This window comes from Marmota monax, unplaced genomic scaffold (assembly GCF_021218885.2).
Source record: "Marmota monax isolate L192 unplaced genomic scaffold, Marmota_monax_Labrador192_F-V1.1 WCK01_AAM20220418_F8-fsc00081, whole genome shotgun sequence".
Classification (NCBI taxonomy): Eukaryota; Metazoa; Chordata; class Mammalia; order Rodentia; family Sciuridae; genus Marmota; species Marmota monax.
Genome location: NW_026695234.1, coordinates 7,210,246 through 7,282,334, shown reverse-complemented (window position 1 = coordinate 7,282,334; position 72,089 = coordinate 7,210,246). Strand labels below are relative to the sequence as shown.

General features: G+C 44.3%; 1 long non-coding RNA gene across 1 annotated transcript; it reads right to left on the bottom strand.

Annotated features, from left to right (window-relative positions):
• Window positions 1-16,733: 16,733 nt before the first annotated feature.
• On the bottom strand, window positions 16,734-61,943 carry LOC131423949 (uncharacterized). Its single transcript, XR_009226173.1, has 6 exons — window positions 61,622-61,943; window positions 43,765-43,906; window positions 26,636-26,757; window positions 24,536-24,704; window positions 18,446-18,504; window positions 16,734-17,101 (listed from the first exon to the last, which is right to left on the bottom strand). It is a non-coding gene; the product is annotated as an uncharacterized LOC131423949 (long non-coding RNA).
• Between the last annotated feature and the right edge of the window lie 10,146 nt (window positions 61,944-72,089).

Genomic DNA, 72,089 nt, shown 5'->3' with positions numbered 1-72,089 from the left:
CCTAGGACTTTATACACCCTCCAGATGACCTTGACACTAAAGATGGTAGGGAGCAGAACAGACACTGGTCCAAGGCTGTCACAGCCACCAGTAAGAATCAAATGAGGACCAGAAAGTAGTGGAAGGCACTGAGACTCCACAACAGGGGACCTGACCTGCTGTGTGAGGAAAGAGCTGACATCACGCAAGGCACAAAGGGTTCCCACAGGAGTCCTGCTGAATGTGTACTGCTAGCGGAATTAGAGAGACTGAGAAACTTGCCTCCCTCAAGTCCCATCTTAACGTAGGACTTTGCCCCTCACTTGGGCTAAAGGAGTAAAACTGACCTAGAAGCTGGGGGATGGTAGACACGAGCAGTGTTAGCAGCAGGTGAGAAATACTCAGCACAAATTGACTCAAGAGAAATAAATGGGGCACAGAAATTAAAGCAATTCACTGGCTCTTAAGAAGCCCAGGAGTTTATCTTCAGGCATGGCTGGATCCAGGTGCTCAGATGATATTCTCAAGAATCAGTCCCTTCTTTCTCTTTATTATCCTTTTTTAATCAAGTTGTGGAATAATTTAATACAGTGATATGTACAGATCTTAAGTGCATGGTTCAGTGAATCTTGCCACATAAAATCACCATCCAGATCAAAATAGAGAATTTTCACATCCCGTAAGTCTTCCTTTGGTGCCACCATAGCCCTTAAGGGTAGCTCTGTGCTACTGTCATATGGCTGAAAGTCAAGGTCACAGATGTGAAATGTATCCTTCTTCTGTGTAGCAAGACTGTATTCTCTTCATGGCTGTGTATTTTCCATTATATGAATACACCACAACTTGTTGTTGATGAACACAATGACTTTAAGTTTCCAACTGTGGCTATGTTAAATAAAGTACCTATGAGCATATTTGTGCATATATTTGGTAGACAAAAGCAACTGGTTTCTATATGATATGTCTACCCAGGGGTAGAATTGCCAGAAAATAGAGTATATATATATGCTTAGCCTTAGTGGTACTTCCAAAGAGTTTCCCGAGGCAGGTTTCCCAACTTATACCCCTACCTGCATTTTTAATTGAATTGCCTGCCTTTTTTACTTACTAATTTGTAGTTCATTATGTCATATTCTGAATATTAAGGTTCCTTTTGTGATAGACCAGTGGAAACTGCCTTCCTCAGCCTATAGCTGACTGTTTCTCTCTCTTAATGGTGTCTTTATGAGTCAAAGTTCTTAAATAATAGAATAAAATAATTAATAAAATCCAACTGAATATTATTGCATGCTTAGTTTTCTGTGTGTGCATATATATCCTGCTGAAAGAAACACAGACTATGCCCAAGTAGTGAATATATTCTCCTCTGTTATCTAGAAACTCGATTGGTTTAGTTTTCGTGTTTAGGTCAACGTTCCTTCATGTGGTAGTTTTTGTGAATGGTGTGGGTTAGAGGCGAAGGTTCACTCTTCCCCATATGATCCTGTGGTTAACCCAGCACCATCTGTTCAAAAATACATCATCTCCCCTTCTGAACCTTGCTGGAGCATTAGCTGCAAATCAGGTGATTGTATAGGTTTCTCCACTCTTCCTTCCCCTTTACTAACCACTGGTGTCCTTACTCCATGTGGCACCAAGGCAGTCTGTTGTGCCCCCCCCGCCGCCCCCCCCCCCGTGTAGATCTTATCAGCTTAACAGCCCCAGTGAAGAAGAGAAAGCCTCCTTCCCTCCCACTGTCCGGCATTCCGCTGGGCTTTCCTTACCAACCTTTGGATCAACCATCAAGGCCAAATGCTAATTGGCCAACGCTTGGTCTCACGTGCATCCCTGAGGTAGGCTGGAGGGTGGGGAGAGGAAACCCACAGAAACCTCTGGACTGGAGTGGGGAAGGTGTAGATGCACAAGGGAAACTTGGAATGCTGTCACCAAAAGAAAGGGCTATGGATGCCAAAGCAAACCAAAGAGAACTGCTTAGAGAAATGTTGCTAGTTGGATTGACGCTCAGTGGTGGTGCACCTGCCCAGTATGTGCCTAGCGCTGAGTTCCATCCCCAACACTCCATCCCCTAGACAGTAGCATTCCATGAGCACTGGAAGGCCCCTAGACTTTCACCCTGTCATTCCTCTGCACTGACTAACTGCAGCACACCCTTGGGCACCCTGTACTTCGAGAAGAAGTCCTGCAGGTGGTATGGAGCTGCTCTGACCCCCACCCCCGTGACAGGTAAGATTAAGGAAAACCTGAGAAATGACCCAGCATTACTGTCTGTTCTGAGTTATCAAGGGATCCCTGGCCCGTGCCGGGTGGGTCCCTCCAAGTTGCCACTCTCATTCTGCACAGGATGGCAGGTCTGTAGAGTTGCGCACCATGCCTCATTTCACCAGGTGTGATTTCCAATGAGACATCGCTCCACTGGGGACTAATGACACGGGAGAGTCGAGCAGGGAGGCTGTGATTTCCAATATGTACCATCCAGTCATTACTAGCAGGAAATGGATTTTTGCTGGATAATCAAAATCGAATCCCACATTTTCCTCACCCTTAAGAGCCCCCTCCCCAGCCCCCATCACACACAAGGTACCCTCAGGGCACCTTGTTCCCTAAGTCCTCAGCAAACCCCAGTCCAAGCCAGGCTCCCTGCCATTCTCCCTCCCCCCTCCCAGGAGACTGGACACCCTCCTCTCCTGGGACACCTGCATTCCAGTGCAGGAAGTATGGGATGCCAGGAGAAGGACAGGGAGACAGGAGGAGTGAGGTCACAGGAGGGAGGTCTTCACCTGGTGGCGAGTGGAGGAGAAAGAAAGCAACAATGTCAGAGGTTTAATCAACCTTTGAAGACTTCACAGTATTTGGACAGAAGTGTGTGAATAATATTCATTTGGATTGGCACCTGTGCACACCACTGAAAGGAAAATAGCATTTTGTCGCAGTTGTGATGAGGAGCAAGCAGTCCGGGGAGACAGGCTGCACATCTCCTGGAAGCTGTGAAGGTGGGTTTTTTTTTCCTTTTGTTTCCTGCTCAGTGTGACCCTGTGACTCCTTGAAAATCCAGTGGCTCAGAGTGAATGCCTGACATTCCTTTGCTGCTGCTCCAGACAGAGAAGGCACAAGCAGATGTCTAGCAAGGGCATCAGCCAGGAGATATGTGAAGAGCCAGGTTTCTGGTTCCTGCCTGGTGGCCTTGGACAAGTGGGATCAAGCCTCCGGGTGCAATATGTGCTGGACTTGCCTGTCCTGTTCTTAGTTTGTTGTGAGGCTCCCAGGAGGAGTGGTGACCCTGAAAGTCGAGAGGGTTATCTGGAGGTGACACACTTCCTCTTTCCAAAAGAAGCCTGAAGTACCATTGCCATTAACCAATGAGACAGTTGCATGGAATGAGACTCAGCAGGGGCATCAGGGACTCAGTGGCTCCGTGAGCTTCATGCCCGTATTTCTCTGTGGAACGACTTCACCTCTCTCTGATTCTTGTTTCTCTCCTACCCAGGACGGTCAGGTAGCAAGGGTGAAATAGTCTCCATACCCCAGCCCAAGGCACGTGGAGGGTTGGGAATCACCAGCCTTTGCTCTGGGTTCCTGGCCCAGCTCCACAGGCACAGTGGATTCGGACATGGTGGCCGTGCTGTCCCCTCCATCACTAATCCAGTCCCCCAGGGTTGCTTCTCACCACCTTTGCCATGATGCTGCCTTGAAAGGAAGGCCCAGCCAGGGGTTTTAGGAGCTCCAGGCGCCCCCCGCCCCCCGTCCTGCCCGCCTCTCTTGAGTCTTCACATCTCCTTCTCCAGGGTTCTCTCTCCTCCTTCATGGGATCTCCCAGCTCCATCCACCCCAGATCTTCCAGCCCCTCTGTCCTGATGCAAGCCTTCCCCTGCCCCCCCCCCACGTCTTCCCCAACCCTCACCTCCTCCTCCCAATGTTCTTCCTTTATGGTTCCTTCCCTTCTCCCCCACCCTCTCCCCTTCCCACCTCAGCCCTCTACTCCTTTCTTCCCTGTCCTGTACCTCCACTTTTTCTTTTTTCTTTTTTTTGGGGGGTGGAGCGGGTACCAGGGATGGGACTAAGGGCACTCAACCACTGAGCCACATCCCCAGCCCTATTTTGTATTTTATTTACAGAAGGGTCTCACTGAGTTTCTCAGGGCCTCGCTGTTGCTGAGGCTGACTTTGAACTCGCAATCCTCCTGCCTCAGCCTTCTGAGCTTCTGGGATCACAGGCGTGAGCCACCGTGCCCGACCCATACCTCCCCTTTTTCATCCTTCAAGACAACCAAGTGTCTTCAGAGAGCAACTGGAGCTCCTCCTCCCAGTCACTCTTCAGCAGCTCTAGTAATAAGCTTTCTAAACTATGGTCCCTGGAGAGGCCCTAAACACGCATTCCTTTTATTTTTATTTATTTATTTTTGGTACCAAGGATGGAATCCAGAGGTGCTTAACCACTGAGCCACATCCCCAACACTTTTTTTATTTTTTATTTTGAGACAGGGTTTCATTAAGTTGCTTAGGACCTTCTAAGTTGCTGAGGTTGGTTTTGAACTTGCAATCCTCCTGCCTCAGCCTCCTGAGCCACTGGGATAACCACAGACTTTATACCACACACACACAGGATTCCCTACCTGCCAAGTCACACAATGGGGTGTGTCCCATATACAGATCAAAGGAGCCCACCTCACTGGTTACACAAGATGTGACTCCTGCCAGCTCCCACTTTCTCCCTCTGGGCAGCAACATGGAACCATAGAAATCTAGAGTGAATGGGCCTTTAGGAATCACCTGGAACTCAAATCCACTGTGATCTCCAACAATACCAATAATACATCTTGTTTGCTATTTGAAATAATTTATTATTAGATATTGATGTTTCTCTAATAGAAAATATTTGTATGATAGTATTATATACTACAGTACAGTATTATATGTAGCATAGTACAGATAATACTATCTATAGTACTATAGATGATATTTAATATTGTATACTAACGTCTATTTAGATAAAGAATTTAATTGTTAAAGCCACATAAACTATAAACAGAAGAAATAACAAGGGGCCTGGCGTGGTGGCACACACCTGTAATCCCAGCAGCTGAGGCAGGATCTGCATTGCAACTTCAAAGCCAGCCTCAGCAATTTAGCGAGGCCCTAAGCAACTCAGCAAGACCCTGTCTCTAAATAAAATACAAAAAAGGGCTGGGGATGTGGCTCAGTGGTTAAGCACCCTTGGATTCAATCTCCATTACCAAGGAAGGAAGGAAGGAAGGAAGGACGGACGACAGGCAGAACTTCTCTACATGGTATTAAAAATAATTTAAAACTATCATAATTTAAATAGCCATTATCACCGGGGGAAAGACAGTTCAATGGAAAAGAATAGACTAGAAATAGGCCAAATACAAAAAAAAAAAAAAAAACAATTCATCCAATGATAGAGATGGCATTTCAAATCAATAGCAGGAAAGAAAGACTTGATAAATGGCATTAGGGTAATCATTTAACTCTGAGCTCTGCAGGACAGCAGCCACTTGCTACATGTGGCTGGTGTTCACTTGAAATGCAGCCAGTTCCAAATTCACTCTGGACTCTAAAGACCTGGTATAAAAAGAAATGAAGTAACTCATCAATAATTTTTTTACAACAATTACATGATGAAACAATATTTTGGGTAGAGTGGGTTAAAAATATCTTGTTATGATTACTTCCACCTGTTTCTATTTACTTTTAAAATGTGATCAATAGGAAAAGTTAGGTTACATGTGTGGCTTACCTTCTATTTCTATTAGACACTGCTAGTCAAACCATTAATAAAAAGCACAATTGGGGGCTGAAGATATAGCTCAGTTGGTAGAGTGCTTGCCTTGCACGTATAAGGCCATGGGTTCAATCCTCAGCACCACCCACCAAAAAAAAAAAATATATATATATATATATATATATATATTTGGATCCTAATCTCACTCCTTATACTAAAAATAGAATCCAAATAGATCAACCAAGGCTTTTAATGTAAAATATGATATCCCAGAACAAAACATGGATTATTTATTTTATTCAATGATCCCAGGAAAGAACCTATGAAAATGTGACAAAACTCAAAAGCTGTTTTTTTTAAGAAGGATTGATAAATTTTATGAAATACAAACTAAAATTGTCTGTACACACACACACAAAAATAAAAAACAACAACAAAAAAAAACACCTTACTGTCAAAAGACCATAAGTGTCCTGTCACGGGAAAAATATTTGTCACATTAAAAAATTTAAATTTCTTAAAGTAAGAAAAGCTCTTACATAGCAGTATTTATTTATTTTTAAAGATGAACAAAAGATGGCAAAGGATATAAACTAACTATTTGAAAAAAGAAATTAATAATCATCAATGCACATAGAAAAAATGTCCACCTTCACAAAGAAAGCCAGTAAAACTTAAAAACAGTATATCAGTTTCTTCCAGCAGATTGACAAATGTTGAAAGATCAGGAGAGAGGCAGAAACTAGCCCTTTCGTGGTGGGCTCTCATTATGCTATCTCTTTAAAGGGCAACTTCGGCAATAACTGTCAAAAATTTAAATGCATATATCTTTTGACCCAGGAATTTTCCTTCTAGGAGTTTTAGCTACAAATACATTGTACAAGATGACATAAATAAATGTGTAAGAATGGTCAACCCAGTATTACAGTAGCAAAAGCCAACCAACCAACCCACCTGGAAGCATTTTAAATATTCATCCACAGTGACTAGGAAAGTAAAGACGGATACAGAAATGCCCTGGAATACTACACAATCACAGAAAGGGAGAAGGAGGACTTTATGTGAACTGAGATGTGAAAATCTGCATTGGTTAGTATAAAAGGCAAATTACAAAAAAAAAAAAATCAAGCACAATATAATCCTATGTGTAATTTTATAAGGATATAATTATATCTATTGTAATAGCATGAAGCCTTTGTAGAAGGACCAATAATTTGTTGAAAGTATTATCTCCCAAAGAGGGGAAGAGTTCAAGTGTAAGAAATAAAACTGCTTCACTTCTGGTTTCATCCTTTTGTGCTGTTTGAACCCCTTTTTTAAAACCATGTTTTGAAAAGAGGTTCAATGTCACTAGTCATTAGGGAAATGAAAATCAAAACTACAAGGAGGTAGCATTCCACATCCATAATGATGGCTACTTTCAGAAATGGAAAATAACACAAGTTGACGAGGATGTGAGGAAATTAGAACTCTTGCACACTGCTAGTAGAAATACAAAATGGCTCAGCGACTGGAAAACAGAATGGAACTTCCTCAAAACTTTAAAAATAAAATCACCATACAAACCAGAGTTTCCACTTCTGAAAGAATTCAAAGTGAAGTACTGAAGAGACATTTGTACACCTACATTCATAGCAGTCTTTTCCCACAGTAGCTCAATGGAAGCAACCCCAACTGTCCATCAACAGATAAAAAAAATGGGAAAGCAAATGTGGTATGTCCATGCAATGGACAATTATTCAGCCTTTAAAAAGAAGAAAATTTTGACATATGGTACAACATGAATGAACTTTGAAGATATTATGCTAAGTGAAATAAGCCAGAAAGAAAAAGACAGATACTATATGATTCCAGTTACATAAGGTAGTCAAACCCTAGAGACGGACAATGGAATAGTGGTGGTGAGGAGCAGGGGGAATAGGGACTTAACGGTTTAATGGGTATGAGTTTCAATATTACAAAATGAAACAGTCATGGAGATGAATTGTGGGATGATTGCACATCATAAATGTATTCAATATCACTGAATTGTACACTTAACAATGGGTAAGTGATAGATTCATGTTATATGTCTTTTACCACAATAAAAAAATGAAAAGGTTCATTTATATAATCTTCAAAATGTGGTTTTAAAAGTTCCCTAGTTTCCTGGTTTATTTTAGAGAAGTGATCCAACAGGGGATGTGTTTTGGCTACTATTAACCCATGACTCTATACCTGAGCAATTTAAAGCAACAGATGCATAGAACTCAAATTCTTCAGGTCAGTAACTCAAGAAGGATGTGGTGGGGCAGCTCTCACTTGGCTGTTGCGGTCCAGGGTGGGCTGGAGGGACCATCGCCTGAAGGCCCCCCTAGATGTCAACAGGGTGCACTGCCACAGCTGACAGCAAGGGGCTCAGCTGGGTTGTGGCCTGGAACATCTCTCCAACATGGTTGTCTCAGGATAACTGGCAATTCCTACATAGTGTCTGGCTTTCCCCAAGAACTTACTCCAAGGAAAGGCACTATTGAAGTGTGCCTTTTCCTGATAGCATCCATGCCATTGTTCTGTGTTAATGGAAATGGTCACAAACCCACCTAGGCTCAAGAAGAGGGGACATAGACACACTACCACCACTACTTCTCACTGTGTGTTGAAGAACGTCACAGCCATGTGTTAAACCCATTGCAGCAAGAAACCAACCTAATGGAAAGAGTCCAAGGTCAATGGGCGCAAGCCATCACCCATGTGAATGTGACTTCCCTACTTTGGATACCTACTTCCCAACCAATGGGCCCCCACGTGCAGTGAAGCCCATCTAGGCCTCAGCAGCTGAGTCCCAGGCTGCCGTAGGCCCGCCTCAGCTGCTGCCCCAGAGGGTCTGACATGAGACTTCCGCTCCATCCATTTTGTGCATATTTCCAATTGCACTCCTGAGGTGTCCCCTGGAGCAGCTGAGCTTGCGGGGACTTCCTACTGTCAACTATTTAGACTAGCTGAGTGTGGCCGGGAGCACCTGGGCCTTCTCCTCTGCTGGCTCTCCGTGATAGCTTAATTACTCAGCCAATTCCTGCCTCCCTCTCCCCCTCTCACTCGCTCTCCCTCCTCCACCAGATCTCTTTCACCCCTCTTCTCCTCCTTCAAGAGCCTTGGCAGAAATTGTCAGGGAGTTGATCAGATTTATTCAATTTAGACTTAACAGACCTGGGACTCCTATTTCTCCTTCAGGTTCATAAGGTTTTTGATTCCATTTACAGGTTTATTCATTTATCAGATATTCGTTTCAATTCACTTTAAACACCGGCACAGGGAGATGAGTTCAGGAGAGATGCTCATCATTTATTTCTCAGGCTGGCCCATTTCTATGTGGGCTGTGGCATCTGGCTGGAAGTGCTTTAAAGGGACAGGACACTGAGTCTGCGCATTCTGGGCCTCTTTCCTAGATGGCTTGGAGTACGCCAGGGTACCCATGGGAGCCCCCAGATTAGGGTGCAGAAAGTAGTACTTCTATAGAATGCCACCTCTCCATCTTCCTCCCAGTCTCACTACCTCGGGGTACAACTGAAGGCCACAATAGTCTTCTCATATCCCAGACAAAGACCCTCCCTCCGTCCTTCAGTCTCTGCTGGCCACTCTCCATCATTATGCCCCTCCATACAACTATAGGAAAGGACCCTTCTAACATTTCAGAGCCCCTGAGCCTCTCAAAAGAAGCAATAGGAAAAGGAGTGGCTTGCAAGGTCCCCTTCACTCCTCCCAGGGAGAGCCTCGTACCCCGCAGTCATCTCCCCTGGCCCAGAACCCCTGACCCATTGCCAGGAGCCCCGCGCACAGCCACCCTCACCCTCCCTCCCACAGTGAGTTAAGTCATTTCACTCTCCATCTGTCCATACCAGGAAAGGAAATGGCGCAGGAGGGGGGTCTTTCTGTTATTTAAAAAGTATTATTAAGTGTCTCCCAGTGTGGCTACTCAGATCAATTCTCCCTCAAAAGATGTGCCAGACTCTAGCACCCCTCAGATAGACATGTGTCTTTTTATCCCTTATCCAATCTCCCACAATAAGACGGGAACAGACCCTGGCACACCCACCTTCGCATGTGGCCTGGACCCGACCTATGCCCTACTCCCCCAGACCTCTGGTCCTGGATAGGGGTGAAGAGTGGTGCTCCAGTCCTCTTGTCCTGGAGGTGGAGATGCAGGGAAGAGGTGTCCTGTGGCAGTGGCTGTAAGGTGTAGATGACAGAGGCCATGACAGACAGCCCTGTGTGGCAGCAGGGTGATGTCCTGGCAATGATGGTCCTACTGCCTCTTCCTCTCCAGAGCCACCCTAGCACCGAGCACTCCCTGACCCCTGAAGCCCTTTCCCGATGTCCTCTTTCTGTTTACTTCACTCAGAGCTTATTTACAATCTTCACTTCAGGGTTGGGGCCAAGGCCAGTCTGTCACAAGGACCAGAACAAGCAGGTAAGAGGTGTTGCTCCAATGCCCAGCAGGTCCCAGAGTGGCTCTCCTGAGGGCGGCTCCACCCTGGGCACAGGCAAGCAGGGGGAGCTCCTGAAGCCAGCCACCCACTACGCAGCCTGGGGCCACTCCACTGTCATTCCTGCAGCCAGTGCACAGAATGGTAACCTCACTCCTGAGGCGCCTGGGGCTTCAAGAGTATCCGGTTTTGTTTTTTTGTTTTTGTTTTGACAAGATGACATGTACAAAGAGAACAGCTATCCCGTTTCCCTCCAACTTTGAACTTGCCTCATACATCTACCAGGCACACAACCCCCTTCCGCCCCACCCCCCCACACACACACACTAAACACATCATCATCATCATCATCTTCTTCTTCTTCTTCTTCACTCTGAGGAGACAAGCAAAGCCCTCAGGTAGAGGTGGGAGGTCAATAGTGCCAACTCTGATACGTCCCTTGACCTCTCTGAGCTCTAGGCCAGGGTGGAGGGGACTCCCTCACTTTTTCTGCCTATCAGGAAAGGCTGGGATTGAGGAACTGTAGACACTGAGCGCAACCTTCTGCCTTGCCTACCCCAGGACTCTGCTGGAGGGAGCGAACGTCCTTGGAGAGGCTGCAGATGAAATGCAAACAACTGCTCCGCCTTGGTGCCTTCTTATGGAAATAGAGAAGACAAGCACACTTTTTTTTCTTCTTGTCCCTGGAGCAATATATGTGTGGGCCCAGAAAGAATTGTGATGTGAGTATTCCTCCTTTGAGACAGCTTATTCCAGAGAGGCTCAGAGAAGTGGAAGGAAAGGGGAGATCTGACCACAGGAAGAACTTTCTGGAAAGCAATATTAAAAAAAAAAGGAAGGGAGGGCACACCTGATTTGACTTGGGAGGTGTGCTCCAGATCCATGTCTAATTTCATGACATCAGCAAGTTGCTCAAGCTCTCTGAGAAATCGCCACAGTAGGTTTGCCATCTGACTTACAGAGAGTTAGGACAGGATTGTCTCGGAAGGCCGCCCCTTCTTTCTCTCTGCAAAGCCCTCCTCACTCCGACAGAGCCACTTGCTCTTTGTGGATACTCAATATGCATGCATATATTTATCTAGATCCTGCCTTGTTCTTAAAAGATTTGAAGTGCCTCCTGTGTTCAATAAATGTGCACAATGAATGAATCAATTAATGGGCTAATGGATGTGAAAGTGCTTTGAAAAGTATAAGATGAAAGAGATTTTTATCATCAGAATAGTGACCTAGGAAGGCCGAATGATACTTTCAAGGAGCAGAGATCATCCCAGGAACACTGGCTAGAGGAGGAGCAAATATATCACAAGACAGGTGACAGCCCAATTGACCTGTAACCATGACACCAGCCCTCAGCAGGACTATTTTAAAGGGATTCCAATTTCCAGGGTTTTAAATTGCAGCCCTGGGGCTCCCTGCAGTATCATAGGTTTCTATAGGATGTACAACCTTCAGACTAAAGCCATGGGAAGGTTTCCTCAAGTACCTTCTGATATCCACCTCTGGGGTCCAGCTAGGCTCAGAAGTTCTCAGGGGGTCACCAACAGCCACCTACTCTTCTCAGTTCCTTGTGCAGAATGAGTCCACCCTGGCCTTCCTCCGAACCCCAAACTCACAACTGGAGGCTCAGCTCTAAGGACTTGAATCTGGACTCCAGGAACTTGGGGCCAGGGAACAAGGGCCCTAAGGGTGGGGCGGCTATAGGTAGGGCTGTTTGAGGCAGAACGGTGCCCTGTTCAGCCAGGTCAGTGGGACCCCGTGTCACAGCAGGGCACTGCAAATGACTCTGTAGTTATAGTTCATCAAATTGGACACCCCCGTGGAGCCCACAGAACATGAGATGAAACCGCCTGTGGGAGACTGAGAGGAAGTAGAACCTGGGGGCGGGGTTTCTTCCCCACCGCGGGAATTTCTCCAGATGCTGCCACACCCTCCTTCTCCTGTTCCTTCACTGCCAGCTGTTCTGCAGACGATTTTATCTGCAAGGGTTCCTGGTGTCTCTAGGATTGAAATGGACTGCGTCTCCAGACACCTGCCCCCCATAACTGGTGGGGTGATCGCAGCACTTTGGGGAGGAAGGAAAGGCTAATTAAGGGGGAAGGGAGGGTTGTTTCAGCTTGAAGCTCCGTCAGAGTCTGTATCTGCATGCACATGCACACCAGCGTCAAGGTCTGCGTGTTTCTCCTGTGTGTGTGCACACGTATGTAAATTTGCACTACGTGACATGTGCATGCACATGTGTATTCATGTAATTGTGTGTGGGGTGCAGTGTGTGTGTGTGTGTGTGTGAGAGAGAGAGAGAGAGAGAGAGAGAGAGAGGAAGAGAGGCAGCGAGTCCCCCTCCCAGCACACTTCGGGCTGGGCTGTCTTGCAGCTCTGCGCCTTGTTATTGCAGTGCAGCCAGAGCCCAATCATTACCACCAGCTGGAGACATCATTTGGTGTCATTTGGCTTTGCAGAGCTCCTACCAGTGAGGAAACCCAGGAGGGGAGAGTTGTCTTGGAAAAGAACAAAAGTGAAAGAGAAACAAAAAGCAGAAGAGGCAGAGGGAGGGGAGGAACTGCAGGCTTCTTGAGGAGAGCAGAGATGGAGAAATGCATGCAGGCGACACTGTGGGTAAACCGAGGCAGGCTGGGGTGGGAGGAGGAAAAAGAAAGGCCTTTAATTATTATGTTCCAATTAAATAAAATATAAAAATAGTAAAGATAAAAAGGAGAATTTTTGTTGTCTTTTGAGCCATTTGAAAGCCTACCTTCCCCCTTCCCACTTCACATATCACAAAACAGTGAACCTATTAGACAAATTCTCAGGAACTCAGGAGACAGCTTACTGCAGTTGCTCCTTTGGGGATATGTCCAAATTTTAATCCACTCATCCCTTGTTTGGCTTCCCTTTGGACCTGCCTCTGTACACGGGGCTTGGAGGAGACAAGGGCAGGAATGTGAGGGGCTTCCACCCTGCAGCGGCTTCGGTGCTGTCAGGTGTGTGAGCATCCCTTGGAGCCCTGGGTTTCAGGCTGCTGGATTCCCTCCCACCCTCCAGCCTGCCACTGTAAATCTTCCATGAACTGTGGCTTGGTTTATGGTAATGGAAGAGAAGGGATGATCAGGTGGTTGGATGGTAGGAATTAGGTATCAGTCAAAGAGGGCACCACTGTAGGTGCAGAGGCCCTATGATGTCTCCAAGAGTCAGGGCTGGAAATAGTGTGTTCAGTGCTCTTAATCCAGAAATCTCTCCTGATTTTGTAAATTTTCAATGATGGAGTATTCACAACTACCTCATTAACTTAGCCTTAACCGCCAGGAATTCTTGAGTCTTAGCTAGCACTGATGAAGACTCTTAGAAAAGGTGGCTCTTTACCATGGGACACTTGTAAAAAAAAAAAAAAATGGAGCTACACATGGTCTTTTTTAACATTTATCAACACTTAAGTCTGTGCTCAGTTTTCTTTCTTTTCATTTAGAGTAACATAGAATACAGTCAGGCATTAAAAGAGGGAAACACTGAGAATACAGCAGTGGGGAGTAAGCATAGCCAAATACCAAGAGCTGGTGTGCGGTATAAGTGTTGAACAGATGAATGAATAAGTGTAACTCATGAGAGTAATCAAGAAACTACCCACACAATGCACACCCTATTTCTTGCATATTTTTAATGCATTGGCACTGCAGAAGAGTGAAGGAACTTTATACGTGGTCCCATGGACCAGCTGCATCATGGTAACCAAAGTTCTTGGTAAATACACAGACCCCCAGTGCAAAGTCAGACTAACGACGCCAGGATCTAGGTGGTGATGCAGGACACAGGAGTTTACATTTGCTAACAAGCATCTTGGGAGATTTCTGATGAACTGCTAGGTCTTGGGGTCCTTGGATTAGCGATATGTTAGAGCAGCCTAGGGAGGTGTAGGCCTGCAGATGAAGCTAATATTGCTGTTCAAGCACTGGACCAGTGGGGGAGAAGACCTTGACTTATTCCTGGCAGCCCACTGTGTGTTCTTGGGCAGCAAGTCACGCCCCTTCCTGGTCTGGGTCTGGTCTTCTGTAGATGTTGAATCAAATAAGTTCCCATGGTTTTATAGTAATTAATGGGAAGAGAATGACAGTGAGTTCAAGATCACCTGGAAAATGTCCTTGAGATGCTGACGACCTTCCTCTGCCCTCTCAGCTTCCTTTGCCTACATGGGGAAGAGGTCAAGAGGCAGCAGGTGCCTGGGTTCAGGTCCACATGACTGCTTCACCCACAAAGGCTCCTGGAAGACTCGAGGACCCCGACCCAGACCCAGGCTCCCTGGCCCTCTGACAGTCACCCCAGTCTCCCGGAAATGGCACCAAGGGGAAGCTCTAAATCACGTGCGGATTACAGTCGTTCTGTTTGCCTTTTTCCGCAGTAGATCCGATGATTTAAATTAGGTCTCGATTCTTGTTTAAATTATAGTTTACTGTTCTGCACCCCGCTCAGAAGTGAATTACCTTAAGCAGCGGTATTAATAACATGGTTATAATTAAGCCTCATTACTGCAGGCAGTTTGCTGAAACAAATTGCTTCTTCATTATTATTATAGCACCTTTGGTAAAAAGACATTTCCCCAGAATGCGACCTTGATGCTTTATATAGTAAAAGCCGAGATATGATAGAGATGTAAGGATGAATTAGCATCTTTTGCCTTCTCTATCCGGCTCATTAGAAGGAAAGGAACGCAAGTCAAATCCAAACAGCCTTGATGGCAATTTTAATCTGTATGAAATGGATAATGAATAGTTTTGAACTTTCTGCGACATTTTTGTAATGGTGTTTTATTTATATGATGCTACTACTAAAATGAATAAATAAAAAAATACAAGCCAAGGAGAAGAGACAAGAAAAGCCAGGGAGGTCTCACCAGACAGCCAATGGCATTGAACTTGAGCTTGTTATCATCAATTGGTTTGAGAGTTTCTGGCCCAGAGCCTGTTACACCGGGCTAGAGGAGAGGAGAGGACGGTATGTCTATTTATTCTAATTCTGCTGCCTTACTCTGGCCTCCAGGCCTGGGAAAGGAAGAGGGCTGGAAGGTATGACCTAGAAACTTTGCAAACCAAGTTTGAAAGGCATGCCAACTTCTGAGAATGCGTGGAGCCCTAGGACATTCAGTTTTAATGCCCGCTGGGGCTCTGAAGGCTTAGGCACTGCACACCCTATCTGTCCGCTCCCTCTCACTCCCCACATCCTGTATACTGAGAAGGAAAACACATCTTTGCTGGCTGTAAGACTTGTCTTGGTCACTTCCTATTTTGCTTATTAGTTATCCTTTCTGGTGATAATTAAGACTCTGTAAATTAATTTTGTTTGGTGATTTACTCTCTTTTTGTAATTAGATGTGGTGATTACAATGCACTTCATATCACACAAGAATTTTCTTAGAAAGAGGCAAACAGAGGCTCACATGGGCACTCATTCTCATACAGGAATGTGGGCCCTTCTGCTAGGAGAGTGGTCTCTGCCAAGAGGGACAAACTCCTGACACAGACAGGCCACCCACTGTGGCCCACCTGAGCTTCCATGGAGGAACAGCTGAGTTGGGCCCCTGCTGCCTTCCACCCAAGATCCTGACAGGGTCTCATCCTGCTCTCCTGACTTTTTCTTCAGCTAGAGACCTAGAGACTCTCTAACCCCTTTAATTAGAGGTGCCATAAGGACATTCTGCATTGATATGCATGTTCCTGTCATCCAGACTGCCCCACGGAACGTGTGGCCAATCAGTGGGACAAACCCTCCTCCTCTTCCCATCTCTCTCTATCTCCATCTCCAGACACCCAAGGGAATGGAGTGGCCCTCACAAACCAACTACCCATCCAGAGTCCCTGTGGTGATAAATAGCTTCCCAAGGAACAGGAGGAGCTGCAGATGGCTTGTTCCACCCCAAGAATGTAAAATGCCATGGCTGACAACAGGGACTTCTGGAGTCAAACAGACCTAAACTAGATTCTGGGCCCACCAATGAAAAGCTGTGTGATTCAAGAAAAGTGACTTGTCCATTCTGAACCTCACCTTCTTTCCACTCCTAACTTACTATGGTGCCGGTGCTGTAAAGATCAAATGGGAGATTACATCCAAAATGCTGGGCAGATTGTAAATGCTCAATAAGTGGAAGCTATTACTACCGGCCCTCCTACATGCTTTTTCTTCTTTCCCTGGGGGGTGGGGGGGGTGACTCTTGTATTATGTACCAGGCGATAACTCAGCCTTTAGGAAGCCTGGGGAAAGGTCAGCAGGCCAGTTAGGAGACTGTCTTTATTACACAAAAAGCTCCCAAGAATAGCTGGGCCCATTTGGAAGAGGCCTCCAGGCCTCAAGCTCTATATCCCTTGGTGGCAGGGCTGCTGAGCTCAGCCTGGCAAATGAATGATGAGAGTCAGAGAAAAGAGACGCACGACTCTTCTCTGCTCCTTTACTGCCTTGCCCTTCCTGGACGCAGCTCTGGGGGTCATTACCACTCACACCAGCAAGGGCTTCAGGTTCCTATACTCACAGCCCATTGGGCACTTGCTACAAGCCTGGCACTGAGCTGGTACAGAGAAAGTCCCCCATGTTTTTTATGTAAGTCTTGACCTTAAATCGCTTACAACTTCCTAGGGGTGAGTACGTCTCCAGTTAGGGTTCAAATCAGGAGGTGTAGGAGCCAGAAATTCTCACCTGAGATAAGGGATGGCTTCTCAGAGGCTCTTGAAACATAGATAAAATACCCATGGGCAAAGAGGAGGAGATGATCAGATACAGACAGAGAAGTCCCCATGGGCAAAGATGGATGGGTGAGGCAGTACCTGGCATGCTCCTGAGCAGGACACAGAGATTTCACGAGGGTGGTCACAACTCAAGGTGTGGGGTGGGATGTTCCAGGAGCCAAGACCTGAGCAGTTGGTTGAGGCCAGTCCTCATATGACCTGAAAAGCCACACCAAAGAGTCTGAACTTATTCTGTAGGGTTTTGAGAACTGTTGAAGAATCTGGGGGGAGGTAAACATTTCTGTTTGTATTTTTCAAAGGTTACCCCTGACAGCCGCGAGGGTGGAGTGGCGGCAGGGAGGCCAGTCTGTGAGCACACCCAGTGATCTCAGCAGGAGGTCCCGAGGTCCTAAGAGGAGGTGGGGGGTCCCACATTGGAGCCCAAGTGGATGTAGGCACTGCTCCCCAACATTGGTGCACCCTGCCGTTGCCCGACTTGCTCTTTTCAGACAAATTCTCAGGAAGCAGAATTCCATCTTGTTCCCCACTTGATTTCCTCTTATCTGGACCTGCCCCAGGTTCTTTACCCTCTCTGACCTGTCCAGTCAGGCCTTTGGTGGACACAGCCAAGCACCGGTCACAGCCCAGTCGCTACTGAGTTCTAGTGCCCTTCTCAGCAGCCCCTTCATGGCAGCTGGCATTAGAACCATGTCCTCAGGTCCCCTCTCTCCCATCCTTCCCCCTTCCTTGACTGTGGTCTGACCCCTGGCACTCCTGCTGTTAGGACATTTAGACTCTGGAGTCACTATTGCATACTCTCCTGTAGGGGCCTGGGTGGCATTTGAGGCAAAAAGCCACAGGATCAAGGACTGAACATTTAAAGCCCTGCAGTCTCTTGTCATTTCCCTACTGGATGAAGAATTGTGAGTGCCGTTGAATGATGGCAAGCGTGCAATTAGATCAAAGGTCACTGCAGAAAAATAGCTTTGCCGATGTGAAGAAATGGGCCCCTTGGAACCTTTCACTCTGGTGTTCAAGCCCTCCGAGGCTGAGTTTCAGAGAAGCTTGAAGTATGCTCCTGCCAGGCTGGGGGAAGTCTCCTGCAGGGGAGAACCAAGCGCTGCAACCTGCCTGTCCCCGTGCCCCACGCGCTGCCAGCACCAGGCACAGTTCCAAGCAAGGGAGAAGAAGAGGGAGCTAAGCAGAGAAGGGAGGCTAGCCAACTCAGAACAGTCAGCTTGGTTATTCTGGGGCTGTTTTTCCAATTTGCAGTAATCCCCAGTCCCTCATTTCTTACTGTGGGGCAGAGCACTGGGCTGCGTGGCAGGTGGAAGCGAAAAGAAGGAACATCGAAGGATTGAGCTGTGTAGGCAGCTCTGGTCCACAGTTCGGACAGGAGGAAAGTAGAAAAGTGATAGTAACGTGAAACTAGTTTTCCCAGGAGCCCTAATTGTATGCAAAGACATTATTAAATATATAATTAAATGGCATTTAATATGTATCTCACTGCATATACACATCAGAAAAGAGACACTTTGTGCTATAATGCATTACACCACTCACCACAATTTTTGTACAGCAGGCCTTCCATAGCTGGGGGTTCCTATCAACATTTTCAACACCTATAGATTGAAAATATTTGGAAAAAAAATGTGGCTGTATTGAACATATAGGACTTATTTTTTGCCATTATTCAGTAAACAATACAGTTAAAAAGTTATTTACATAACATTTTCATTGTAGTAGGTATCCTAGTAATGTGGAGATAGTTTGAAGTCTATGGGAGGATGTGCAAATGTTATGTGCCAATACTATCCCAATTTATATGAGGGACTTGACCCTCTATGGATTTTGGTATCAAAGGGGACTTCTGGAACCAATCCTCCACAAACACTGAGAGACAACTCTACTTCTTTATGACTATACTACCTCAGACTCCAAGCTAATAAAGCTCAGAAAACATTTCAAATTCATCTGATTTCTAACATGTAGCATAGTGTTGTTAGACATAGTCAGTTCTCAATATTTATTGAATTGATCAATAAATGAATTGAAAGGGAGAGAGGGCACATACTAACATTTTGTGCATACATTCAGTATGAGGAAGGAGCATGGCCATCTATTATTCATGCCTCCTACACCAAATCCTAACCAGATAGCATCCTTCCATTGCTCTCAAGAGGATTTTAAAGTCCAAGAAATTTGAGAAGTTTGCTCAAATCACACAGGTATTCAAACCCAGTATACATGTAGTTCTAAAGTCTATTTTTTAATTACCTGTCCAAGATAGAAATTGTAATCAATATCTTTCTGGTTCCTGAGTATCAGTTCCTCCTTCTTTAGCAACAACACCCCAAATTTTCTTTCAAGAGACGTGCTTCACTTAGCCCATGTGCTCTGGTGGAATTGACTCAACTTCTGACTTCAGGTGACCTCAGGACTCAGAGGCACCTTTAAAAGCATGTCAGCTCCTCCCAGTAATGTGTTCCAGCCTTAGTCACCCAACCCAGGCAGAGGCACCAGAAACTAAGAATTCTTGCAAGAGAGCTATTGAGAGAAGGACTCTTTGTGGACACTCAGCCTTGTTCCCACCCTTCTCAGCTCTGCCTTGAGAAGATCTTCTCCAAACTCTGCTGCCAGCCAGATCCCTCCTAAGCCCCTTCCTAGGCCCCAGAGCATCTAAAGCTTCTCTAAATTCCAAAGTTTCAAGGACAAGGGTTTTTTAACTAGAAGCCTACAGGCTCAAGTCCTACCTTCCCAGCTGCGGCTCTTCCTGGTTGAGATTCTCCAAGTGGGTTAAGAACAAAGAGATTATGATTTCAAAAGCAGCAAAAATTTTCTTTCTCTTTCATTGCTATTCAAACAAACAAACAAACAAAACAAAACCTCCCCCTTCCCTAACTCACTACCTGACACTGCCCACTTTCCCCAGCCATTAGGTGAGATTTTTAAGGTTCCACAATTAGATTTTCATAGTTTTGTGCATTAACATAGGACCTCTGGCCACCATTAACATGCAACTCCCCTGGGAGAGGGAACATGGTAAGGCTTAGCAGTCAGCACATGTACTGGGAAGAACAGGACTTCTAGGCTCAGATGATAAAAGTGGGACGCTGCTGATGGCCTCAGGTTAATTTCTCTTGGCCTCAGTTTCTCCCTTTCTTCATGGGCAAATGGGGACAATAGGCCTTCCCTCACTGTGAGGAGCTGCTATTGTGACAGTCTTAGGAGGCCACTGGGTTGATTGAGGGCTCACGGGAGTCTAGGTGCCACATGACTCTCCACACACTCACACCTTTTCATCTTTATAGATCCCTATCAGAGCAGTGCTGTGATTGTCTATGTTGGCGTTCAGGACACCCCAAAATATGACTCTTTGGTATTTGAAAAAAGAAAAAACCAGAAGCAGGAAGTTCCCTCTGACCTTCCCCCAACCTTTCTCCCACCATAACACCTGGGAAGAATTTTCTAATCTTCCCCCAAAGTAGCTCAGAAGACTCTCACGTGAAAGATGCCCACCCTGACCCAGAGGAAAGGAACACTCTTATTTCTGAAGACACTGGGATGCAGAGAAAAATATGAACAAAGATCCTCTCTGTCAAGTTTTTCCTCATTAGCTCACAACCCCTTGGTCCAGTCACGCTTCTGCCCGGCTATCCACTTCCTCATCAAACAGCAGAAAAATACAGAGATGGCCTCATTTCTTTGGGTCTTCATTTCTCAAGGACCATGTCATTAAAATTTATATTAAACAACGTGGTGTGCTTTTCTCTTGTTAATCTGTCTTCAGTTCTAGGAACCTCAGATATGAACCCAAGATGAGAAGACAAGTCATTTTTCCCCCCGTACAGCTGCCTGTATAAATAAAGAAATTGCCACATGGAGAGGTTGAGCTACTTTTCCAAATATAGGGAACAGCATCTGAACACAAGCAGTCTGATACCAAAACCCTCAAATATTTTACTAAAACGTGGAAATCAGGTGGTCCCTGGGAATCAGAAAAAGAGGGTTTTGTTGGGGAGAGAAGGTGTTGGGAGCCTGGGGCCAGGAAGATAAGCTGCCCGAGGACCACCTTCTGTCCCTGCTTGCCTAGCCCAATGGGCTCATATATTCTTTAATGTGAAAATAAAAATAAATTATGTGAAAATTTATTAATCAATTACTTAATAAATTAGTACAACTTATTAAGCCGATTTTTGTGGAGAATTGTATGTGGCCAGGAAAGAAATTTCTAGAAAATAAGAAATTTTCTAGAAGAAGAATATAAATGTCTACCACATTTGTTCAATACCTGAAATTTATTTTGTATATGGGAAATACCTCATACATACCCTAAAGTGATATATAACACATATGGACAATCCCCCACACTGCGACCTGATTCTGAGGGTCAACCTTCAATTGGACGAGTCTGTGAGAAGAAGCCAGCAGCCTGTTCTGCTGTAGGGGGAGGTCTGCAGGCCGGCCTCCCCGACCTGTTTCTGCTTGGCTTTCCCAGGGAAGCAGGGGCAAGCCCAGGAGGCTGAAGAAAAGTTGCTTCCCTCAGTTCATTTCTGGGCTGGTAATGGTTTCCGGCCTCTTTATTTGCATCCATAATTGACAGCTCCTTAGCAGCTCATTAGGAAAGTAGGGCTCTTTGTGACCAAGAAAAGAGGGGAACAAATCCCTGGGGGTGGGAGAGTCCTTGAGAACCTGTTTAAGAATCTCAGAAAGACAGGAGACACAGATTCACAGGGACCAAGATCTCAAGGGGCTCCTCAGTAATCCCAGGAAGAGAACCACAGCTTCTTCACACTCTTCAGGAAGCCTTGATCCTGTGCCTGCCTCTGTGTGGAACAGATGAAGCAGGAGCCACAGAACAGTGAGAAAAGGGCCCAAGGACCTGGGCACTTAGGGAGTCCAGCCAGTGATATCTGCTGGTCTCGTTCAGGTCCAGCTGGGCTCTGGGGTTCTCATGTGACTGAACCCTCACAGTACCAGGAACCCCATGTCTGAGGGGCATTTATTAGGGGAGAAAAATTTGCATTCATTACTATAAGCATTTATTGGGTGCCATCTATTTACCAGCCATATTGTATATAATAGGTTGTTGTTTTGTTTGGTACCAGCCCTTGACCAATGAGCCATATCCCCAGCCCTATTTTGTATTTTATTTAGAGATAGGGTCTCACTGAGTTGCTTAGCACCTCATCATTGCAGAGGCTGGCTTTGAACTCGTTATCCTCCTATCTCAGCCTCCCAAGCTGCTGGGATTAAAAGCATGTGTCACCGTGCCCAGCATAATAGGCTGTTTTAATCCTCACAGTAGAATTAGAAAGGTAACACTCAACATTTTTAAAAATCATAACACAGAAAGGTTTACACAAAATCCACAGCCAAATCTTAGGAGTCCAATAAAATTTCCCCACAGAGGTACAATGAACAACCCAGGGGCAACATGGAAAGTGTAGAGAAGATGTGTGGACAGCAAATTCTGCAAGAATTCAAGGAAGTTAGAGGCAGCTCTGAACTAGGCAAGTCAGTGTGGGATTCCTAGAAGGGGAGGACCTTGAGCTAGGTCTCAGAGGATGAGGAGGTAGGTGAGTAACTTTAAGAAGGAAGGATTTATTTTGGCTCATGGTTTCAAAGGCTTGTCTATGGTCCGTTGGCTTCATTGCTCTAGGTCTGAGGTGAGGAAGAGCTTCATGGCACAAGGGCAAGGTGGACAAAACTTGCTCAGCCCATGACCGCCAGGAAGTGGGGGTTGGGGAACAACTGGCATGCCCCCAGGGACGTACTTCCTCCAACCACACTGCACCTGCCTACCACTTCCACCACTTCCCAGGTGTGCATTCAGCTATCAACGGATGAATCCACTGATGGAGTCAGAGCTCTCATGATCCAGTCGCTTCCTAAAAGCCCCACCTCTGATGCTGGCTGCAGTAGGGAACAAGACTTGAACACTTGCTGCTTTGTGAGACTTTCCAGATCCAAACCATAACAGTAGGGTTTGGAGAGATGGACAGAAGGAAAAGACACGTGGGCTGGGGTCCAGGGAAGAGGGTGGGTCAGCAGTAGATTCACAACAGAAGACCACAATGTCTTCTTGGGAGCAGGTACACTGGAGCACTAGAGCAGGGGGAACACAGGATGGGGGTGAATAAGAGGAAATGGCAAGGAGAGAAGCCAATCCCAGGTTGAAGACTGGGGGCCACAGCCTCTAGGAGTTGGGAGCCACAAAGACAATTGAGAAAAAAATATAGTGCTACAGAAAGATGATGCCTAGCAGGGAAGGAGGGGGATCTTCTCTACTGAGGACCCAGCAATCTGACCAGGGTTGGGGAAGGGCCTGGGGCTAGCTCCGGGCTTCAGGGAAGGGTCAGGCTCCCCTAGGCTGTTTCAACCAATTTATTCCCTATGTAAGTCAGCTTTCTGTAGCTATAACAAATATCTGAAATTATCAACTTATAAAAAGGAGAGGTTTATTTTGGCTCACAGTTTTGGAAGTTCTAGCCCATGAATGGTTGGCCCTGTTGCTTTGGGCCTGGGGCAGGGCTACATATCGTGGTGGGAGCACATGATGGAATAAAATCACTCACCTTATCACCAGAGGAGCAAGAGAGTGTGTAAAGGACTGGAGTCCTCTTTGGAGGTGTTCCCCAAGTGATGTAAAGACCTCTGACTAGGGCCTACCCCTTAAAGATCTCATCACCACCCAAAAGCTCCATAGACTAGGGACCAAGCCTTTAATGCATACATGGGCCTTGAAGGAGCCCTGCAGATTTCAACTACAGCACTCCCCTCTACACCCCTGCAGGCTTTAGTCCTCTTTTCCCTATGGCGCCCCTTCACGGCTACCTCCTCCTCCATGCAGTGCCCAGCATGGCACCCCAACATCACCAATCTCGGCCAGATGCCGGCTTCACATGCAACGTTCCATCCCAGAATGTGCTCACCTGCCTAACCCTCAATGCAGCATATCACTAACTCCTCTCCCACAAACACACCCCTCCCCAAGGACCCTTCTTTAAACTCTGGGTACTACCCCTCCGTGAAGTGGGATCTTTTTCTGTTCCTGCACTAGAATGTGTGTGTGGCACGACTCACATTCCCTGACATATTTATGAGTTGAAGTTACTCCATCGTTTTTTATGTATGCCTTCTCTCAACAAGTACATGATCAGCCTGGTATAGGCAGGGGCTGACCCTCTTCCCGGTCAAGCCCTTCCTGACTACCCACTTCCAGGGGTATCTTTCCTACCTCAGATCCTCACTGCCCATTCAGATACTGGAGCTAGCTTGCATGGATGTTTGCTTCCCGTTCATTCCTTCACTCATTCCCTCATTTATTCTGTGGGCTAGATGACAGTGGGCCTGGACACCCACCTCACTGACTTGGGTGAATCTCTGGACAACTCCTCACTGCAATTGCCTCCTGTTTAGGACGACACAAGGACCCATCTGTCAGTGTTTGTGGATGCATTTACCATCATCCCAGGTGCCAAAGCCAAGGGACAGGTGTCCAGTGACTGAATTAGCATTCTTTGAGAACACACATGACCCACATGGTCAAGAGGGCAGCAGACAGACTCATAAACCCTTGTATTTGCCACCCCACCCTCCTTTTGTTCCTTTTGCTATCTCATTCCCTTTCCTGCCCCACCCTGGACCTACCTTACAGTGGGCACAGAGTAAACATTCACAAACATCTGTCCGCTTCGTGGATGTGAGGTTGCATCCTCCATACTGCTTCTGGGACACTTGGCTCTTATGGGCCTGGAGTTAGTCACTAGAAGGTCCTGGACCTGAGCCAGACATTGGCCATTCCCACTGCCTGCATGGCCTGGAATCACAGGGCAGGAGGTGACTGCAGCAAGGCAGTGACAGGCCATCTTAGAATTTTCACAGGCATTGTCAACCTCTCTGGCCTGGAGTAGCAGCAGCAGTCCCAGCCCTTCCATGGGCAGTGGTATAGGTGCCCCAGGTCCCACCCAACATCTCACCTATCAGATGGCCCCTCTACCAGCCTTAAGGTCTTTCTCTTGGGGTCTGAAGAAGTCCAGCCAAGCTCAGTCCTGCCTCTTCCAAGAAGCTAGGTGCCCGAGTGCATTTGGTGCTCTCATCCAGGTAATTGGCTCCAGGATTCCAACTCAACCATCTAAAATTAATCCTAGTATCATGAGGAGGACAGCACAGGACTAGGACACATGACCCCTGGGCTCTGTGCTCAGCAATGCTGATAACTAGCTGAGCAACTGGGGACAAGGTACTTCCTTTACCAAGCCTCCCTCTTCCTTACAAGCTGCAGGGTGTGTACCTGCCCGCTGAGCTATCCTCCAGGTTCAAAGGTGAGTGCTACTTGTGTACTGGGATCAATGTGGCCTTTCTCAACCAGCTTCCAGCCAGAAAGTCCTTCCCCAAATACAACCTCCTCCTGCAAAGTAAAGTCACTCCTTTTCTGTCAACCTCTGGGTTAGAAGCAAACCTTCCCTGAAATGAGAGAGCTCTCATTTCACTGTTGTAGCCAAGAGTTGGATGGGGAGTTGGTGCTAGACCAGAAAGAAAAAAAGATGAGTTTAATATAGATGGTTCCTTTCATCCTTCAGAACTCAGACTAAATGTCACCTTTCAGAAAGATTTTTTCTGACCACTATCCAAGCCAGGTCTCCCCAACACTATGATACACACCCATTTTTCTCTATCACTGCATCATTCACACTCTGTTGATTTCATCTACAGCAATAACATTCCCTGTAAGTTATTATTTGTTTAATATTTGACACCATATTGTTTTTTTATTGCTACTATAGCAAGTTATCACAAAAACAGTGGCTTTAAACAAGGCAAACTTATTTTCTTGGAGTTCTGGAGGTCAGAAGTCTAAAACCTATTTCACTGGACTAAAGGTTTTGGCAGGCCTCCATTCCTTCTGGAAGCTCTAGGGGAGACACATTTCTTCACTTTTCCACCTTCGGGAGGCTGCATGCACTTCTTGGTTCATGGCCTTCCTCCCTCTGTAAACCAGCCAATGTAGCATCTTCATATATCTCATCTCTTCTCTTCTCTTCTCCTCTCCTCTCCTTTCTCCTTCTCCTTCTCCTTCTCCTTCTCCTTCTCCTTCTCCTTCTCCTTCTCCTTCTCCTTCTCCTTCTCCTTCTCCTTCTTCTTCTTCTTCTTCTTCTTCTTCTTCTTCTTCTTCTCTCTCTCTCTCTCTCTCTCTCTCTCTCTCTCTCTCTCTCTCTCTCTCTCTCTCTCTCCCCTGCTTTTATAGTCACATCTCCTATAATTCTTTTAAGGACACTTGTGATTACATTGGGTCTTCCTGAACAGCCCAGGATGATGTCTCTTATAGCAAAATTCATAAGGGCATCTGGTTCTATGAATTAGGACAAGGACATCTTTGAAAGCCACTAAGCAGACTACCACAACCTCCCCCACTGGAACATAAACTGCAAGAACTTACAGATTTTGCCAGCCTTTTTTAAATGGAATTTTCAATGCAAAAACACTATAAATGATCGAAAGAAATACGAAAGAAGAAAGTACAAATCATATGGTAGAAGGAGTGGTTCTTGTCCCTGTCATCAACGCAGGTGAACAAAGTACTGTTTAGGATTCTTTGCCTTTCTTCTGCAAACAAGGCAGTGTGCCCTAGGAAATGTGATCTTGAAGATGGAGTGTGACAGAGGACAGGGTTCTGACAAGGAGAAAACTGCTGTGCAACACTGGGGAGGATCTCTGGGTATCCTGGAGGCCCAGCCCAAAGCAACTCACCTGCTATATAACTTGACAAGATGTGCCAATGTCCAGCTCCATGATTCCTGACATCCCAGCCATGGTGAAATCACAAGGAATGCATGCAAAACTGTCCCACATCCAACAGGAAAACTCATAATCTGGCATCCAAAAAAATACAACCATAATGAAGAACAAAATTGATCAATTAAAATCAACTCAAAACTGGCATAGATGTTAGAATTAGCACTCCATGATATTAACCCAGTTACCATGACAGTTTTTTCTATGCTGAAAACAAAAATGTAGATACCAAAAAAAAAAAAACATCCAACTGAATATGTATGTGTGTATATGTATGTGTACCAGCAATTAAACCCAGGGGCACTTAACCACTGAGCCACATCCCAAGCCCTTTTTATTTTCTATTTTAAGATAGGGTTTTGCTAAGTTGCTTAGGGCCTCCCTAAGTTGCTGAGGCTTGCTTCAAACTTGCATTCTTCCTACTTCAGCCTCCTGAGCTGCTGGGATTACAAGCATGCGCCAATGTGCCTGGACCAAGTTGAATTTATAGAAATAAAAATTCCAATATGTAAAATGGCAAATACACAAGGTAGAACTAATAGCAGATTAAGCATTGCAGAAGAAGATATTAGTAAACTTTAAAACAGCAAAAGAAAAAAATGAAACAGAAAATAGAATTTTTTAATGAATAGAGCATCAGCAAGCTGTAGAACAACTTCAGTATAGACATATTACACACTCACCCCACACACATACATGTATGTGTGTGTGTGTGTGTGTGTGTGTGTAATTGAGTCTCCAAGGGAAGAGAGGCAGAAAAACATATTTGAATAATGGCCAATAATTTTTCAAATTTGATGAAAATTATAAATTGACATATCCAAGAATTTGCAAGAACCCCAAGCACAAGAAACAGGAAGAGAACTACACCAAGGCTCATCAAAACCAAACTACTCAAAATCAGTGATAAATCCTAACAGAAGGACAAGAAATGCTATGTACAAAGGGACAAAGAAAAGGGTGAGACACCCACTCTCACAAGGCCAACAAGAAGACCAGGGAGGAATACCATTAAAGTACTAAAGGAAAAACAAGGTTAACTCCAGAATTCTGCACCCAAGAGAAACATCTTTCAAAAACAAAGCAACACAGAAACTTTTTATATATTTTTAAAAGCTGAAATAAATCCATTATTAGTAGACCCACACTATAAGAAATATTGAAGCTCATCCATTCTGGGGAAGGAATATCTTCCAGACGCCAGAAGAAAATATGGGTCTGCACAAAAGAATGAAAAGAATCCAGAAATGATAACTGGGTGGTAAATATGCTTCCCTTTTGCTTAAATATCTGTATAAAATAATTCATTAAACAAAAAACAATGGCAATAGAGTACAAAATTGATAACTTAGGTAAAAATTTGTGATGTTAATAACACAAAAATGGAAGGGATACTACTGTTACAATCTTATACCATATTTTAAATGGTATAATATTTCTTGATAGTAAACTATGATGAGATAAAGGTATTATAAGCCCCAAAATAGCCAATAAAATAAAATAATTTTTCAGTTAATAAAATAAAATGGAATCATTTTAAGAATCAAGAATAGAGATTTTTAAAATGAATGGAATCTTAGAGACATATAAAACTCTTAAGGGTTGGATCTGGAATTTCCCCTAAAACCTCATGTGTAGAAGCCTTGATTTCAAGGCAGCATTGTTCACAGAAGGAACTCTTTGGAAGTATTGGATCATAGGGCTCTGACTTCATCAATGGGTTCATCCATTGATGGATTAATAATTTGATGACATTATAATGAGGTGTAGACACTAGGTGGTGGGGCCTAGTTAGAACAAGAAGGTCACTGGGGGCATGTCATGGGAGGGTACACCTAGTCCCTGGTCCCTTCCCCTTCTCGCTCTGCTTTCTGGCTGCCATGACCTCAGTAGCTTTCCTTGTTGTTTGAGTCATATCCTTTTAGGATTGCTAAGTGTCTCTTAATAGATTAACTCTACTAATTATTATATCATGACTTTTTCTATCTCTGATAATTTTCCTTGCTCTGAATTGTACTTTACCTTTAGTATCATGACTTCTGCTTTCCATAGATTGTCTACCATGCTGAAGTCTAAAGAAGTAAAATCGTGTGATCACAACAATCAAAACAAAAAACACTTGATAAAATTTCATGTCCATTTATAATTTTTAAAAATCTCAGAGAAATTGTAAGGTGGAAAACTTCCTTCTTTAAATAAAAGAGTGCAAAAAAAATCCTATAATTAACCAGTAGCATTATACTAAATTGTAGGCAAGTAAATGCTTTCCCCCAAAATTGAATATAAAGAAAGGCTCTCCACTCCCAACACTCTCAATCAACATGTGACTGGAAGCTCTTAGCCAGTGTAATAAGGCAAGAAAAGGAATTAAACTACATATGCATTTGGAAAAGAAAGAAAGAAAATTCGCTATCAATGACATGACCAACTATGTAGAAATCCCAAGGATTCTACAAAAAAAACTCTTAGAATTAATAAGCTTAGTAAGATTATAGTGTGTAAGATATACAAGTCAACTATATTTCTATGTGCTAGAAATAAACACATGGGAATCAAAATTTAAAATACAATACCATTGAAAATCACTTATAAAAAAATACTTAGTTGTAAATCAAACAAAACATGTACAGTACTTACATGTTAAAAACTACTCTTGTTGATGAACTCAATCAACTAGATCTAAGCAAATGGTAAGACGTCAGTGTTCATGGATTAGAAGGCTCAACAGAAATGAATAAAAATATTAATTCTCCCCAAATTAATATCATTGCTTTAACAGAATTTCTACCAAAATCCTAGTAACATTTATATAGGTACAGAAAAGACTATTATAAAATTTATATTGAAAGATAAATGAACTAAGAATAGCTTTAATTTTAAAAAAGAAGAGGAAAGAATCAGCCTACTTGATTTCTACACTAATAGAGCTATAATAATCAAGTCTGTGTGATATTGGCAGAGAGATAGACACAAAGATAAATGGAACAGAATAGAGAATCCAGAAATAGATCCACACAAATATGCTGAATTGATTTATGACAAAGGTGCAAAAGCAATTGAATGGAGGAAAAATAGCCTTTTCAACAAATGGTGTTGGAGACATTGGACATCCATAGGCAAACAAAAAGAGCCTTGACCTAAATCTTACACCTTATACAGAAAGTAATTGAAATGGATCACAGAATTAAATGTAAAATGTAAAACTACAAAATATTTAGGGGAAAAGGGGGAAGAATAACTAAGGCTAGGCAAAGAGTTCTTAAACTTGATACTAAAAGAAGGTTGAAAAAGGAAAATTTGATAAATTAAATTTAATTAAAAAAATCTTTTGCTCTTCAGAAGACTTTGTAAAATGATTGAGAAGAAAAACTACAGAGTAAGTATGTCTACAAAGTACATGTATAACAAAGGATCCTATCTAGAATATATGAAGAAGCTTCAAAACTTAACGGTTAAAAAAAAATCCAATTAGAAAATAGGCAAAAGACATGGAAAGGCATTTCCCCATTGAGGATATACAGATGGAAAACAAGCACATGAAAAAATGTTCAACATCATTACCCTTTAAGGAAATGCAAATTAAAACTACAGTGAAATATCACTACATACTCATTGAAATGGCTAAAACTGTCAAAAATGGCTAAAATTGAAAAGATAGTGACAATATCAAATGCAGATGAGAATGTAGAGAAACTGGATGACTTACACATTACTGATGGATGTGTTCAATGGCAAGACACTCTAGAAACCTGTTTAGCAGTTTTGTTGTGTTTTTTAAGCTAGCTTATGACTACCGTACAACTCAGCAATTGGACTCTTGAGTATTTATCTCAGAGAAAGGAGGACTGTTGCTCACACAAAAATCTGTATATGAATAGCAGCCATATTCATAATAGTTATAGGCCAGAAACAATAAGATGTCTTCCAGCAAATGAATGGTTAAATAACCATGGTAGATCCATACCATGGAACACTACTCAGCAACAAAAAAGAACAAACCCATTCCTTCAGGGAATCATGGTGGGTGAAAAAAAGCCAGTCCCCAAAGTTAGACACAGCATGATGCCATTCATGTAGCACTCTTGAAATGACAAAATTGTAGAAATGAAGAATAGATTAGTGGTTGTCAAAGCCTAAAGAGGAGTGGGTGTTGCTGTAAAAAAAAAAAAAACCAACATGAGGGATCCTGTGGCAACGAAACTGTTTTGCGTCTTGATTGTGTGACGTACAAGGTGTGATGGTGTATTCAAATTGGGAGAAACTGATTAAAAAATACATGTGACCTCTTTGAACTATTTCTTGAAAATGTATATGAATTTGAAGATAACTGCAATTATGTCAAAATAAAAATTTCATTAAACATTGTTTCTAGGGGCTGGGGTTGTGGCTCAGCGGTAGAGCACTCGCCTAGCATGTGCCAGATCCTGGGTTCAATCCTCAGCACCACATAAAAATAAATAAATAAAGTATTGTGTCCAACTACAACTAAAAAATAAAAATAAATAAATAAACATTGTTTCTAAGCTGGGTGCAGTGGCACATGCCTGTAATCCCAGCAGCTCGGGAGGCTGAGGCAGAAGGATTGCAAGTTCAAAGCCAGCCTCAGCAACTGAGGGAGGCCCTAAGTGACTCAGTGAGACCTTGTATCTAAATAAAATATAAAAAAGGCCTAGGGATGTGGAACAGTGGGTAAGCATCCCTGGGTTCAATCCTTAGTACAAAAAAATAAATAAATATTCATTTCTAAGACAACAAATACAATGACCACATATTTTATGACTCCATTTATATGAAATGTCCAGAATAGGCATATCTATAAAACATAAAAATGATTGCTTAAGGTTGAAGGTGGGAGGAAAAAGGAATGGGGGTGGCTGCTAATGGATATTAGGTTTTCTTTAAGGATAATAAAAATGTTTTAACACTAGATTATGTGATAGCTTCACAATTCTAAATATACTAAAAACCATTGAACTGTACACTTAAAATGGGTGAATTTACACTGTGTAACATGTCTCAATTAAACTGTTAAAAAGAAAGAAAGAAAGCCAGAGTGGTTGTGTTATATCAGACACAGTAAACTTCAGTGCAAAAAAAAAAAAAAAAAAAAAATATATATATATATATATATATATATATATATATATATATATAAAACTAGGGATTTTTCTGTTATTTCATAATGAAAAGGATATTAATTTGTTAAGAGGACATGCATCTTTAAATATTTATGTATCTAATAAGAAACTCAAATGACATAAAGCAAAACCGGATAGAACTACAAGAAGTAGTGGACAAATCCATAATTACAGTAAAAGATTAAAATATATTCATGTGATTCTTAATGACAAGTTCATAAAATGTCCTAAAAATACCTCATTAGGCAATTTTGTCCTTATGAATATCATAGCATGTACTTACACAAACCTAGATGATATAGGTCAATCACTCATGTGGCTGCTTCATCCAATCAAGATGCTGTAAAGACAGAGATGTTTGACACTGCTGCCAGCATAACACAGAATACTGTTTTACAGTAAATTATTTTTATGTAAACAGAAGTAGTGTGCTCTAAAGTAATGAGGAAAAGTATAGTGTAATAGAAACATAAGCCAGTAACATAGTCACTTATTCCCATTACTAAGTATCATAAAGTATATATGTGTTATACCTTTATGCACCTGGCAGCACAGGAGGTTTACCTGCACCAGAATCAACACAAACACGTTTAATGCATTGCTCTATAACTTTATGCTGCTAAAATATCACTGAGTATTTTTCAGCTACATTCCAATCTTATGGGACCACCATCAAAACATGGTCCATCATGGACCAAATATTGTTTTCTTGTTGTTACTAAGTTATGCAGTGCATGACTTAGTAATTGTTATGACAAGTAGGCAAAAAATAATATAGAAGACTTGAACAGCAGTGTCAAACAAATTGATCCTATTGATACTATAGAACTCTCCATCCAACAATAGCACAATGCAAATTGTTTCAAGTGCACAAAGAAAGTCTCATAAGATGGAACATATTTTCTATGACAAACAAGTCTCAGTAAATATAAAAGTTCAGCAAGACTGTTTTCTCAATTTAACTTGATGAAATTGGAAATTAATAACAGAAGTATCTCTGGAAAATCTCCAAATACTTGGAAAATAAATAGCATACTTCTAAATAACTCATGGATCATGAAGAACTCAAAATGGAAATTAGGAAGTATTTTTAGCTGAATAAAAAAAAATAAGACACAGCCTAATCAAAATTGTGGGAAGCCACTAAAGCAGTACTTGGTGGAGGAAAGAGGGTTTCATAGCACTAAATGCCTGTGTTAGAAAATAAGGAATGAGAAAATCATCAAATCAGATAATTCAACCTCCCCCTTAAGAAACTTAGAAGCTAAGAGCAAATAAGTAAACAGTAGAATAAAACTTACTCATAAATATCAGAACTGAAGTCAATAAAATGAAAAACAGAAAAAATAAAGAATATCAATGAAACCAAATTTGCTTTTTTGAGAATATCAATAAAATCAGTAAATCTTTAATCAAGCTGATCAGTAAAAATGAAAAGGAAACACAAATTACCAACATAAATAATGAGAAACATTGCAGCTGTACAGATCCCACATTGAACAATAATATGGGCATATCCTAAACAACTGAATACCAATAAATGCTGCAACTTAGAAAACTGAACTGAAAAATAGAAATTACCAACTCCAACTCTCACTAAAGAAGAAACTGTTAACCTGAAACAATTTATATCTATTAAAGAAATTAAATTTAAAGTTAAAAATCTTGTAACAAATATAGGTCAATCACTCATGTGCCTGCTTCATCTAATCAAGATGCTGTAAAGACAGAGATGTTTGACACTGCTGCCAGCATAACACAAAATACTGTTTTTCAGTAAAATATTTTTATGTAAACAGAAGTATCCTCTAAAGTAATGAGGAAAAGTATAATAAATACATAAGCCAGTAACACAGTCACTAAATATAAAGACCAGTTTGGTTCATTGGTGACCTCCACCAAATATTTAAAGAAAAACAGTACTAAATTTTAATTGCTATTCTAGATAACTGAAGAGAAGGAAATACTTTCCAATCCACTCTATTAGGCCAGTGTTACCCATACATTGGAATCAGAAAAGATAGTACAAAAAAGAAAGCTATGCATCAATATCATAGATGAAAGTATTCTAAATAAAATTTTAGGAAGTTGAATCTTATAATATGAAAAAAATGTGAAAAAAAAATAATTATGACTTAGTATGATTGAATCCAAGAATGCAAGGTTGGTTTAACACTCAAATTTTGTCAATCTAATTCACTGTAGGAACAGATATTAAAAAGAAAACCCACATGCTATCAAGAGATGACATAAAGCATTTGATAAAATTCAAAATCCATTCAAGACAAAAAATCACACCAAAATAAGAATAGAACTTCCTGAACCTGATAAAAGGCATCTCTAAAAAAGAGTCATGCTTCCCCCTACATATAGCACCAAAATCAAGAATAACAAGGATTTCTTCTTGTTTACTATCATGCTGAAAATCATAGGCAGTATTAAGAGTAAAAATAAAATAAAAGAAATCAACATTGGAAAGGAAGGAGAAAAATTGTCTTTATTCACAGACATGATTGTTCATATAAAAACCCAATAGAATTTCTAAAAACTACAAGACTAATAAATGGGCTTATCAAGGTTAAAAATCTGAAATAAATATGCAAAAATCAATCGATTTTGTGTACTAATAATGAAAAATCAAAAGCAGAGATTTAAAAAACTATATTTAAAATAGCTTCAAAAGTAAAATATTTAAAGCAAAATATTCCAACATTTTAAAAGACAAGTACACCAAAGAAGGAAATATTGCTGAGGGAAAATTTTAGACACTTCAATAAACAGACATGTATACCCTCTTCACAAGTTAGGAGATTCAATTTTGTTAAAATGCCGATTCTTTCCAAACTCATCAGTAGATTCAATGTACTAGTAACTAACAACTCAATATGCTTTTTAGTAGAAATTGACAAACTTATTCTAAAATTTTTTATGAAAATTCCAAAAAAAAACCCTTAAATAGACAACAAAACATTGATAAAGAACAGCAAAGTTAGAGGGTTAGCACTGCCTGCTTTTAAGAGTTATTATAAAGTTGTACTGATCAAAATTGTGAGACATAGGTAGAAAGACTAAATAAATAGGGCTATGCAGTAGGATAGAGTTTAGAAATAGACTTAAATATGTTTTACACACACAAAAAAAACATTGATTTTTGATAAATTTTAAGGGCAATTCAGAGGAAAAAATTTCATCTGTTCAGCTGAATGTATTAGAGCATGTGGATATCCACATGCAAAACCACAAATTTTTAATCTATTCCAGAGACTATATACAAAAATTAACTGAGAAGAGTACATAGATTAAAGGTAAAATCAAAACCTTAAAACATCTAGAGGCAACCATAAGAGAACATCTTCATAATCTTGGGTTAGGCAAAGAATTATTAGCTACAACTGTATAAAGGAGCAAGTTGGTAAATTGAATTTCATCAGCATTTTAAACTCCTGCTCTTCAAAGACCCTGCTAAGAGAATGAAAGGAGAGGCCACAGACCCAGAGAAACTATATCCACATCATCTATTTAATGAAGGATTTGTATCTATAATATATAAATACCTCCAAAACTCAAAAATAAGAATATAAATAACTCAATTTAAAACGAGTAAAAGGTTTGACTTCACCAAAGAAGATATACAGATAAAAAAGAAGCATATGAAAAGATATTCAACATCATTATACATCAGGGGATGGCAAATTAAAACCACAGTGAGATACTGTACATCTCTTGCAATGGATAAAATCCAGAAGTCTGAACACAGTAAATGTTGCCAAGGGTATGAATCAGTTGGAATTCTCATACATTCTTGGGAAATATAAAATGGTACAACTAACTTGGAAAGCAGTATGGCAGTTTCTCAAAACTTGAAACAACCACCTAGTACACGATCCAGTCATTTCTCTCTTAGGATTTTACTCAAGAGAAGTGAAAGTGTATACCCATAGTAAGACTTCTACACAAATGTTCACAGCAGCATTATTTGTAATAGTCCCAAATTGGAAATATCCCAAATGTCCATCAATTGGTGAATGGATAAACAAACTGTGATATATTCACAAAATGAAATACTATCAAAAATGAAAAGGAATGAACTATTGATATATACTACAACACAGATGGATCTCAAAATAATTATGCTGAGTGAAAGAAGGCAGGCAGAAAGAGTGCAGACTGTATGCTTCCTTTTATATAATTGTAGGAAATGCAAATGAATCTATAGTGACAGAAAGCAGATCAGTAGTTGCCTAGGGATTGGGGGTGGGATGCAAGAGGGATTTCAAAGGGGCACAAAGAAATTTTAGGGGGTGATGGATATGTTCATTATCTTGCATATACATATGTCAAAACTCATCAAATAGTACACTTTAAATATGTTCAGTTTATTGTATGCCAATTATGTTTTAATAAAATGAAAATAAGAGGTAAAGGGTTCGTGAAGATGTATGGGAGCAGTACAGGAGATGAGTATTCTATCCCTCCCTCTCCCTGAACCTAACTTCCCAGTAATGGCCTGGGGGTGATGGAGGGTCAGGGGGAGAGAGAGAGAAAGAGAAAGAAGGAGAGAGACAGAGAGACAGTTAGAAGATGAAAGACACTGGTACTTTGGCCATTCCCAGAGCAGCAAGTTGCTTTCCTATACTTCTTATCCATTACCCTGCTCTCTTTCCATTGCCTGTGTATTAAATTGATGAGTGTCACAGTTAGCAGGTACCTGTGAGATGGTGAAGTCGTGCAAGAGGCAGTAAACATTTGATGAACACTGTAGTAGTCTAAGAAATGGAACCAATCAGTGCTTTATATATAAAGGGGTGGGTTAGATATTGGCTCACACAGTTATGGAAGCTGGATGCCCCAAGATCTGCAGTTGGCAAACAGGGGACCCAAGAGAATTGAGAGTATAAGTTCCAATCTAACAGCAGATGTCTCACGTCCCAGTTCAAGACAGTTGGGCGGAAGTTCCCTCTTCTTTAGCATTTTTGTTCTATTCAGATCTTCAGTTGATTGGATGAGGCCCATGACATTAGGGAGGGCAATCTGCTTTACTAGTTTACTGATTTAAATGTTAATTTCATCCAGAAACACCAGAATCACGTTTGGATAACTATCTGGGCACTTCATGGCCCAGTCAAGTTGATACATAAAATTAACTATCACACTCACCAAGGGAACTCGTTTGAAACACATGGGCAGGGTGAGGGGAAGTAACAAGGAAGTAACAAAAACGCTTGGGACCAGCAATAGCCAGGAGCCATTTCCCTTATTAGGCTAATGGTATCTGGGAGGGAGAAGTCACCAGAACCTGTCAGAATGGAACATAAGATTGGAGCAGAATGGAACATAAGATTGGAGCAGACAAACCATAGCCCAACCAGAAGAGACCAAGGGAAATAAGTAACTTAACCTCATTCTTCTCCTGCCAGCCAATCTCTATATGGGTTCTTCCAGTTAGCCAGGCAGAAATAAAGGATCCCATTAATGTAGTCTATTATGGTTTGGATCTTAAATACTTCCTACAGGATATGTGTCGTAGGCTTGATTCCCCTGATGATGGTTCTGTTGTGAGTTGGTGAAACTTAAAGGAGGTGGGGCCTACTGGAAGGAAGTTAGGCCACTGGGGACATGCCCTTGAGAGGGATATGGAACACTGGCCCCTTCCTGTTTCTTTGATTCCTAGCCACCAGGAAGTTAACAATCTTCCTCTATCATGCATTCATGACATCATGATTTTGTCCTGTGCCACAGGCCCAAAACAACAGGAAAAAGCAACCATGGACTGAAACCATGAACCAAAATAAATCTTTTCTTCCTTTTAAGTCAATTTTTCTCAGGTAATTTGTCACAGTGATGGAAAGATAACACAGAGTCCATATAGGTCAGTCTTTTGGGGTCCAGAGCAGGGCAGAGAAAGTTGGAGAGGTCAACAAGAAATATACAGTGCACCCCATTGGAGATGAGGACACTAGTCTCAGATCACTAATTTAACAATTAGAAGAAACAGAACCAAACTGGCTTTTCTGATGATGAGTCCTAAATTCTCCTCTGCCCCTCTTGCTGGCTGGCCTGTTCCTTTCTTCCCCTAAAGTGGGTGTATGAGAAAGTCTTTTGCCACTGTGACCAAAATACCTGAAAGGAATCTCAGAGAAGAAAAAGTTTATTTGGGTTTCATGCTTTCAGTCCATGGTAGACCAACTCCATTGCTCCTGGTCCAAGTGAGGCAGAACTTCGTGGTGGAAGGGTCTGGTGGAGGAGTGCAATTCAATTCATGGAAACCAGGAAACAGAGAGAGAGGGGGGAAGGGGAAGGAGTCAGAAGGAAGAGGAATCCTTCCAGGGCACAGTCCCCATGACCCACTCCCTCCAGCCATGCCACATCTGCCTACAGTTACCACCCAATTCATTCAAACCAAAAGGGATTGATTAATCTACAGCTCTCACAATCCAATCATTTCACCTCTGAACATTGCCACAGTAACACAGGAGATTTTTGAGGACACTTCATATCCAAACACTAACATTCCATCCCTGTTCCCCAAAAGTTCATGTCTATCTCATAATACAAAATGTCTTTAGTCCACCTCCAAGGATCCCATCGTCCTAGCAGTTCCAGCATTACCAAAAAGTTCAAGTTCAAAGTCTCCTCTGTGACTCAAGGCAAATTCTTGGCTATGAGCCCCTGTAAAAATCAAAAGCAAGTTACATACATCCAATATATAGCAGCATGGAGTAAACATTCCCTTTCCAAATGGGAGGAATAGGGTATAGAAAGAAGGGATAGAACAAAAACAAGGGCAAAACCCAGCAGGACAAGCAGGTCCCTAACTCCATCCATAATTCCAAATACAGCATCTGAGACACATGGCCTGTGATGTGCTCTCCAAAAGGACTGGGCATCCCTGATGTTTAGCCTTGTAGATGCAGTATACTGTGTTCTCCTCTAGCCTGGCTGTCTCCAGGACCAGCAGCTTTCCTCAGCAGACAGTCTACATTTCTGGTATCTCTCTTAATTCCTGGGGTCTCCATTCCAGCTTCAGCTTTGCCTTTACAACTTTAAACATTGCCCCCTGTGGGATATCCTGCAGGGATTCTGACCCTGCTACACTTTGCCTGGCCTCCCAGGCCTTCCTTTGAAATCTTAGTAGAAGCCTCCATGACCCCTTAACTGCAGCAACCTGCATTCCTGCAGAACTAGTACCATGTGGATGATGCTACGATCTGCTGCCAACTCACTCAGTAGCTGAGCTCCCTGGAATCACGGCTTCACTGGCCTCTGAGTACCTGGGGAGTTCAGTAGAGAAGAGCAAATTTCTAGGCCCTGCTATGTAAGTAGGGCACCCCATGGTCTCTTTTCAAGGGAATTTTCCCTTCTACACCCTTGAGAGCATGCAGTTTGTGTGGGCTTGCAAATTCCTGGGATATCTTGAAGCCACCTTTCCTATTGTCTCTGTGCCAAGTACTTAGCCTCTCTGTGGGGCCTTAATCTCTTCGACAAGCCACCTTTCTTGGCCTCAGTTTTACAAGCACTTTTCTGGTCATAGTAAGCTTTTTAAATCCTTTAGCTCTACTTTCTTTTTTTTTTTCTTTTTGTAGTTGTAGATGAACAGAATGCCTTTATTTTATTTGTTTATTTTCATGTAGTGCTGAAGATCGAACCCAGTGCCTCACACATGCGAGGCAAGTGCTCTGCCACTGAGCTACAGCCCCAGCCTTAGCTCTACTTCCTACTCTTGATTCTCACAAGACACCTGGCTTTTTAAAAACTACCAGCAATATCCATGCCACCAACTGAATATAGATTGCCTTGAATTTTTTTCCAGATTAATTAGACCATCACCTTTAAACTAAGCCTCACACAAAGCCTCAGGGTATGGGCAAAATGTAGATAAGTTCTTTGCCAGAATAGAAAATGAATGGCCTCTTATCTAATATCCAATAGAGTCTTTATTTTCCTCTGAAGCCTCAGGAGCACAATCCACATTCTTATCGGCATTCTCATCTTCTGGACTGCGACCAGAATTGTCCATTAAGCTCTGCTTACAACATTCTAAAGCTTTTCCGGCTGGCAACTCTAAGAAATACATAGTGCACCCCATTGGTGCCAGCTCCAAAGCCTTCTGAGCCATGTCCTCAGGTTAGTCAGCACTAACCCCAATTCTCAGGCCAATTTCTGTGTTAGCTTTTTGTCACTGTAACCAAAATACCCAACAAGAACAAATCAGAAGAGGAAAAGTTTATTTGGGGCTCACAGTTTCAGTCCATGAGAGACCAACTCCATTACTCTGGACCTAAGGTGAGGCAGAACGTCATGGCAAAAGTGGGTGGTAGAGGATCCACTACTGAACTCATGGAAGAGGGGAGGAGGGTGGGGGTGCAGGGAGGATGAACCCCTCCAGGGCACACTCCTCGTGACCACCTCCTGCAGCCCCACCCCAACTGCCTACAGTTACCACTCAATTAGTCCATTCAAACTAAGATAAACTGATCTCATAGCTCTCACAGTCTAATCATTTCACCTCCAGAGACACCAGGCTCCTTCCTGCCTCCAAGCCCTTGAACAGCACTTCCCTCTGCCAGGGATACCCTCCTTCTCACTCTTCACTGGGTTCACTCCTCACTTTCCTTCTCCTAAACACCTCAAGTCCCCGCCCCCATTTAAATTCAGGCCCTTTGATTCTTCAGGCCCCCTGTTCATTTCCTTCATAGTCTACTGAGTATGGGAATTAGAAGGGCTACCTTTTGTTTAATAACTGGCACCCCCACTGGCTTTTAAATTCAATTAGGGTAGGAACTGTGTCTATTTTGCTCACCACTATAAACCCAAAGCTTCACACAGTATCTGCTATATAGGAACTGATCAATAAATAGTTGTTTAGTGAATGTAACACCTGCCTCTGTGACAAATCTTGAACCTGAGTAAGAGAGAGAGTAGATATGAGGTGTCGAGAAATGCAAAGAAGCCAGGACTTCTCAGTAAAGATTTGGGGAGCACCTCTCTGCTTTATAGAACACCTCCCCCATTACAGATCCAAAGCTTTGGATTTAGAATAATTAAACCTTTTATTTCCTTGAGAAAATTGCAATCCCTTCAGCAAGAGTAGAGCTTTTAAGGACATCAGTTACTTTTACCTTAGGGTGGATGAGTTTATTGACTCCTTTGATCCTTTAACTGGTGCAAGAAAGAAAGGGGCCCAGGGGGGAGGGGAGAAAGGGCCACCAAGAAGATTAAAAAAAAAAAAATGGTGGAGAGTGAAGAGGGAGGGCAAGGCCCTGCCTGGACGCATTGAGGAGGTGGAGTCTCCAGCCTTGAAGATTCATTTGGCTAGTTGGAGAGCATCAACTCTAGGTGCCAGGTGCTCCGTGAACATTTCTCCTAATCCTCACAAACCCCAAGAGCAACAGGAATATTCTCCATAGTACCCGAGAGGCCCTCAAGGCTCATGAAGGCAGTGACTTGCCCACAATTGCAGCTTGATGCAGTGAGGTGGAATTGGAACCTTGGTCTCTCTGAGACGCCAGGTTTTCCCCTCTAACTTGACAATTCCTTCCAAAAATCATAGAGAAAGACATAAACTTCATCCTCCCTGAAGCAGAAGGACAGGATGGATTCAGCCCCAACATTCATTGGAGAACAATGGAAGTTACAAGCTGAGAACCCAAAATATTTAATAACAATAGCAAGAACAATCATAATAAAAGTACCAGTAATAATAGTCAAAGCAGGTGCTTATGAAGCCCTAGGGCCAGGCGCATATTAAGTGCTTTCCACAGATCCTCTCATTTATCCCTTACATCAACTCTCCATCAGTGTCTTTATTATCCTCGTTTTACAAAGGAAGAAGCCACAGTTCAGGGAGGTTAAGTACTTCCTCCAAGTTACACAGCTGGTAAGTCAGGAGGCAGACCCCAGAGTTCAAGCTCTGAGTCTGTTCTACCCCATGCATGGAGCTCAGCCCCCCCAACTCATCCTCAGATGATGCTCTTTCTCTGGGGGAGCTCCTTCACCCCTCCCCAAACAGCTGCCCACCACCTGAGGCGCATGGGGGGGCCCTCCTCGCCTCCCCTGCACCACCCCACAGCCATGTGGGCAAACACCCTGCTTCTCCCCAGGCAGGGGACGCCCGATTTGCATAACTTAATTAAATTCTGCATTCTCGTTTTCAGAGGAGCAGGCCTATGAAGGATGCTGAGTGCATGGTCTTAAGGCAAATCAACGCGGATGATGAAAGAGCCTATTTCGGTTAAGCAAATTATGAGGAGGCGGGCGATGTCCTCACTCTAATAATTTCCCGTGAATTATTTATATGGAAACTGCAATTACATCGGGCAAAACAGTGTTGTGTGCATAAAGCTCACTTAATTACCCAACCACCTGTTGGGACACAGGGTCCTGCGCCAGCCTGTTTCTTCCCCCAACAGTTCCTTTCTCTGGGAGAGCAGGGGACCTGGGGACTTGAGGCAGGAGGGGCTGTGAGGAAAATTATGTTTGCAAAGAGAGGAGGCACATTCTGGGCTTGCAGACCTGGGTCCCCATCCTGGCTGCCTGTGTTCCAGCCTGAAACTACACTTCCCATTCCCTAGGGCCAGTAGTGGCCCCTGGCCAGGCAGAGCCCCTACCTTGTTCCTAAAAGGGCATGGAAAAGCAAGAATTGAGAAAGAAGACGAGAGGAAGAAAGAAACAAGCCCCACACCCTTCCCTACAAACCCTTTAACCGAAGCAAACGAGACTCCTTTCATCAGTGCCCGGTTGTTTAACTGGAAATGAGGGTTGCCATGGCAACCATCCTGTCACATAGTATTTCTTACCACTTGCCAGCGGGAGAGGCGTTGATGTGTAGAGGAGAACCCTGGCTGGGTGGGGAAGGTCGGGAGTGGGGGTTGCATTGTTTGTGATCCATTTGCTGAAACACAAGGTCACATAGGCCTGTACCTAACCTGGGGCATCTCTGTTCATCTCTCCCTTTCCTGGACCATGGGGGAGGGGCCTGGGGATAAACATCTCTTCTACTTACCCCCCTGGGAGAAAAACATTGTAAATGTCAGAAATGTGATGGAACTGTCAAAAATACATGAAATCGGCGATAGAATAAATGGTGAAACCTACCTTCTTCTTTGTTCTGTGACTGTAAAAATCATGATGTTTTCTTCAAGAAAAAGTGAAAACAAAGAAAATTGATGACCCCTGAGAGAGGCTGGACAGGAATCATAAGTGTCTGTCCCAAGATTGGGGGAAGTAGCCCTCCCTTTCCACCAGTGCTGTAATCAAGATTGGTCCAGGGCCAGCCAATAGACCTGAGTCTGGTCAAAAGGTGGAAAGAAAGTAAGAATGTCAAGGAAGCTCTGGGCCTGGGGCCCTGGATGTACGACGGGGGCCTGTTAAAAACAGCTTGATATTGGATGTGGCTGGGGATGGGGAATCCAGGGTTCTAACCTCCATCATCACATACTGCCCTGTGACCTTGAGAAGCTGATTGACAGTAGAAAGTTTTTAGTTAGCTCTCAAGTTCAAATACAGTGATGGTAATACTCTGATATATTTCACAGTTAATGATACTCGTAGTAGGAGGATGAAATATTAATTGTGTTTAAATAGTTCCGCATAGAGATAGTTTCCACATATGGAGCACTCAATGTAGCAAGCACTAAAGTTGAGCTATATATGTTTATTATGTGTCCCATCTTTTAGACTAAGAAACCAAGGCTGATAAAGATTAATTTCTTTCCAGTTCTAGGGATTAACCCAAGGGTGTTTTACCCTTAAACTACACCCATAGCTCTTTTTATTTTTGACTTTAAAACAGGGTCCCACTAAGTTGCTGAGGCTGTCCTTGAACCTGTGATCCTTATGCCTCGGCCTCCCCAGTAGCTGGGGTTACAGGTGTAACCCCACAGCACACCGTTGGTAGAGGTTAAGCAATATACCTAAACTACAAAGTTAGAAAGCAACAAAGCCCACCTGGAAATCCAGATCTTGCTGACTCAAATTTCATGCTCTTCCTGCTCAGAAGAAGTTTGAAGGTCATGATCCAAGTTCTCTGAGAGTCAAGCTCCTGGCCCACATTGCTACTGTAGTTGGTCTCCATCCAGTCTAGTACCGGCTGCTTAACAGAAATGAAATGGAGTGTTTTTTCTCCTTTAAAGATTTACCATGTATAAATGTATGAGAATATTAAAGGCAACAATTAACTTTATTGGAAACCTTATATTCTCCAGCCTCATTAGAGCTGCCAACAAGATCTATTATTAGTATTACTATGCAGATACTGTAATAAAAAGGGTATTTAAAGTGGATAGTTTGGCAATGAAATAAAATAGCTTTTCTCTCTCTTTCTTTTTCTTTTTAAGATATATGTGTGTATCAGAGATGGTCTCGAGCAAGGCAAGAGCCCCATGGGACCTGAGGAATGAAGAGCTCATAAAATTTCCCTTCCCACCATGGCAGACAGCTAGAAGAGTTGGAGGTGGGAGGTGGAGGTCATCAGAGCCCTCCAGCCCCGTGGCAGGCCTGCCTCCAACACCATTTGGAAGAGCGAGATTTCTGCAAAAGAGAAGACCCTGCTCATCAGAGCAGAAATGTTCCAGAGGGTCCAGCTGCTGTCTTTGCACACTGCTGGGTCTAACTGCATCCCTCTTGGCGGCTGCAGTTTCTTTCATCTTATCCTCTCATCTTCAAAATGATGGAAAGCCAGGGAACGATTCCTCCCCCGCCCTTCTTCCTCTCTTCCTCTATTTATCCCACATCCCCTGCCATGGTTTATGGAAGTTTAGAAACAAGAGGAGCCTTGCCTTTTTAATCCTGGAATGCCTCCCCTGCTAGCTCAAGCCTTTCTCCAGCCCCTTTTTAACTCAGAATCTTTCTGGATGAAGTGGGAATTTCTCCTGGACCTGCCCAAGGAAGCACCGGTGCTCAGGTTTCCCCACTCCTCTGTGCTTGCTTCCTCAGCACAGGGACGCTGCTGCCCTCCTCCCAAGACTATGTGTCCGTCTCTTCCTGCACGGTGACCATCCCAGAGCTTGGTGAGCAGCAAGTGATGCCCTTCACTAAGAACTTGGGATGAGTAAGCCAGGAGGAGCAGCTGGTATCTGATCCTTGGCACACTGGAAGCACCCCTGGTGTTTTGCTGAATGGAAAAGTCTTAGCTTAATTATAAGCTCAGTTCTCATGTGAGGGCTCACGGAGCCAGGCTCATGCTATGATTACTACTCTTTCTCTTCTTACTAATAGCTACCACTTATTGTATGCCAAGTGTTTACTTATTGAATCTCCATCACCATCCTGTAAGGTAGATACTTTCATTATCTTCATTTTGTAAATGAGGAAATTGAGACTTGGCCAGGTGCAGTGTCGCATGCCTGTAATCCCAGCGGTTTGGGAGGCTGAGGCAGGAGGATTGCGAGTTCAAAGCCAGCTTCAGCAAAAGCGAGGTGTTAAGCAATTCAGTGAGACCCTGTCTCTAAATAAAATACATAATAGGGCTGGGGATGTGGCTCAGTGGTGGAGTGCCTCTGAGTTCAATCCCTGGTACCCCTCCCCCGCTAAAAAAAGAAAGTGAGGTTGGAAAGGTAATATACACCCTGTTGGAGGGCAAAGAACTGTCACAGTGCTGAGGCAGCCACAGAGGCCCCACTTTACTGGTTCTTGCAATCTCACCAGGAAGATTTCTGCCATGACACTCAGAATAGCAGATAAGAGTTTATTGAAAGGGTATGGGCAAGGGAAGGGGAACATTCTCAAGGGATAGAGTGGGTCCTCCCTCAAAGGAGAAGGACAGCATACCCCCTCCTGCCTTCCACTTTCACTGGCGGCCTCAGAGAAGTTTCCAAAGAAATTTTCCCAGGTCCATCTCTTTTGACTAACAGCAGAATGACATTAGATTTTCAAGGTCCCACTGTGCAGGATGACTCTAGGTCACTTTGGCCCTTCCTCACCAGTTCTAATTAGAACCTGTTCTTCAGATTTTATAGTTAAGGTAAATTCTTATTACCCTGAGTTCTGGGATTTGGTCTGTGTAAGGGTCAAAACCCCCAACCACACACACATACACACACACACTTTCAGGATAACTTGTGATCTTTTTATCAGCGTTTCAGGCCTGCATTTCTCCTGTAGATAACAGGTTGTTTGCTGAGTAATGTAACATCCTGTTGATGTGAGCCAGGTAGGGTTGCAGGTAAATTGCTTTTTTAAAAAAGAAAGCATGTGGGGGGTCAGCACAGTGGACCAGGTTTATAAACTATTCCCTTGACTTCATGTTCCCAGTGCTCACATCTGTCTGCCCCTAGCCTCCCGCACCCCCCACACACACACCATCACCGCTGGCCTGGACCTTTGCCGTAGTCTTCTAGCTGATCTCCCTCTATCCACCTGGATGCCCTGCAATTCCCTCTCCACATGGCTTCAAGCTATACACCTGTTGAATTTGTTCTCTTCTTTGTACCTCAATGCCTTTGCACTATCTACTCCCCCCATCTTCTTAAAATGCTCTTCCTCCGTATCACCTCTTCATCATCATTTAGATTTCAACTCAGAGAAGACTTACCTCCCCACCTTCTCAATCATGTATAGTCTACATACTATATCCCCACATCTCCAAATCTACAGTAGTATATAGCACATGGTAAGTGCTCAGTAAATGTTTCTTCAATAAATATTGTCAAACTAGCCCAATGTTACACGCTGATGGGGATTGGAGCATGGGGTCAAATTCAGGCCTGTCTTACCCTTGACCACAAAGTATGCTTGTGTGTAGTTTGGTGGTTCAGAGGAAGAAAGAGTGAGATAGGAGCTGCTCAGAAACACAGACAACTCACCAAGAGTCCAGAAGTAAATTCTTCACAGGAATTAGAATTAGAAGACGAGTTAGAGCGACAAAGAGCTATCTTGTTAGGAATTTACAGCAAAATAGGGGTGCACCGAAACCTAGAGGAAGGATTTCCAGCACCGAGGACTGGTTATTGAATCTCTAACACGAGCCAACTGTGCGACCAGAGTTCCAGGCTGACTGATCCGCCGCCCGTCATGCAGCCCGCCCCGTGGCTACAGACGGCGGGGCGCCGCCGAGAAGCGACCAACAAGCAGAGAGAAACAGTGCTACGGATTCTGTGGAATCCTTCCGGCTGTGCCCTCACTGAGCTTCGGGCTGAGTTCGGGATTTGAGACGGGGAAGGAAGCGGTCCAGTTATATCTCCCACAACGGGAAACTCCACCAAGGAAGCCAGCGGCCACCATCTTGGAGAGCTGACGTCACCACCACCACTCTCCGACAGATTGCAACAATAAAACAGGTGTGTGTTACTCAGCCCATCTCCCATACAGTGAGGAATTCGCATAAAATCTCTCCCAGGCTTTCCGGGGGAGGGATTATCAGAACGAGCCTGCATAGAGACGCGGGGAAAGGTAGAGACACCTGACCTTCAACTTCCCCTCCCATCAGCGCGAAAACGAAAACTGTCTAGCCAGCACTGGGGGAGGGGCAAGCGGAAAAAATCAAAACAATATGGTGCCACGGTCCCCAATAGCCACCCTCCACACCCAGCAAACTGCAGGCCCAGAGGACAGTTTGAACTGCCAAGAGGCATCACACAGGGGAAGGCCAGGCTAGCAGGAGAAACCAGGGGATGAGAGGCCAGGCCCTCGCGACTGGGCGGCTAGAGATCGCCCGCCCACTGGCGACCGACCGCCCGCCCGCTGCCCGCGTGACTGGGTGTCTGGAGACCGCCCGCCGGCCGGCGACCACCCACAGCCCCCGCGACTGGGCGGCTGGAGACTGCCCGCCCGCCGGCGACCGCAGGGCTAGACCCCAAGGTGTGGCCCAGCAGGTACGGCACAGAGACTCTAGGAAGAGGTCTATAACCAGGCCTTCATGAAGTAGCTAACCGGGAGCTGAAACCAACCAGAGACAGACCAGTCCCACCCCTCCCTTCAGACACTCCGGCAAGGAGCCTGGGGCCCGCCATAGCAGAAAGGTGATGTCACCGGAGTTCGGCCGTCAGAACTCCTTCCCAGCAGAATCCACTTAAGCAGGCATAGTCTACCACCACAAAGGAGAGACAACAGAGATATACAAAACCAAAACAAATTTATAGGAGAGAGCAGAAACACAGCAATCAAACAGAGCTGGAAAGTAACGTGAACATCATGAAAAAACAAGGGAAACAAGGATTACAAACAATGCAGAACAACTTAAATCTACAGGAGGACCTAGAAGCATCAGAAACATGGATAGGGAAAGAACTCAAGGCATACCTAACTCAGATGGAACGGAATATTAGAGAAGACATGAGACAGCGAGTCCAAGCAATGAAAGTATATTTTGAAAACGAATTAAACAAACAAATTCAAATGGCAAAGAACAAGCTTTACTAGGAGATAGAGATCTTTAAAAAAAATCAAACAGTAATCCTAGAAATGCAGGAAACTATAAACCAAATTAAAAACTCAAACGAGAATATTACAAATAGGCTAGATCAAGTAGAAGTCAGAACATCAGATAATGAAGACAAAGTTTATCAACTTGAAAAGAATATAGTCAACACAGAAAAGATGCTTAAATCTCACGAGCAATCTATTCAAGAGATATGGGATGTCATAAAAAAACCAAATTTGAGAGTCATCAGGATAGAAGAAGGCATAGAGGTTCAAACCAAAGGAATGGACAACCTATTAAATGAAATAATTCTAGAAAACTTCCCAGAGATGAAAGATGGAATGGATTGCCAAATCCTGGAAGCCTACAGGACCCCAAACATCCAAAACCGTAATAGACCAACTCCAAGACATATAATTATGAAGATAGCCAACATACAGAACAAGGAGAGAATATTAAAAGCTATGAGAGAAAGGAGGCAGATTACATTCAGGGGTAAACCAATTAGGTTAACGACTGATTTTTCGTCACAGACTTTGAAAGCAAGAAGATCCTGGAACAATGTATTTCAAACGCTGAAAAATAATGGATTCCAACCAAGAATACTGTATCCAGCAAAATTAAGCTTCAGATTTGACAATGAAATTAAAATATTTCACGATAAACAAAAGCTAAAAGAATTTGCAGCCAGAAAACCAGCACTGCAAAGCATTTTGAGCAAAATACTACAAGAAGAGGAATTGAAAAATAGTGCCTAAAACTAACAGCGGGAGGTATCTCAATAAAGGGGGAGAAAAATAACCAAAGAGGAAAAACTGGCCACACTAAAATAAATAAATAAATAAACATGACTGGAAGTACAAACCATATTTCAATTGTAACCTTAAATGTTAATGGCCTAAATTCACCAATCAAGAGACATAGGCTAGTAACCTGGATCAAAAAAACAAATCCAACAATATGCTGCCTTCAGGAGACTCATATGATAGGAAAAGACATACACAGGCTGAAGGTGAAAGGTTGGGAAAAATCATACCACTCACATGGCCCTCGGAAGCAAGCAGGAGTGGCCATACTCATAGCGAATAAAATCAACTTCAAACCTAAGTTAATCAAAAGGGATAAAGAAGGACACTATATACTGTTAAAAGGAACCATCCACCAACAAGACATAACAATTATCAATTTGTATGTACCAAACAATGGTGCTGCAACGTTCATAAAACAAACTCTCCTCAAGTTCAAGAGTCAAATAGACCACAACACAATAATTATGGGTGACTTCAACACACCGCTCTTGCCATTAGACAGATCCTCTAGACAAAAGCTGAATAAAGAAACTATAGAACTCAATAGCACAATCAATAACCTAGACTTAACCAATATATATAGAATATATCAACCATCATCAAGTGGATACACGTTCTTCTCAGCAGCACATGGATCCTACTCAAAGATAGACCATATATTATGCCATAGGGCAACTCTTAGTAAATATAAAGGTGTGGAGATAATACCATGCACCATATCTGATCATAATGGAATGAAACTGGAAATCAATGATAAAAGAAGGAAGGAAACATCCTACATCACATGGAAAATGAACAATATGTTATTGAATGATCAATGGGTTACAGAAGACATAAAGGAGGAGATAAAAAAAATTCTTAGAGATAAATGACAATACAGACACAACATACCGGAATCTATGGGACACAATGAAAGCAGTTTTAAGAGGGAAATTCATTTCCTGGAGTTCTTTCCTCAAAAAAAGAAAAAACCAACAAATAAATGAACTCACACTACACCTCAAAACCCTAGAAAAGGAAGAGCAAAACAACAGCAAATGTAGTAGAAGACAAGAAATAATTAAAATCAGAGCAGAAATCAATGAAATTGAAACAAAAAAAAAACATTGAAAAAATTGATAAAACTAAAGGTTGGTTCTTTGAAAAAATAAATAAGATTGACAGGCCCTTAGCCATGCTAACGAAGAGAAGAAGAGAGAGAACTCAAATTACTAACATACGGGATGAAAAAGGCAATATCACAACAGACACTACAGAAATACAGAAGATAATTAGAAATTATTTGAAACCCTGTATTCCAATAAAATAGAAGATAGTGAAGATATCGATAAATTTCTTAAGTCATACGATCTGCCCAGATTGAGTCAGGAAGACACACACAATTTAAACAGACCAATAACAAAGGAAGAAATAGAAGAAGCCATCAAAAGACTACCAACCAAGAAAAGCCCTGGACCGGATGGGTATACAGCGGAGTTTTACAAAACCTTCAAAGAAGAATTAATACCAATACTTTTCAAGCTATTTCAAGAAATAGAAAAAGAAGGAGCTCTTCCAAATTCATTCTATGAGGCCAACATCACCCTGATCCCGAAACCAGACAAAGACACTTTAAAGAAAGAAAACTATAGACCAATATCTCTAATGAACTTGGATGCAAAAATTTTCAATAAAATCCTGGCGAATCGAATACAAAAGCATATCAAAAAAATTGTGCACCATGATCAAGTAGGATTCATCCCTGGGATGCAAGTCTGGTTCAATATACGGAAATCAATAAATGCTATTCACCACATCAATAGACTTAAAGATAAGAACCATATAATCATCTCGATAGATGTAGAAAAAGCATTTGACAAAGTACAGCATCCCTTTATGTTCAAAACACTAGAAAAACTAGGGATAACAGGAACTTACCTCAACATTGTAAAAGCTATATATGCTAAACCTCAGGCTAGCATCATCCTAAATGGAGAAAAACTGAAGACATTCCCTCTAAAATCTGGAACAAGACAGGGATGCCCTTTCTCACCATTTCTATTCAATTTAGTTCTTGAAATACTAGCCAGAGCAATTAGACAGACAAAAGAAATTAAAGGCATAAAAATAGGAAAAGAAGAACTTAAATTATCACTATTTGCGGATGATATGATAATATATCTAACAGACCCAAAAGGGTCTACAAAGAAACTGCTAGAGTTAATAAATGAATTCAGCAAAGTGGCAGGGTATAAAATCAACACGCATAAATCAAAGGCATTCCTGTATATCAGCAACAAAACTTCTGAAATGGAAATGAGGAAAACCACTCCATTCACAATATCCTCAAAGAAAATAAGATACTTGGGAATCAACTTAACAAAAGAGGTGAAAGATTTATACAATGAAAACTACAGAACCCTAAAGAGAGAGATAGAAGAAGATCTTAGAAGATGGAAAAATGTACCCTGTTCATGGATAGGCAGAACTAACATCATCAAAATGGCGATATTACCCAAAGTTCTCTAGAGGTTTAATGCGATACCAATCAAAATCCCAACGGCATTTCTTGTAGAAATAGATAAACAATCATGAAATTCATATGGAAAAACAAAAGACCCAGAATAGCAAAAGCAATTCTAAGCAGGAAGTGTGAATCAGGCGGTATAGCGATACCAGACTTCAAACTATACTACAGAGCAATAGTAACAAAAACAGCATGGTACTGGTACCAAAACAGGCAGGTGGACCAATGGTACAGAATAGAGGACACAGAGACCAATCCACAAAATTACAACTTTCTTATATTTGATAAAGGGGCTAAAAGCATGCAATGGAGGAAGGATAGCATCTTCAACAAATGGTGCTGGGAAAACTGGAAATCCATATGCAGCAAAATGAAACTGAATCCCTTTCTCTCGCCATGCACAAAAGTTAACTCAAAATGGATCAAGGAGCTAGATATCAAATCAGAGACACGGCGTCTGATAGAAGAAAAAGTTGGCTACGATCTACATACTGTGGGGTCGGGCTCCAAATTCCTTAATAGGACACCCATAGCCCAAGAGTTAATAACAAGAATAAACAAATGGGACTTACTTAAACTAAAAAGTTTTTTCTTAGCAAGAGAAACAATAAGAGAGGTAAATAGAGAGCCTACATCCTGGGAACAAATTTTTACCCCTCACACTTCAGACAGAGCCCTAATATCCAGAGTATACAAAGAACTCAAAAAATTAAACAATAAGATAACAAACAACCCAATCAACAAATGGGCCAAGGACCTGAACAGACACTTCTCAGAGGAGGACATACAATCAATCAACAAGTACATGAAAAAATGCTCACCTTCTCTAGCAGTCAGAGAAATGCAAATCAAGATCACCCTAAGATACCATCTTACTCCAGTAAGATTGGCAGCCATTATGAAGTCAAACAACAATAAGTGCTGGCAAGGATGTGGGGAAAAGGGTACACTTGTACATTGCTGGTGGGACTGCAAATTGGTGAGGCCAATTTGGAAAGCAGTATGGAGATTCCTGGGAAAGCTGGGAATGGATCCACCATTTGACCCAGCTATCGCCCTTCTCGGACTATTCCCTGAGGATCTTAAAAGAGCGTACTATAGGGATACTGCCACATCAATGATCATAGCAGCACAATTCACAATAGCTAGACTGTGGAACCAACCTAGATGCCCTTCAATAGATGAATGGATAAAAAAAAATGTGGCATTTATACACAATGGAGTATTTCGCAGCACTAAAAAATGACAAAATCATGGAATTTGCAGGGAAATGGATGGCATTAGAGCAGATTATGCTAAGCGAAGCTAGCCAATCCTTAAAAAACAAATGCCAAATGTCTTCTTTGATATAAGGAGAGCAACTAAGAACAGAACAGGGAGGAAGAGCATGAGGAAAAGATTAACATTAAACAGAGACGAGTGGGGGGGAGGGAAAGGGAGAGAGAAGGGAAATCGTATGGAAATGGAAGGAGACCCTCAATGTTACACAAAATTACATATAAGAGGTTGTGAGGGGAAAGGGGGGGTAAACAAAGGAGAGAATTGAACAACAGCAGATGAGGTAGAGAGGGAAGATGGGAGGGGAGGGGATGGGGGATAGTAGGGGATAGGAAAGGTAGCAGACTACAACAGTCACTAATATGCCATTATGGAAAAATGTGAATGTGTAACCGATGTGATTCTGCAATTTGTATTTGGGGTAAAAATGGGAGTTCATAACCCACTTGAGTCAAATGTATGAAAGATGATATGTCATGAGCTTTGTAATGTTTTGAACAACCAATAAAAAAAAAAAGAACTGGATCAGGACCTCATAGACTCATGTCCAGATCCTGATTCAGCAGCTTCCTGTCTGGACAGTTTTTCTAGGCCTTCTAAGTCCCAGGCACCCTGTGTGGACATGCACAATTGTTACCCTGTACCTGACAGCAGTATTATGAAGGAATGGCAAGACACTTAGTGAGGTGTCTGGCATCTATATGCACAATAAATGGCTGTAGAAATAGTTATTACCGTTGTTATGGGAAACAACCCACAGGTCACATATTAAAAAGGATAAATAAATAATTTCCAGGCTAATGTTTAACAGACGAGAAGACCATGATGAAGACATGTCATTGAACAACACTGTGAAGGCAGGTTTCTTGGAAAAGATGAGTTTTGAAGTTAGAAGGTGATTTAGAATATTAGCCATATTATCTCAGTGGAAACCTGGATAATGATTTCTAGGGCTTCTTGACTTTTTTTTTTTTTTCAGCATCACAGTGCACAAAGAAAATGGTAATATTTGTTCTGCACAATGAAACCAATGACACAGGCTGTTCCCAGTTGGAAGAGACACTGCCAGGAGCTGTCCTGACCCACTCAAGCACTTCCAGGACTGAGGGACTCCAGCTCCACACACAGGTGACCTAGGTATGGCTCAGCCGTGTGCCAAGCACACCTATGAAGAAGCCCTGACTTAGAACAAGCCCATCAATTGACGGATAAGAAGCAAGATCTAGAGAGCAGATGTGCCTTGGCTGAGGTCTCCTTTGGGCCAACATCAAGGGGAGCACTGAAGTCTCTGCACTATAAATCTGTCTTAAAAGACAGGAGGGCAGGGGGTCGTGGGAGAAGGTCAAAGAGCTCAGTCGAGAGCAAGAGAATGGGGCCAACTAGCACAATGGGAAAGACGTGACCCTGCATTGAGCATCCAGTGTCCCTGACATTGTGCTGGGTGCTTTACATGCCTCGTCGCATTGAGTGATTGGGACACCAGTGCTATGCCAGTCCCCCCCCCCATCCGTCTTGATTCTTTTTTTTTTTTTTTAAAGGGAAAAGATCTGCCTCACCAGTGCTATGCCCGTCACACTCACCTGGACCAGGAAGCAGGCTGATTCAATGGTCTCAGATTTCCCCAGGGCCAGAGAAGACAACCCTCCAAGGAAGAAGGGAAGACACTGCTCCATTTAAGCCATTTGCCCATTCTCCTCCCCTACCTTCCCTACCTATCTCCCCCTTGGGAGCAACCTCTTCATGCGAACCAACCACCTTGCCTGCATGCATCTTCTGCACCCCATCTCCCAGGTCAGAGGCACGTCAACATGGCATACACTCGACCTGCTAGGTGGAGTCACCGGCCAGGATTCTTGTGGGCACCAGAAATATACAAGGAAGTAAATCACAGACCCACAGGTCGATCACTGATTCACTTGGCACACCTGGGCCCAAATCTGGGCTCTAACATCTAGATCTGCTGTTAAAGCCCTGGCTGCTCAGACCATCTCCCTTGGCCCCAGTCTTTGGATGGACTTACCTCTGTCATGTCAAACTGCCCTCCCGGTCGCTGTGTGACAGCCTCTCCCGCCAGCCTCAGGGCCCTTTGCTTGTTCTCTCAGGTGTCACCCCACTCGGATGAATCTGGCTTTACCATCACCCTCACCCTTTATCCCCCCCAGCATTTTAGGAAGCCCTCCTGTCGTAACTGCCAAGTCGCTGCGCCTCCAGATGTCATGGTCAGCCTTTGACTACTTCCTGCATGGTGCCACCTAAACACAGTTCTCACTTTCAGATCACCTAGTAGGACTGGGAATAAAATCCAACCAGCTCTGCTCTAGAAACTGGCAGTAAGAGGAGCAAGATCTCACCCCACCCTGCCCAAAGCAAGTGACCAGCAGAGAAGAGGTACGAAAATACTTGCAAGATAGGAGACCCAGCTCCCACCAGCACATATGGCCTTACTGGACAGAGCCTGAAGTGTTGGGGCTGGAGCTGGCAGGCCTTGAGCAGATCCCTGATGCTCCAGTGGGCCATGGCGGGACTCGCTATCAGAAGAGCAGTCCCCAGGCCTTAGTCCAGAGCTGACTGGTGATCTGTTCACTAGCTGCTTCTAGCCCCTCTCAGTTCCCAACCCAGCACTCAAGGCTCTATTCAAATTTTACTGTGCAGTAACACACTTGGGAGGGAGTGCTGAGCCCATCGAAAATCTTTCACTTTTATTCCAATTTTGGACTACCCTCCCCCATCTCTGAAAATTTCCTGGGCCCACAGACATCTCCAGAGCCATGCTGAGATGTCCCATTCCCTGTCTAATAGGGATGCTGGGTACCCATAGGCCCCCAAAAGGTCAACCCCAACCCCAGTATCTGACCCCAGTAAAATCCCAGACCCTGAAGTTCTCAGGTCTCCCAGTACCTAGGGTCCCAGCTTCCCTCCGGAAAACAAACCATTCACCTCTTCCTTCTGCAACTTAACTCTTTGAGTTCCTTGGTTATACTGGTGATAGGAGCAGACTGTAAGGGTGTGTGCTGGGCTTAGGCTACTGAATAAGATCACAGGTAAGTTCCCCTCTGCATGAGCCATACCTCCACACTCGGTCCTGAGCCCCTGACAGCTCACATGGGAGGTTTAATCACCCATCATGGTGCCCCAAGTTCAGGGCCTTGGAGAGTAATTCCTGAGATCTTTTTCCTTTTCATATTTGGTCCATGCCACATCCCTAGCTGCAGGCTGCTGTGGTCAAAAAGCCAGGGACTAGGAATTAGGGTCCTGACTCCTCTACCTTCCTCTGCCACGAGATAGACAGGTCATGGCCTTGGCTCTCTCCTCCACCAAGGGAGGAGGAAACAGGTGAACAGGAAATCTCTTGGTTCTAATATTCTAGAGAGGCAGAATGGGTTGGAACAACCTCATTCTATGTGGTCAGGATCCCAGAACAGTCAGCTAGGAAACAATCCTGGAGTCCCTCTTGAGATGCCCGTTTCCCCATTATTTCCAGGGGACCAGGGAACATTTACATCATCGCAGATGGTTCCGCCAGACAGCGCTGGCTTGGAAATTATCCATATCCACATTTCTCCACTGGATTAGACTGACTGATATCTTGAAGGGTGGGATTCTCATCTTTGGACCCCCAATGCCTGGTACTGTGTTTGGTATCAAAAATGCTCAGACATTCATTGGATAGAGTTGTCTGCTGGCAAGAAGCCTAACTTCTATCTGGCACGTGGGTCTGAAGTTCAGACTGGGGACTCTATAAAAGAGAGTGGGGTCTGCATGAGTTGAGGAGAACCCATCTTCAGAGGTGGTAGCCAGGATCCCAGCAGCTGGAATGAAAGGTGTCACTAACGTATCTGTACTCTGTGAGGATTGGCCAAAAGAATACCTGACACCAGCAGGAGCCCAGTGGGAGGGAAGAAGCAGACACCACCCACAAGGGAAGCCAGCAGAGGGCGCCTCCTTCCCCACCTCCACAGAGAGCTCAAGCTGGGCAGCTGCCTCGTTAGCACCAGGAGGCAACCCTGCTAATTACCAAACCCAAACTTGGGATTTGCATTTTTATGAAATGCTCATACAGGAGGCAGATCTTTTCCCTTAAAAAAAAAAAAAAAAAAGAATCAAGATGGATAGGGGGAGGAAAAGCTCATACCAGTACATACTAATTCAATCTAATCTTGGTCATTTCAGTTTCCATAAGAAAGTGCTTTCATAAAGCTACAAAGCTAACATCCATAACTCTCCAGTTTCCCCAGACAGGATACCTCTGCATTAAGTTTCCCATTTATCTTCGGAGATGGCAAATCATCCATTTATAATGGGATCTAATAAAGCGAGCTCCCCTTGCAGTCCCAGCTGCAGGAATGCACCTCAGATCCAGAGATGCTGCTGCTTTGGGGCCGGTAACTGTTTCATCTTCCTGGGGAGCCCTGACTAGGCAGGCTGGATATGCAGTTGCTAGGGCGTCTTATACAACAGACTGAGGTATGTGTGTGGGGGTACAGAGCATAGCCTGCAGGTACAGGTACTGAACTCCTTTTAGCCTACAAACAGACAGACACACACGCACACAAACACACACACACACACACACACACACACACCTCTAAAGCCAGTGGGGGAGGAGCCAAGCCTTGTTCATAAAGGCAGGGATGTTTGCAGTGAAGGGGACAATTTAGGAATGGTCACTTGCCAATTTGGGGGTTTAGAAGACTGATTCAGAGGCTCAGTTGAGCCACAAAGGACAATGTCCCATTGTCCCAGGGTGAGGTTCCTCGGAGCAGCCTCTGAGCCGGAGTTTCAGCAGGAGGGTGCTTACTAAGGAATGTCACAATATCTGTGCCAGTCGCAAAGAGCAGAAACAAACCTGGGCAGAGAACAGAATTCAGCTTTCATGCAGCTCAAGCACAGGCTTGGCCAAGCCCTGCAAGGAGCTCAAGAATGTTGAAGGGCCCGTTGGAACCATCTCCAATCCAGGCAAGATGTCCAGGCCTTCCTATGCACACACAATCTGTTAGTAGATGTGGATCATCCCAGAAGGGGCCCAACCATAAGTAGGAGGGTCTTTACTGCTAAAGTGCCCCCTGAGAGGAAAACTGCTATCCACTTTTTCAGCATCTAGTCAACAAGTTCTTTATTGACAGGGGAAATTGGCAGCGATTACAATGCCTGCTATACCTACTGAATGAAGAGTGTCCATCTTAACCTCCCCAAACCCCAGGAAATACAGCTCATTATACTTCATCTGTGGACATTCAGAGAGTGGCTCTAGTCAGTGCCCAGGCTTGCGGGGTAGCAGGCACTAAGCCCAGCTGGCTGCCTGTTCAGCTTTATGCCCTGCACTTTCTCTGGGCAGGTGACATAGAAAAGACTTTCAGGCTGGGCTTGATCAGCTGCTGGCTTACCAGCTGTGTGAAATCTGGGAACCCTGTGTGGATTTGGGAACCCAGCCCTACCTAGAGCTGGCACCATTTGAGGGGTGAAAAATCAAATAGAGTCACATCAATGAGCCCTGATAGAGTCTTCGGAGCCAAAAAGCCAGCATTGTGCTGTGATCAGCGTAAAAGGAGCGTATATTGACTGCTTCCAGGGAACCTCTGACCTGATGGGAAGGCAGATGAGGCATCCTCGATTGTCTCAGGAGAGTGAGAAACATCCTGCACCCATCCCTGTCTGGGAAAGGAAATTCTGGGCAGAATCTGACACTATTTTTGAGTTCAGTGGGAGTCCGGCAGTTATGAGTATTAGAAATGGAAGGCAGGAATCCGCCGAAGTCCCAGCTCGTTCATAGGGCGAGGATCCAAGGGCACATTGTTCATTCTGGAGGTATGAGCAACAAGCCCGATTCTGGGGCACAGAAAGCACCCTGGCAAGGAGCTACCGATGCTAGCAGTTAAAGGCTATGTGCACTGAAATAAGAGGGGCAGGCAGATATGGGAAGAACGACCTTCAGACCTGCTACACCCTCTGCCCCAGGGTGTGCCTGCATAGCCTTTGCTTAAACTTTCCCAGAGATGAGGAGCTTACGATCTCACAGGACTCCATATTACATTGTTGAACAGTTCTGCTTCTCAGAAAGTCATTGCTTAGGTCAAGCCAAAATCTGTTCATTGCCCAATCTTTCTAGTACATTCCACTTGAACCAGGATAGCTCTGCTATCTCCCCAGCATTCTTAAAGAACACATGGCACATGTTAGGTTAAGTAAATATTTTTGAATGAATGAATCAATCAATGCTTGTATATATGCTTGGTCGCTGCCTCCAAGAACTCCACAACTTATTCCTGTTTCTGATTTCCTATTGCACTTATTACCAACGTGATCAGATCTTCATTTCACCATGGGTTTAAGCCCATAGCACAGTGCCTGGAACAAAGCTGAGCTCCAGGGTCAGTTCTTATTCATTCAACAAACATTAAGCAAAGTCCCACTTAGTGTCAAACACTCTAGTGCTCTGGGCTCTGGCTCTCTGAAGCATAAATCTGTTAAGATGGGAGGTAGAAGGCAAAAAATACCAGTGATTATTAGGATTTTAGAAGATGGTGAGTGTTTAATCAGAAACCACGAACAAATGCATGCGAGCATACACACGCACACACACACACATACACACACACGCACACACACACACACACACACACTCTTGCCTATAACTCACTTGCATATTTCCTATAACAGAGCAAAATCTCCCAATGCAGATATGGAGGTCTGGCCAGCCCATGAAACACAATCTTCAGGATGATCAGCCACCACTTGGCCCCTCCCGCCAATGCCCTTCAGAAGAAGGTACACAGGGTGATTTTACTCAGAGACCCAGAATCATGGTTCCTGCTACCCATTTGCGGAGGGGAGCTTGGCCCTCAGAGCCCCTTCTCTAAGGAACATCAGCTCCCTCTGCCATGGGTATTTCCTTGGAGGTGCCTCTGTGTGGAGTTGGGGGTAGCAGATTAGCTCCCCTTCCTAAAATACGGCTGGGATGCCAGGAAGAGTGAGCTGGAATCAGCAAGCTTTCCGCCTGGAGCCGCGGGCTTAGCGGTGCAGATTACAACAGCAGGTGATGAGCGACGTTCTCCGCTGCTGTGGAGACTGTGAAAATCCTGTTACAGGGCAAAGGCGTTTTAGCTACAGCTCCAAATTTCAAAGAATGATTGAGTTGGAACGTGGCAGGCAGGAGGCAACTGGGGACCAAAGTTATTTGACTTAAACTGAGAACCAGGCCTGAGGGGTCTGCTGGAGTGGAGAATTCCAGAGAGGGACCCAGGTGTGCCACCCCTCCTGCACCGTCCCCTGGGTAAAGTCTTGTCCTCTCGCCCAAATACACACACCCTCCTTCCAACCACCTCCCCTCCCTCCTCTGCCCGTCCATCAGCATAAGGAGCCTCCATCTGCCTTGAAATCTATCTTCCTCACCAATCTGTAAGCTCCCGAGATCAGAGCCTGTGGTTTCTTCAGCCCCGTGGGATTTAGCACCGCTCCTGGCACATGTAAATGCTTAATAAAGTTTGTCAAATGATCAATTGGTCACTGCCTAAAAGCCACATCTTCCTTGCCTTGTTCTGCCTGGTTTCTAGACTCCCCCCACACACACCCCCACTGAGCTCTCCTGGAAACTCACATCATTATGCAGACATCCCGGGTTCCCTGGAAGAGAAGTAGCGCCTGGCTAACAGACCGAAATCCAACTGCAAATGAGACACTTAGGGTGAGGAAAAGATTTTTTAAATCAACCCAGGAAAAGAACGAGCCTTGAGTATTTGCTTTACCTATTAAATGGGGAAATGATAAAGTCACAGGATTGAGGGTCTCTCCTATAGTCTTTGAGTTCTAACATCCTTCCGCCAGCACCTCATCATCCTCAGTTCCCCTCCCCACATATTGGCCCTAATTTTCCTTTAACAGGAAGCAGTCTGATGTAATAGAGTATTTGAGCTTGGAGGCCATCAGGGAACTGGGTACAAATCCTAGTTTTTCAAGATACTTAACCTTTCTGAACGTCTGTTTCCTCATCTGTAAACTGCCAACCTTATAATCTATCACTAAGAGAATGTCTATAAAGAAACTTCTCAGTGGTTCGCATACAAAAGAAATCAATCAAATAATAGTGATGTTGTTATTGTTGGATCCCAGTTCTTCATACCTAATTCTGAGCTCCGCCCTGCATCCATATGGAAACCCAGTTTACAGAGAGCTCCGGGCCCTTTGATCTGATTTGATCCTCACAACAACCCCATATGAGGTGATTACTATTTCCCATTTCAGAGTGGACACTGGGGCTCCAGGAAGTAACCTGCCCAAAGATTCTTGGTTAGGAATTGCAAAGGCTAAAACTGGAGCCCTGGTATTGAGGTCAGAACCCAGGGCAGTTCCACATGCCAAGGTCCCTCCCAGGCAGGAATGACTGATCCTCAAGGGGATCCTATCCCAGAGGGCCTCTATTATCCAGCACTCAAGAAAAGATGAAGGCAAATCTTTTTAGTTTTTCCTCCTTTCCTTCCTTTCTTCCTCACTTGTTTCTACCGTACTGTGATTAAGCACTTGCCATATGCTCGGCCAGCTAGTAGTGAAGATGTGGGATATAAAAGATGGAGGCTCTCTGGTCCCTGCTGAAGACAGCTTAAAGCCCAGCTGAAGAAACCAAGCAACTAATTCAGAGCAAAGGCCAATTCCCAGCAGAGTGTAAATTTATTCCAAATATCATGCCTATATCGGGTCAGAAGACCAGTGTCATGGTCCACAACTCCATGAAGCAAGGAGGAAAGCTTCCGGCTCCGGAGACCCTGCCAGGAAGGAGCCAGGCAGAGATGAGATGAGCTGCCTAGGAGAAGAGCGAGTTCCCTGTCTCTGAAGGCAATCAAGCAGTTTCCGGGCGATTACCTGCAGGCCCCGCCAGCCCCAAGACTCTCCACTGATGACAGTTCCTGTTGAGTCAATTGTAAGAGAAGCAAGGGGGATCCAGAAAGGTCAGCTTACATTGTCTCCGGAGAAACTGGAGCTTCTCTGAGCAGAGCGCAGATCAACTGCTCCCCAGCTCAGCTTAACAGGGCTTCAGTCCCCTCATCTTACATAAGCCGTCCGCCCCCTTCAACTTGGCGTGCATGGCTCCTCCAGGCCAAGATTTAGAGTAGCAGCCGCCTCTCCCTCTAAGGGAAAACAAAGGAGAAGGCATGCAAAGACCATCTGAAAATCCCCTTGTTTGCTCTCCTCTTCGGAGTCTCTGCAGAACAGGGCTGGCAGTGTCCCAGACAAACAGGAAGCCAGCCTCCACTTCTGCTGTGCCCTTTGCAAAGGTTCCCGGCTACACCTCCTCCCCCAGCAAGGTCCTGTGCTCACAGAGCAGGGAAAGGCAGCGCAGAGCAGGAGACATGGGGCCTCTCATTCTTCCTCGCCTCCCTTTCCTCAGTGCTTTGAAAAGGAAGGAGCCTTCAAGCTGCCTGCTCTGGGGATCCCTCAGATCCCAGAGCAGAAAAAGGGGTCCTTAGTGGTCATCTCCTCCAGCCTCCATATGTACAGTCTCCTGAAGATGACGCAGCAGTGTCAAAGCTGCAGGGACCCCCTGGGCTGGCCACCAGTTGTGTTCTCCTCCCTGAGTTCCTGGGAAGAGCTGCATTGTTATTGTTGAAATTACTTTAAACTTGACCGTTTCCCCTCTACAGCATACAGAGCCTGCGCAGGCACGTGACACCCCGCAGAGGTAGCAGGAAGAGGAGGTTTGCAGGTTCACCGGTGCTGGATTCAAGTCCTAGCTCCTGCAGCACGAAACAACACAACTCTGGTTTGTGACATGAGCTCTTTCTGCATCAGAGTCCCTGTGTTAAAAGGAGGTGAGACTCGTCCATGCTGGGCCTTCCTGCAACTTACAGGACACAGAGACTCTGGCTTCTAAGTAGATGATCCCTTTTGTGCCTTTGCTGAGGACTTACTAAAGGCGGCAAACAGAGGGAAACGAGCTTTCCCAAAGATTAATCCCAGGATATGGTTCCTACTGGCCCCAGTTGCTGCTTTGAATGATTTACCAAGAAATGAGAGGGACAGGGAGGGGTGCATCCTTATCCTAAGAGTGAACTGCTTTTTCTAAGAATCCAAGCACAAGCTGCACACGCCCTCAGGGTGTTTGGGGATATGATTAACATTTAAATTGATAGACTGGGTAAAGTAAGTTGTCCTCAATGTGGTGGGCCTCATCCAATCAGGGGAAAGCCTGAATAGAACAAAGAGGCTGAGCCTCCCCTCAAGAAGAAAGAATTCCTCTGCCCCAGCCTTCAACCTGTGGCACCAGCATTTCCTGCCTGGAACAGCAGCGATGACTCTTCCTGGTCTTCACGCCTGTCAGTCCTGGGACTGGAGCTGAGGCCCTTAGCTCTCCAGGATCTCCAACTTGCAGCCTCACCCTAGAGATTTGTGACTTGCAGCCTCCATAGTACTGTGAGCCAATTTCTTATAATTAATCATGTATGTATGACTATTGGTTCTGTTTCTCTAGAGAGTTCTGATTAATACAGAAAGGGTCCTACTCAACATCAGAAAAGATGTTCCCACTCGTGAGTTGCGCAGCCGTGGGGATGTGCAGGGAGAGGGAGGGAACCGTGAAAGCAGGGCTCCAGCCAGCATCAGGCACCCAGGAGGGAGATGAGTCTGTATGGTCCAAAGACCCATCCATCTCTGAATCTATGCTTTCAAGGCAGGGACAGGGAGGACTTGATGTGGCTGTTTTTCACAGATGTCAGCCAGGCTGGCGCACCCAGGGCAAAAGGGGCATGTGCAATCCACTTCCTTCCTCAGCTCTCCCCTTCTGTCCTCGCTCCACCCTCTGACCACTTGCATCACATGGAAAGTGAGTTCTCCCATTCCCAACCCTGATGCTGAGCGATGTGTGAAGACAGACAGCATAGAGGAGGGTGGGAAGAAACCCTGGGGGCTTGGGAGGCCCCAGGAGTAGGGCTGGCATATCTGGGTCAGTTGAAAGGAAGCGAGAGAAGGAGTCCCTGCACCTGACCCCATTCCCCAGTTCTGTAATTCAGAATCACAGGATGGCTCGAGGGTCTTTTGATGCTGGTAGAGCCTTATTCCCTATCTCCAGCAGGAAATAAATAGAGAGCAATAAAGATATAAAGGCTACTTACCCTGGAAAAGAAAATTCTGATCTTTGTGAACTGTAAATAAAGATTTTTTTCAAAAAACAGCATTTCTTTTGCTTGAAATGTTTTTGGAATAATCCTATTATGAAGAAAAAGTGTGTGTAAAATGGTATTCTCCAGGGCTGCGGCAGCAAGTTTGGAATGAAAGAGAATGTGGTTAATTCCCACTCACCTCCCCTCTTCCTCCTCTTCCTCTCTCTCCCTCTCTCTCCCACCTCTTTTACCCCTACTCCCCACACCCCAGCACCAAATCTTCCTAAAATGTGCTGCTTCCTTACTCTCTGGCTGCTCTGCTTAAAGGAGATAGTAGCTTAAAGGAGATCCAAGATGGCCACCTGAACGCTGTGCTTCTTTACCTCTTGGTCAACAAGAGACAAGCCCACCAGGCTGGCTGGGCCCAGAGTTTGCAAGCTGACCTCATGGGAAATGGCAGGTGTGCGTGGAGCTGGCAGTGCACAGGGTGGAGACTCCCAAGCATACTTGAGTGTCCAGCCTCAGTCAGTGGAGCTCCCAAGGGACCCTGCCCATCCCACGGCCCCAGAAAACCTAGTGGTGTCAGGGTAGGGAGGCACAATTGTGTCCCCCCAACTCCAGTCTCCTTTGTAATGGACCCAGGGTGGCAGGTTAAGCCTGTGGAACTTAGATGCTGTGGGCTGACTGTGTCCCCCCAGAATTCACATGTCAACACTGTAACCCCCAATACCTTAGAATGTGTCTGGAGACAGGGTCTTTACAGAAGTAATCAAGTTAAAGTGAGATCATGAGGGTGGGGCCTGATCCAACAGGACTGGTGCGATGGACTGGACTGTACCCCTCTCAGATTCATACTTTGCTTCTCTAACCCCCAATGTGGCCATATTTGGAAGTAGGACCTGTGAGAAGGTGATAAAGGTTAAAGAGTCAAAGTGGGGACTGAATCTGATAGGCATGGTGCCCTTCTAATAGGAAGAGACACCAGCGCACTGTCCTTCTGCAAGCCAAAAGTAGGTAGTCTGTAGTATTTTGTTATGGCACCCTGCGCACACGACTACAACTGGTGTCCTCATAAAAAGGGAAATTTGGACACACAGACAAAGGAATTTACAAGACAAAGTGAAGAGACACAGAAAAGATGGCCTTCTACAACCCACAAGCCAAGAGAGAGACCCGGCTTCCTTCCCTCACCTCCCTCAGAAGGAAGCAAATCTGCAGGCACCTTAATTTCAGGATTCCGGCCTCCAGAGATGTACGACAATGTATGTCTATAGTTCAAGGCTGTGGTCCTTCAACGCAGCAGCCCTGGCACACTAACACATGGGGCTGGACAGGTAACCTCCAGGTCTGAGCCCACTTGTACCAGAATTGCTCTCCATGCAGTCTCTGTTCTGAGACTTCCCCAACTGGAGGGGATTCCATTCCCATGCCTCAAGCTCCCTCTTTCTTATGGACTGCGTTCAGAGCCCAGGAAGTCCCAACTTTCCATCTCATTGTTGGGTGGACTCTCGACAAGACCCTATTTTGCTTTGTAAGAAGCAATCATTTTTAATCAGGCAACACTGAGTCTCTGAGAGAGAAATCCTTGGAGACAGCGCAGGCCTCGTGCCAGTGAGAGGGCCTGTTGCCAAAGCCCAGTTCCCTGCTTTAATTCCCTAGCTCGTTGGGGGAGGGCATCTCCGCCCTGCCGGAGGGGAGGAGAAAGACAGGGGTACTTATCAGCAGAAGCAGATGCCCTCCCAGAGGCCTGGCTAGTGCCCTGCTCTTGCTGGGGCCTACCCCAGCCTGTATTAAGCCGGATTGGGAGGCACTGGAGGCAAAGGCAGGCAGAGGAGAAAGGAAGGGTGTAGGCTTCAGAGAGGAGAGGTGGCAGCCTGTACCTACAGAGTGGGCTCCCAGCCTCCTCCCTCATTACCTGCCTCCCCAGCACGACAAGGAAGGAGTCCCTGCTGCACAGTTCCAAGGGGAAAGGAGACAGGGCATGGAGGCACCTAGCAGAGAGGCATCTGGTGGGCATCCAGAAGAGGCTGGCATGAGAACAAGGGACGGAGATGGGAGCGAAACACGCTCAGATGAAACTGCCTCCAAGGTTGCGGCGACACTTCAGAAGATCCAACTTTCAGGCATCTCCGGATGGTGCCTTCAGGATTCGCCCCAGGCTCAAAATTAGCAAAAACATGGCAGCCTGTGCCCCTAGTCAGCCATCTGCCCCCGTCCAGCTGAAACACTCCCCAATCAGCCCCGAATATGGTCGCTGTGCCAGCTGGAGAGAGGAGGCTGCTCCCTGTGGGGCGTGGGGGAGGCAGAGGAGCAGGATCCACTGTATTCATGGGTTGCCAGATCATAGAATGAAACCCCTAAACCATCAGGTTGATTTGGGATTCTGGCAGACAAGCAAATCTGCAGATGAGAAGATGCTACAGCAGCTTAACAAACACATAGGAACCAAAAGACAACTGCATGGGAAACAGTCACCACCCCCACAACAGGCTCTCTTAAGAGAACTTTGAATTCCATGACAGATCCATAAGGTAGACCATCATCTCCGCCAGCGGTGGCGGTGGCCCGTATTTTCAGGAGCCAGGCACAAGTGCAGTTCCGAGAAGTGCGTTGAAGAATGTGAGACTTAGCAGAGTCTTTCGAGCTACCGAGGAAGGCCCATGAACTTGGAGCAGGCAGATCCTACTTTGGATCCTAGCTCCACCTCTCACCAGCTGGATGGCATGGACTAGTTCCATAAATCTCTGAGCTTGCTTTCTTTATTTTAAAAATAGGGATAAGAGCATCTACCTCGGGGGTCTGTTGAGTGAATTAAATGAGATTATACAAGTAAAGTCTCAGACACACAGTAGATGCTCGGTAAATCCTCTCCTCATTCCCTGCTACACAGCCTTCCTACCTAACACTTCAACCTTGAATCAATGAGATTCAGGAAGGGGGAGGTATGCCTGGGATCTGTTTGAGAATCTAGTGATAGAAAACTCATTACTGTGCAAAGGGGTCAGTCACTTCATTTGAACAGCTGTCATGGTCAAAATGCTATTTTGCTATTTGGATTAAGTAAAACCAAATCAGCCTCTTTATGATGACTCATTGGTCCTATGCTGCCCCCCAACACTCTCATAAATAAGCTATGGGAGGGGAATACATATGCTCTCTCTCATCCCTGTCACCAACTCTTCTCTGTCTGTCCATCACTTCATGCATTTACTCACTCACTCATTCATTCCATAGATGATAAAAGAGCACCACCTCCCCAAATCACTGTGACCAATCACAAAGACAAAACTCCTGAATTCATTCTGAACCAGGAACTCTCTGCTGGCTACTATCTCTTAAGTGGCTTTGTAAACTCTTTTTTTAACTCTCCAGAGGTGGTGCAAAAGGAAGAAAAAGAATGAACTACTTTGGCAGGGCCTCAGGATGCAAGGCCTTGCTCTTGGGGCCTCCAGGGAATCTGGAAGGTTGGTCACAGAGGAAGCACAGTGATCCTAATTTCTCATTCCCAAAAGGGACTAAGCCCACTGTACATGCCAGGAAACCACTCTTTACTTTGAGATGAGCCAGCTCAGTCTTATTTGCAAAGCTGTCCCCAAAGCCTCCATAGGAAGTATAATATCACCATAAAGAATCGTTATCTTCTCATGTGACTACTTCGCTCTCTTTAAAGAAATTGTCTGAGTTTGCAGTGAGCAAGCCTCCTACTCTCCCCCTCCTTTACCTGATATTATTTTGGCTCCTGATAATTACATTAGGTATAGAAACTGACTTTATGATGCTAATAATTATACATGCTTACAAAACAGATGGGTCTAAGATCCGGAGGGGGGAGCATTTATGGACTCGGAAATGAGACGTTTTGTTGGTAGGAAATGGATAGTTATTTCCAGGTTTTATTGCTGTTTTCCGTAGGATTCTTCTTAAATCTTGTTGATAATGCTTTGCCTGTATTGCCTCCCGTGCATTTTGTAAGACTTGGCTCATCAATCTTGGATGTGCTGGGAAGGTGGCCTTAACTGCCTGGACCAGGAGAATCAGGTGTGACAGGGAACAGGCCAGTGCCCCTCAGAAGAGGCATACACCTGGGAATTGAGATCTTCTCACCAATAGAAGACACATGGTGGAGAGGAGAGCACTAAACTGAGACTGAATGTTCTGTAAAATATCTGAATCAGAAGGAAACTTAGAAACTAGCTGGTCGAGCAGTTCTCTAAGTGGGGACCTCAGACCAGCAGTATCGGCGTCATGTGGGAACCTACTAGAAATGCCAATTCTCAGGCCCTGTGCAAATGCTGCCCTTCATTCCAGTTAACTGATTACTAAAGTTTAAGAATCACTGATGGTGTTCAATTCTTTTATATTCAAAATGCATAAACTAAGGCCCAGAGGGGCTAAGCGATATGCCCCAAGTTGGCCAGTTCATGGAGAGTCAGGCTAGAACTTGCAGTTCACCACAATGGCTCTTTCCCCCAAACACCATGTTACTTCAAAAGCACCATGCACACCATGGCTCCAATGGGCTTCTCAAACTTTGGTGTACATAAGCTCACAAGGGGATCTTGTTAACATGCAGGTTCAGATGGATTCAGTAGCTCTAATGTGCAACCCAAGATTCTGCATCTATAACGAGGTTTCTAGGTGATGGGATTCACTGGTCCAAGTGTCCCAGCTGGAAGAGTAAGGCTCTGGCATAAACTGGTTATGGGATTTGGGCACATCATGGGAGCAGCAGGAGTTACAGAGAAGGGGCTGCAGTTCTTCACATACTCTTGTGAGCTGAGTTTACAAAGCAGTGACTGCAGCCCCCTTCCTAGATCCCCTCGCTGTGTTTGGACCTCTTAGTCGGTGGCCATAGCCCAGCCAGTCCTTGGCCATCTCTGACCCCTTGACTTCTCACCTCACAAGCTGCCACTCTGCCTTGAGGAAAGCTGGTCCTTTCCTATTTTCTCCAAAATTCAACACAATAACCAGGTAATAGCATCCAAGAAAAAAAAATGAAATGTTTCTTCCTTCCTTTCAAAGAACTCCTAGGTAAAAATCTCAGGACATATTCATCTTTCTGGTTCATATTTCTCTTCGCTCATTGGTAGTGAGTTCCTCATAATATCTATCCTAAATCCCTCTGGCTGCCGGGAAAGTCACTTATTCGCCCAACAAGCACCTTTTGGAATGCTTTTTGGGTGTGAGCACTGGGATATACGCTAGATGAATGGTTTTCCTCTTCCTCACTTTCTTCCTCCCTTATTTGGGACCTAATGTGAGCATAGTTCAAGCCTAAAGCTTGGCAAAGACTTCTTTTTCTTGGATGTATCTACTAATTTCACCTAACTCACCTCTCCCCTGGTCCATTCAGGTAGGCTCTCCTTGTCCCCCTGATTGGGAACACCCCGTCTCCAGCTCCCAGACACACCCACTCGGCTGCTGCCCGAAGATGGGGCTCTGCCTTCTTCATATCCTATCTCTCTCTGAATCTCAGCCCCTCCCCACCAGGTCCCTCTCACAGGCAAACATTGATAATGAATAAATCTCTTTCAGAGTAGAGAATGGGCCGGCCTGTCCGTGGGGAAGGCCCTGCGGACACAGGCAGGATGGATGGCTGATGGGAGCGGGGCTGCCAGCTCTAATTAACGTATTGTTCTCTGGGCTCCAGCAGGATTATGGATGAGCTCCACAAAGCGGCCCACTTAACCTGAGCATCCTGGTCCCAATCTATTACTTTCTCGACTAGCGTCAGTCTATAGTTTGGCCTGGTGTGAAGGGGCTGGGTATGGGCAAAAAGCCAAGAGAGCTCAATTTGAAAAGCTTCCCAAAGGTACATGCCCAGCTTGCTGCAACTGACAGGTTGGCCTGCTGAAGACCCGGGCTTATCCCCCGCCAGGAGGCAAAGAAAATACAACCTCAAATGCCACCAAGTCTCTGATCTGAGGTTCCATCTCTTTAGCCTTGCATATTGACACAGGGAGGTTACCAGCCAAATGTGGGAGCTGCTTCCTGATCACTGGCTGACAGAAACCACCAAGCCACTTCAATGGTGGCCTCTGAGCCAAATGTCATTTGCATGTCATAGAAAGTTTGTCTCTCCTCTCTGATCATTCTTTCATGTATCAACTTTTGCCCAAGGACTATCCTATCCAAGGGTGCAAATGACACAAGACTTAGCTCTCACCCTTGAGAAGCTTGCAATCTCATGGAGAGCATAGGAAACATCCAGAAGACCACAGCAACAAAGTGTTAGGGTATTAATCAGAGTAGGGTAATGCTGTAACAAACATCCCCGAATCTCCTCTGAAGGAAGCACTACACGAGGGTCCAAATGCAGTGAAGTAAGTGTGAAGATGACCAGGGTGATGGACAGGGATCTTAGAAGTGGCCACGGGAAGGCAAGCAAGGAGAGCCACCTAGACATGAGTTTCCAGGAGGAGAAAAAGGACATCTGATGTACTTTGAGGTGTGAAGGGTGATGCATTTGCACAAGTAACATGAGGGGTGATTAGAAAACAATGCAAGGTCTCCACTAGGAGTTTGGACTTTCCAGTAGAGGAGAATTATGAAATTGTTGAGCAGAAGGAAGGCATGGTGAGAATGTGTGTGTGGTCAAGGAGGAAAACCAATCTGTCAGGGATGTGAAGGGCAATTGTGTGGTGTTGGAGAGACCAATTAGGAGGCCCTTGCAGCCTGATAGGGTTCAGGATGGGAATGGTGTTTGCAATCTCCAATTTGCAGAGGAAGCAGGGTGACAGTATTGAATCCCAGAGACTTTGAGCGAGATGCTCAAAATCACACTGTTAATTACAGTTGGATCTCAGTGCGAATGCCTCTTGACTCCTAACCCAGCATGTTTTGCCCAAGATCATAAAACCAGAAACCAATTTCCAATATCTCCAGGTATAAGATTATATAAACTAAACTAAGCTCAAAGACCTAGGCCCTCACATTTTTCAGATGGTCCCCAGAGCAGATAGGCTGAAAGGACTCTACTCACTCCTGATATCACAAGCACCTTGTTTGGATTTGATGGGGCAGTCCTCCCTGCTAGATAAAGAAGGTTTTCTCCACTTATCCTACTTCCAGTTCTATGGCCAGTGGGAAACATAGCAGCATAGCACAAAGTTGGGAGGCTAGAGCCGGTTAGCTCTGGACTCACAGCCTCTCTCTCCTACAACTTCAAATGAGCTACTTAATCTCTCTAAGCTACAATGTCCTCGGTTAGGTGGCAGGGTTATCTACCTACTGGAGTAGTGGCAAAGATTAAATGAGAAAAAGTATATAACAGAACAGACAGGAGTCCGGTAAATCATTAGATATAAATGTCATTATTGTTACTTTTCTGTAAATGCATAAAGCTTTCAGACCTAGCATAAAGAGGAGGGGCAGTGCTCTGTTGGTAAAGCTTAATACTTTCAAGTAAAATGTTGGAAGAAAAAGAACTGGGCCTGAAATGGGAAGACCTAAATCTGAGACCAGATTCCATCTCAGTCAGTTGTGTGATACTGCATGCGGTAGAGACCATCAGATTCACCAATGTCTGCATTCTCATCTTCTTCCTGGACCTGAAGCTGGACTACATTTCCCAGCCTCCCTTGTGGTCAGCTGTAGATATGGGCCTAGTGAGTGGGAGCAGAGATGATGCATGCCATCTCCAGTCCTGGCCAAGAAAAGACATTTCACATACAACCTGCACTCATTATTTTTCATCCTCTACCTAATCAAGATACTCCAAGAACCTGAAGGACAGCAAAGCCACACAATAGAAGCAGCCTGGGACCCAGATCTACTGGTTGAAGCCCAGCACCCTGCCAACTCTCACTGAAGTGGAGTCTGGCAGAGAAACAATGAGCTGCCCCATTGAGGTTCAGGGGATGTTTGTTACAGCATTACCCTTCTCTGACTAATACACTTGGCAAGTCACTCATTTTACCTGAACCCCAGATGCCTCATCTGTAAGGCAGGCCTGCTACATGTTACCTGTCCCATTTCAGTTGAAAGGTGATTGTGAAAGGTGTTAGAAATGCTGTAAGAAGAAGGAATATTATTTTGGAAACAGTCAAGGATTCACTAATGTCAGTTACTAGTGCTGTTGGTGCTCAGCAGTCTACCCCCTTGGGTCATGACCTGAGCCATTCATATATCTCTTCTTGTACTTCAGCTTTGACAGTGAGTGAGGACAGAGAAGTGCATCAAGTAAGAGCATCAGAATTAACTATTTCCTTCTGTTTACTTTTGGGAAAAAAATT